At 42.7% G+C, this 72,089-nt stretch overlaps 2 protein-coding genes, 1 long non-coding RNA gene and 1 other non-coding gene across 4 annotated transcripts in view; all 4 read right to left on the bottom strand.

Moving 5' to 3' along the window:
• Positions 1 to 6,636: 6,636 nt before the first annotated feature.
• Positions 6,637 to 13,500, bottom strand: LOC109891190 (uncharacterized). The gene is made up of 3 exons (XR_002255504.2): positions 13,387 to 13,500; positions 10,909 to 11,163; positions 6,637 to 7,024 (listed from the first exon to the last, which is right to left on the bottom strand). It is a non-coding gene; the product is annotated as an uncharacterized LOC109891190 (long non-coding RNA).
• Positions 13,501 to 22,382: 8,882 nt separating this feature from the next.
• Positions 22,383 to 30,416, bottom strand: LOC109891582 (putative fidgetin-like protein 2). Its single transcript, XM_020484121.2, has 2 exons — positions 30,395 to 30,416; positions 22,383 to 27,980 (listed from the first exon to the last, which is right to left on the bottom strand). The coding sequence occupies exons 1-2, from the start codon at positions 30,414 to 30,416 to the stop codon at positions 26,842 to 26,844; spliced, it is 1,161 nt and encodes a 386-aa protein (XP_020339710.1). The 3' UTR covers positions 22,383 to 26,841.
• A 24,821-nt stretch (positions 30,417 to 55,237) lies between these two features.
• Positions 55,238 to 72,089, bottom strand: part of slc4a8 (solute carrier family 4 member 8) — a 60,259-nt gene continuing 43,407 nt past the window's right edge. Inside the window, exons 13-24 of the mRNA XM_020483543.2 lie at positions 69,638 to 69,771; positions 69,286 to 69,531; positions 68,988 to 69,093; positions 66,072 to 66,233; positions 65,750 to 65,863; positions 65,466 to 65,627; positions 64,891 to 65,211; positions 64,602 to 64,775; positions 64,240 to 64,374; positions 62,148 to 62,251; positions 61,064 to 61,169; positions 55,238 to 60,421 (exon numbers count right to left, since the gene is read on the bottom strand). Of these exons, the coding sequence (XP_020339132.2) occupies positions 60,416 to 60,421; positions 61,064 to 61,169; positions 62,148 to 62,251; positions 64,240 to 64,374; positions 64,602 to 64,775; positions 64,891 to 65,211; positions 65,466 to 65,627; positions 65,750 to 65,863; positions 66,072 to 66,233; positions 68,988 to 69,093; positions 69,286 to 69,531; positions 69,638 to 69,771 (1,770 nt within the window). The 3' untranslated portion in view covers positions 55,238 to 60,415. The remainder of the gene's footprint in view (positions 60,422 to 61,063; positions 61,170 to 62,147; positions 62,252 to 64,239; positions 64,375 to 64,601; positions 64,776 to 64,890; positions 65,212 to 65,465; positions 65,628 to 65,749; positions 65,864 to 66,071; positions 66,234 to 68,987; positions 69,094 to 69,285; positions 69,532 to 69,637; positions 69,772 to 72,089) is intronic.
• Positions 66,494 to 66,637, bottom strand: LOC116374255 (U4 spliceosomal RNA). Its single transcript, XR_004210125.1, has one exon. It is a non-coding gene; the product is annotated as a U4 spliceosomal RNA (small nuclear RNA).

Raw genomic sequence — 72,089 nt, forward strand, 5'->3', positions numbered from 1 at the left:
ATGGAATTATAACAGATGTGATTAAATGGAGTCCAAAGATTTGTACTGTATGGTAATTGATTGCATATCAGCATCACTACAGCCTGCGGTGTATTTATTTCATTCTTAACATTTGTGTTGCTTTTGTCAGTAAGCATGTAAAGAACAGAATTGGATTCAATCACGAAGGACAAAAACACTTACTGTACAGAAATGGATTACAATATGCATGTACATCAGTTCACATAAGTTACTGGGTAAACAATATGCATTGCAGTCAAATGTACTTGGCATTTGATAACTGGTGTCTGGGGTACTTGCTTAAGGACCGGTTTCTCAATCACAGACTAAGCCTCTAAAATTGTCAGTGTAGAAATCCCCAACAATAACCCATTTGTAGCCCACAATGTGTATTACATTTTATTCACATTTAGACAATCAACACATTTCATTTGTTTGGTGACAATATAACAGTCAATACAAATTATAGGCTATAACATGGAACACAACATTACAGTAATATCAAGATTTAAAAAATACATTATTTATTTCACCTTTATTTAACCAGGTAGGCTAGTTGAGAACAAGTTTTTCATTTACAACTGCGACCTGGCCAAGATAAAGCAAAGCAGTGCGACACAAACAACAGAGTTAAACATGGCATAAACAAGCGTACAGTCAATAACACAATAGAATAACCATTTTAAAAGTATATATACAGTGTGTGAAAATGGCGTGAGGAGGTAAGGCAATAAATGGGCCATAGTAGCAAAGTAATTACAATGTAGCAAATTAACACTGGGGTGATAGATGTGCAGATAATGATGTGAATGTAGAAATACTGGTGTGCAAAAGAGCAGTAAAGTAAATAAAAACAATATGGGGATGAGGTAGGTAGATTGGTTGGGCTATTTACAGGTGGGCTATGTACAGCTGCAGCAATTGGTTAGCTGCTCAGATAGCAGATGTTTAAAGTTAGTGAGGGAAATATAAGTCTCCAGCTTCAGCAATTTTTGCAATTCGTTCCAGTCACTGGCAGGAGAGAACTGGAAGGAAAGGCAGCCAAAGGAGGTGTTGGCTTTGGGGATGACCAGTGAGATATACCTGCTGGAGCGCGTGCTACGGGTGGGTGTTGTTATCATGACCAGTGAGCTGAGATATGGTGGAGCTTTACCTAGCAAAGACTTATAGATGACCTGGAGCCAGTGGGTCTGGCAACGAATATGTAGCGAGGGCCAGCAGACTAGAGCATACAGGTCGCAGTGGTGGGTGGTATATGGGGCTTTGGTGACAAAACGGATGGCACTGTGATAGACTGCATTCAGTTTGAGTGTTGGAGGCTATTTTGTAAATGACATCGCCGAAGTCGAGGATCGGTAGGATAGTCCGTTTTACTAGGGTATGTTTGGTGGCGTGAGTGAAGGAGGCTTTGTTGAGAAATAGAAAGACGATTCTAGATTTTTTTTTTTTACCAATTTGTCCTCACCAATTTCGTGGTATCCAATTGGTAGTAGTTACAGTCTTGTCTCATCGCTGCAACTCCCGTACGGACTTGGGAGAGGCGAAGGTCAAGAGCCATGAGTCCTCCGAAACACAACCCAACCAAGCCGCACTGCTTCTTGACACAATGCCCATCCAACCCGGAAACCAGCCGCACCAATGTGTCAGAGGAAACACTGTACACCTGGCAACCGTGTCAGCGTGCACTGCGCCCGGCCCGCCACAGGAGTCTCTAGTGCGCGATGAGACAAGGATATCCCTGCCGGCCAAACCCTCCCTAACCCGGACGATGCTGGGCCAATTATGTGCCGCCCCCCGCGGCCGGCTGCGACCGGGAGGCCCATGGGGCGCAGACCCATAGCGGATGCAGGCAATGAGGCAGTGATCGCTGAGTTCCTGATTGAAAACCCAGAATCTCAGAATCTCTAGTGGCACAGCTAGCACTGCGATGCAGTATTTGTAGTTGGTAGGTATTTGTATTGTATAGGTATTTGTAGTTGTCCACATATTCTAAGTCCGAACCGTCCAGAGTACTGATGCTAGTCGGGGTGGCGGGGGCAGCGAGCTGTTGAAAAGCATGCAGTTAGTTTTACTAGCGTTTAAGAGCAGTTGGAGGCCATGGAAGGAGTGTTGTATGGCATTGAAGCTCGTTTGGAGGTTTGTTAATGCAGTGTCCAGAGAAGGGCCAGATGTATACAGAATGGTGTCGTCTGTGTAGAGGTGGATCAGGGAATCACCCGCAGCAAGAGCGACATCATTGACATATACAGAGAAAAGAGTCGGCCCGAGAAGTGAACCCTGTGGTACTCCCATAGAGACTGCCAGAGGTCTGGACAACAGGCCCTCCGAAGTAGTTGGTGAACCAGGCGAGGCAGTCATTTGAGAAACCAAGGCTGTTGAGTCTGCCTATAAGAATACGGTGATTGACAGAGTCGAAAGCCTTGGCCAGGTGGTTGAAGATGGCTGCACAGTACTGTCTTTTATCAATGGCGGTTATGATATTGTTTAGTACCTTGAGCGTGGCTGAGGTGCACCCGTGACCTGCTCGGAAACCAAATTGCACAGCGAAGAAGGTACGGTGGGATTTGAAATGGTCAGTGATCTGTTTATTAACTTGGCTTTTGAAGACTTTAGAAGGGCAGGATGGATAAGGTCTATAACAGTTTGGGTCTAGAGTTTCACCCCCTTTGAAGAGGGGGGTGACCGCGGCAGCTTTCCAATTTTTAGGGATCTCGGACGATACGAAAGAGAGATTGAACAGACTGGTAAAAGGGGTTACAACAATAGCGGCGGATAATTTTGGAAAGAGATGGTCCAGATTGTCTAGCCCAGCTGATTTGTACGAGTCCAGGTTTTGCAGCGCTTTCAGAACATCTGCTATCTGGATTTGGGTGAAGAAGAAGCTGGGGAGGCTTGGACAAGTAGCTGCGAGGGTCGCGGAGCTGTTAACCGGGGTTGGGGTAGCCAGGAGGAAAGCATGGCCAGCCATAGAGAAATGCTTATTGAAATTATCAATTATCGGGAATTTATCGGTGGTGACAGTGTTACCTAGCCTCAGTGCAGTGGGCAGCTGGGAGGAGGTGCTCTTGTTCTCCATGGACTTTACAGTGTCCCAAAACGTTTTGTAGTTAGAGCTACAGGATGCAAATTTCTGTTTGAAAAAGCTAGCCTTTGCTTTCCTGACTGACTGCGTGTATTGGTTTCTGACTTCCCTGAAAAGTTGCATATCGCGAGGACTATTCGATGCTATTGCAGTCCGCCACAGGATGTTTTTGTGCTGGTCAAGGGCAGCCAGGTCTGGAGTGAACCAAGGGCTATATCTGTTCTTAGTTCTACATTTTTTGAAAGGGGCACTCTTATTTAAGATGGTGTGGAAATTACTTTTAACCTCTCTAGGGTAGGGGGCAGCATTCGGAATTTTGGATGAAAAGCATGCCCAAATTAAACGGCCTGCTACTCGGGCCCAGAAGATATGATCTGCATATAACTGGTAGATTTGGATAGAAAACACTCTAAAGTTTCCAAAAACTGTTAAAATAGTGTCTGTGAGTATAACAGAACTGATTTAGCAGGCGAAAACCTGAGAAAAATCCAGTCAGGAAGTCGTTTTTTGTTGGTTTTGTAGTTTTCTATTCAATGCCATTACAGTATCCATTGACATAGGACTCAATTTGCAGTTCTTATGCCTTCCACTATATGTCAACAGTCTTTAGAAATCGTTTCAGGATTGTGTTCTTGTAAATGAGGGAGTAAGACCAGTCTGAACAAGAGGTCCCTAACGTGTCGCAGAGTTTTTTCATGCGCATGTGCTTTTCTTGTTTTATATTGATGACGTTATTGTCCGGTTGAAATATTATATATCATTTAGGCTAAAAAACAACCTGAGGATTGAATATAAACATCGTTTGACATGATTCTATGAACTTTACGGATACAATTTAGATTTTTTTTTGTATGATTGTTTTGACTGCTTTTGAGCATGTGGATTACTGAAGAAAACGTGCTTACAAAACGGAGGTTTTTGGATATAAAGAGACTTCATCGAACAAAAGGAACATTTATTGAGTAAATGAATGTCTTCTGATTGCCACCATATGAAGATCATCAAAGGTAAGAGATTAATTTTCTCTCTATTTCTGAGTTTTGTAACACTTCTGCTTGGCTGGTTACAGTTTGTAATAATAGTCAACTGGGCTATGTTCTGGGCTAGGTATGTTCTGGGCTAGGTATGCTTTCGCCAAAAAGCATTTTATAAATATGACACTGTGGTTGGTTTAACAAGAAGTTCATCTTGTTTTGTTTTCTGAATTTTTATAATGAGCATTTCTGTAATTGAATTTGGCGCTCTGCAATCTCACTGGTTGTTGGCCAGATGGGACGCTAGCGTCCCACGTAACCTAGAGAGGTTAAAGAACGACCAGGCATCCTCGACAGACGGGATGAGGTCAATATCCTTCCAGGATACCCTCGCAAGGTCGATTAGAAAGACCTGCTCGCAGAAGTGTTTTAGGGAGCGTTTGACAGTGATGAGGGGTGGTCGTTTGACCGCAGACCCATAGCGGATGTAGGCAATGAGGCAGTGATCGCTGAGATCCTGATTGAAAACAGCAGAGGTGTATTTGGAAAGCAAGTTGGTGAGGATAATATCTATGAGGGTGCACATATGTTTACGGATTTAGGGTTGTACCTGGTGGGTTCCTTTGAGGGCATCTAGTTTGAGGGCATCTAGCTTAGATTGTAGAACTGCCAGGGTGTTAAGCATATCCCAGTTTAGGTCACCTAACAGAACGAACTCTGAAGATAGATGGGGGGCAATCAATTCACATATGGTGTCCAGGGCACAGCTGGGAGCTGAGGGGGGTCTATAACAGGCGGCAACAGTGAGAGACTTATTTCTGGAGAGATTAATTATAAAAATTAGATGCTCAAACTGTTTGGGCATAGACCAGGAAAGTATGACAGAACTTTGCAAGCCATCTCTGCAGTAGATTGCAACTAATCCACTTTGGCAGTTCTATCTTGACGAAAAATGTTGTAGTTGGGGATGGAAATTTCTGAATTTTTGGTGGCCTTCCTTAGCCAGGATTCAGACACGGCGAGGACATCAGGCATGGCGGAGTGTGCTAAAGCAGTAAGTAAAACAAACTTAGGGAGGAGGCTTCTAATGTTAACATGCACGAAACCAAGGCTTTTTCAGTTACAGAAGTCAACAAATGAGAGTACCTGGGGGGACACGCAGGGCCTGGGTTAACCTCCACATCACCCGAGGAGGAGTAGGATGAGGGTACGGCTAAAGGCTATCAAAACTGGTCGTCTAGTGCGTTGGGGACAGAGAATAAAAGGAGCAGATTTCTGGGCATGGTAGAATAGATTCAGGGCATAATGTACAGACAAGAGTATGGTGGGGTGCGGTTAAAAGGGAGGTAAACCCAGGCATTTTATGACGATAAGAGAGGTTGCATCTCTGGACGCACTAGTTATGCGGGGTGAGGTCACCGCATGTGTGGGAGGTGGGACAAAGGAGGTATCTGAGGCCGAAATGGTGAGTTAACTACACACAGGGCCTGAGTTCGAGACAGATAAACAAAACATAAACTAAATGGAGTACCGTGATTAATGAAAAGTCCAGCAGGCATCAGCCATATGTAGCCAAGTGATCATAGGGTCCAGTGAACAACAATAGATGAAACAGGGAAGCCGCTAGGTAGTTGTTACTACCTAGCAAACGGGAGACACAGTGTTTAAAGTTCGCAGGCCGGGGCTAGTAGAAGCGCCTGCTCCAACGTCCGGCAAAGGCCGGTTGAGGGCACAGCGTATGGAGTTATGTCGGCAGACCAGTCGTGGTAGAATGGCGGGCTCCTTGTCGACAAAGGCTCCAGGCCAGTTGGCGAAAGAGGTATTGTAGTAATTTTGTTTGCCAGCCGGAAGATGCTCCTGGCTCACGGCTAACTGGTGCTAGATTCGGGACAGGGGCGTTAGCCACTATAGCCACTCGGTAGCAGCTAGTTAGCAGCAATGATCCGATGCAAAGCATATATAGCATATTGTCACAAGTAATATATTTCATTTATTTATGTTAGAAATTTGGATTACATGTCATTAGATTGTAAGTATAAATATGTATTTAAGCAGTCCAGTTCAAATTGAATGATGGCAGGCCCTTGTGGCAAATGGCTTGTTTGCATACAGGACTAATGTACCTCTGTTTGGCTATGGCACACCGACCTGCGTAGATTCAGGTCCTGGGCGAGACAGATGTTTTCATTAGGTTTTATTTACTGCAGTGTCTATTAATTGTCCAAAGCATGGCCGCTTTCCAACTCTATATTGCTATAGAATTTTCACAAATGCCTCAGTATATGTAATTCCCAAACACTCGAAGAATTTATGAAATCGTGAAAATGACCATATCTAATATCATATCTAACCAATTGGAAGTAATTTTTTTTTTAATATATATATTAAAAAAGTGTCATTCTTCCTGGGGGTGTATTTGAACAGATTTCAATACCACTTCATGTTGCTAAAAAGGCTGTCAGTTTCACTTTAATGGACACATTTTGGGGATGACCAAATGCAATAGTGTTGTATAAACAACTAATTTTCATGTATTTGTAAGATTACAAAACAAACCTTTTCCATAGCCTGTTTGTCATGTTGGTGTTTACATTTCTACTAACTTCTGTGATAACTTAAAAGTCAAGACAAATACACTTAACTTGTGATTTTTTTTAAAGTTCAAAGTGAATACATGTTTAGTAATATTTCAGGCACATCATACAGGTGTCAACTACAATATATATCCCAGAAATGGTTAAAGAATGGGACAAATGTAATAAGTCAGTGCTTGTGTCCATAGAAGTTTGTATGAATGAGTAGTTACATACAATACATGTTGACAGAATGGCTGCGAGAGACATTGAGATTGTTGCTGTTCTCCCAGGTAACTCCCTTGCTTCTGGAACCACTGAAGGACCGAGTATTGTCAGGAAGCTTGAAGAAGATGTGTGTCACCATCCAGGCCCATGACACAGCATGCAGTGGCCTGATAGGGTCGAGGACAATGCATTATGTACCTTTCATCACACAAGCCATGTTAGCATTTACTACACATGTTGCTGAACAATTGAACCCTTCTTGTTAGTGTCATTAGCTAGGTTTCTATCCAATTTGACAAGATTTTCATGCGAATATTCAAAAAATCTGCATTACAAAACTTGTTTATCAAATTGGCTCGTTGCAGATAAAAGGCTGTAGTAATGTAGAGCACATAAAAATACATTTAGCTTTTAAATTCCCATGAACCGAATAAAAAATACATGGGTTTCCATCGCATTTAACTATACAGATGGTTGCGTAATATAGGGCGTGTGCCCACTGGTATATCTGTGCGCTGTTGGCTAGAGCGCATGTATAGTCTACATGATGAGATTATGGACAAGAGAGCGAGATTTTGCAAATAGCATTGATTATCATGTCACCAGAATAAAACCCTCAATAGTTATTGGAAAGGACCCTCAAATTCATCACCCTGTGAAGTTCATAACTTATTTCATCTGTAACCTAATAAACTGCATGCTCTGCCGGGGAGTCGTAGTGGGAGGACCACACATCGCTTGACTCCAAGTTAACTTTGATATGATGGTTATTATATCAATAGGTTTCCACAAACATTTCTCGCATAATTAATTTTACTGACAAAAAGATCCCACCTTGTCTAGCGTATTTTGTTTTGCCGACATTTGGAAAGTTAACCGAAAAATTCTGTTTCCATCAGGCCAATCATATGATTTTTTTCATCCGACCTGTACTTTACTCACATAGAAAGGTTGGATGGAAACCTGGTTACAGATATACAGTGCCTTTAGAAAGTATTTACACCGCTCGACTCTTCCCATATTTTGTTGTGTTACAGACTGAAATTAAAATAGTTTAAATGTTTTTGTCACTGGCCTACACACAATACCCTATAATGTCAAAGTGGAATTGTTTTTCAAAATGTTTACAAATTCATAAAAATTAAAAAGCTGAAATGTCTTCAGTCAACAAGTATTCAACCCCTTTTATGGTCAGCTAAAATATGTTCAGGAGTAAAAATGTGCTTAACAAGTCACATAAAAGTTTCATAGACTCACTGTTTGAAACAATTGAACATCCATTTGAGCATGGTGAAGTTATTACACATTGGATGGTGTATCAATACACCCAGTCACTAAACATACAGGCGTCCTTCCTAACTCAGTTGCCCGAGAGGAAGGATACCTTTTAGGGATTTAACAGTTACCGAGTTTATTGGCTGTGATAGGAGAAAACTGAGGATATGGATCAACAACATTGTTGTTACTCCACAATACTAACCTAATTGACAAAATGAAAAGCCTGTACAGTCTAAAACATATATTTCAAAACATGCATCCTGTGTGCAACTACGCAGTAAAGTAAAGCCATTCACTTTTTGTCCTGAATACAAAGTGCTACGTTTGGGGCAAATTCAATACATTCGAGTACCACACTCCATATATTCAAGCTAGAGGTCGACCGATTAATCGGAATGGCCGATTAATTAGGGCTGATTTCAAGTTTTCATAACAATCGGAAATCTGTATTTTTGGACACCGATTTTTTTTTTCTATACCTTTATTTAATCTTTATTTAACTAGGCAAGTCAGTTAAGAAGACATTTTTATTTTCAATGACGGCCTAGGAACGGTGGGTTAACTGCCACGTTCAGGGGCAGAACGACAGATTTCTACCTTGTTAGCTCGGGGGATTCAATCTTGCAACCTTACGGTTAACTAGTCCAACGCTCTAACCACCTGATTACATTGCACTCCACGAGGAGACTGCCTGTTACGCAAATGCATTAAGCCATGGTAAGTTGCTAGCTAGCATTAAACTTATCTTATAAAAAAAAATCTATCGTAATCACTAGTTAACTACACATGGTTGATGATATTACTAGTTTATCTAGCGTGTCCTGCGTTGCATATAATCGATGCAGTGCGTATTGTTGCTCCAATGTGTACCTAACCATAAACATTAATGCCTTTCTTAAAATCGATACACAGAAGTATATATTTTTAAACCTGCATATTTAGCTAAAAGAAATCCAGGTTAGCAAGCAATATTAACCAGGTGAAATTGTGTCACTTCTCTTGCATTCACTGCACGCAGAGTCATTGTATATGCAACAGTTTGGGCCACCTAATTTGCCAGAATTGTACGTAATTATGACAAAACATTGAAGGTTGTGCAATGTAGCAGGAATATTTAGACTAATGGATGCCACCCCTTAGATAAAATACGTAACGGTTCCGTATTTCACTGAAAGAATAAACGTTTTGTTTTCGAGATGATAGTTTCCGGATTCGGCCATATTAATGACCTAAGGCTCTTATTTCTGTGTGTTATCATGTTATAACTAAGTCTATGATTTGATAGAGCAGTCTGACTGAGCGATGTTAGGCAGCAGCAGGCTCGTAAGCATTCATTCAAACAGCACTTTCGTGCGTTTGCCAGCAGCTGTTTATGACTTCAAACCTATCAACTCCCCGAGATTAGGCTGGTGTAACCAATGTGAAATGGCTAGCTAGTTAGCAGGGTGTGCGCTAATAGCGTTTCAAACATCACTTGCTCTGAGACTTGGGGTGGTTGTTCCCCTTGCTCTGCAAGGGCCGCGGCTTTTGTGGAGCGATGGGTAACGCTGCTTCGAGGGTGGTCGTTGTGTTCCTGGTTCAATCCCAGGTAGGGGCGAGGAGAGGGACGGAAGCTATACTGTTATACTTGCAATACTAAAGTGCCTATAAGAACATCCAATATTCAAATGTTAATGAAATACAAATGCAATAGAGAGAAATAGTCCTATAATTCCTATAATAACTACAACCTAAAAAGTCTTACCTGGGAATATTGAAGACTCATGTTAAAAAGAACCACCAGCTTTCATATGTTCTCATGTTCTGAGCTAACTTAAACGTTAGCTTTCTTACATGGCACATATTGCACTTTTACTTTCTTCTCCAACACTTTGTTTTTGCATTATTTAAACCAAATTGAACATGTTTCATTATTTATTTGAGGCTAAATTGATTTTATTGATGCATTATATTAAGTTAAAATATGTGTTCATTCAGTGCTGTTGTAATTGTCATTATTACATATAAAAATAAAAATTGGCCGATTAATCGGCATCTGCTTTTTTGGTCCTCCAGTAATCGGTATCAGTGTTGAAAAATCATAATCGGTCGACCTCTAATTCAAGCAAAGTGGTGGCTGCATCATGTTATGGGTATTCTAATCGTTAACGACTGGGAAGTTTTTCCAGGTAAAAAAAAATTAAAGGAATGGAACTAAGCACAGGCAAAATCGTAGAGGAAACCCTGATTCAGTCTGCTTTCCACCAGACACTGGGAGATGAATTCACCTTTCAGCAGGACAATAACCTAAAACAAGGGTAAATCAACACTGGGGTTGCTTACTAAAAAGACACTGAATTTTCCTGTGTGGCCGAGTTTTGATTTAAATCTACTTGGAAATCTATAGAAATCTATAGCAAGACCTGAAAATGGTTGTTTAGCAATGATCAACAACCAATTTGACAGAGCTTGAACAATTTGTATTATAATAAAATGGGCAAATGTTGCACAATCCAGGTGTGGAAAGCTCTTAGACTTACCCAGAAAGACTCAGCTGTAATCGCTGCCAAAGGTACTTCTACAAAGTATTGCCTCAAGGGTAAATGAGACATTTCTGTATTTCATTTTCAATATATTAGCAAGCAATTCTAAAAACATGTTTTCACTTGGTCATTATGGGGTGATGGGTGAAAAAATATATATTTAATCAATTTTGAATTCCGTAACAACAAAATGTGTAATATGTCAAGGGGTATTAATACTTTTTCAAGGCACTGTATGGAAATTCACATACAATATTCAGTTCATAAGCATGTACTCCAGGGTCCTGTGGTGAAAGACTGCTGTGCAAGATATTGGGCAAAAGGTTTCTTCCCAGGCCCTTATTCACAAAGCTTCTTCAGAGTAGGAATTGTGATCTAAGACCAGCACATTCATCGTGAAAGGAAAAAACTGATCCTAAATCAGTACTCCTACTCTGAGATGCTTTGTGAACACCAGCCCCGGTCTGTCTGCATGCTGCGTTCTAGTGGTCTAACTCCGTTTCCATCTGAAATGCAACACCAAAAACATGAATTAGCCTAGTCAGTCAGTAACTTAGCTAACTAATGAAACTAATATAAATATGCAAAAGACTATTCAGCCAAATAATAACAAAACAGCCCTTTTGCAGTGTAATCAAGGGGGGCATTTTTCTTGCTGTCACTAGTGTATCAATAAACAGCACAGGAATTAAGTAGCTTGACAAGAAGTATTCCCAATTGTCATATAGCTAGCAAATGAAGTGTTATTTTCTAGAAATCTACTGTAGCTAGCTACAGTCCACTTTGCTAGCTAATGCGGTGAACTCAAGACTGATGGTGGGAGTTATGTAATATTAGCTAACTTTCCCCCAGCAGTTTCATAAACTTTGGATGGCTTAGCAATTATACAGTGGTGTAAAGTACTTAAGTAAAATTACTTTAAAGTACTACTTAAGTCATTTTGGGGGGGGGGGGGGTCTGTCCTTTACTATTTATATTTTGGACAACATTTACTTCACTACATTCCTAAAGAAAATAATGTGGTTTGTACCCCATACATTTCCTCCTGACAACCAAAAGTACTCACTACATTTTGAATGCTTAGCAGGACAGGAAAATGGTCCAATTCACACACTTATCAAGAGACCATCCCTGGTCTTCTCTACTGCCTCTGGCGGACTCACTAAATTATGTTTGAGTGTTGGAGTGTGTCCCTGGCTATCCGTAAATATATTGTGCCGTCTGGTTTTAATACTTTAAAAAAAATATATATATATATATAATATATATATATATATATTCTCCCCAATTTCGTGGTATCCAATTGTTTAGTAGCTACTATCTTGTCTCATCGCTACAACTCCCGTACGGGCTCGGGAGAGACGAAGGTTGAAAGGCATGCGTCCTCCGATACACAACCCAACCAAGCCGCATTGCTTCTTAACACAGCGCGCATCCAACCCAAAAGCCAGCCGCACCAATGTGTCGGAGGAAACACGTGCACCTGGCAACCTTGGTTAGCGCGCACAGTGCCCGGCCCGCCACAGGAGTCGCTGGTGCGCGATGAGACAAGGATATCCCTACCGGCCAAGCCCTCCCTAACCCGGACGACGCTAGGCCAATTGTGCGTCGCCCCACGGACCCTCCCGGTCACGGCCGTGGTTTTGATACTTAAGTATATTTTAGAAATTATATTAAACTTTTTTTATATACCCCTTTTTCTCCCTAATTTCGTGGAATCCAATTGGTAGTTACAGTCTTGTCCCATCGCTGCAACTCCCGTATGGACTCGGGAAAGGTTAAGGTCGAGAGAAACACGACCCGTCCACAGAAACACGACCCCGCCAAGCCGCACTGCTTCTTTGAAACAAAGCTCGCTTAACCCAGAAGCCAGCAGCACCTATGTGTTGGCGGAAACACCGTACACCTGGTGACCGTGTCAGCGTGCATGTTTTTAGCAGCATTTAACCACATGCAATCTCCTCATTGGTTTTTAGGAGCATATACCCACGTGAGTGATTGAAAGATGAACTGAGGTCTACGCTCCAGTCTGTAGTGGTAATGCACCTTAAGTTGGTTGCCAACCCCCAAATATAAAGTCCAAAGAAGAAGCATGAAGGGGAGATTACTAGAAAACAAACTTTTACCGGTTGATTAATTGTCCGAGTAAAGGACCTTGTGCATTTCAGGTAAAATAACAATCCAATGTTTATATCCCAGGACAAAACTGTTAGCATTAGCTAGCAACAACAAGAGCTATTTAAAATTGCCATAAAAATGTAATGCTTTTTGACCTGTCCCCAAATTAATATAGTCGGTTCAGAGTTTGTTTTGATATTTCAACCTGTGTGTCCTGATCGTCTATGATGTGGGGGGACAAAAATCAACTGCACGCTATGATGTGCGTGCGGTCAGGTAAGCATGTTAGACCGCTTCGCCACTCGGGAGGCCACATTTACTTTTGATACTTAAGTATATTTAAAACCAAAAACGTTAACTCAAGTAGAATTTTACTGGGTGACTTTTACTTGAGTAATTTTCTATTAAGGTACCTTTACTCAAATATGTCAATTGGGTACTTTTTCCACCACTGCAATTATAGCTATTCGTTTTCCCCATGCATCTGCCTGACACAACTTGTCAGTTGTTAGATAGTAAATTAGGATGGATAAATCAGAAGCCAGCTAGCAATGCCAAGTGCATGCCTTTCACCAACAAAAATCATGTATGCATATAAAAGAGACAATTACCTTGAAGCAGATCATTTTTGTTTTATTCCAGTACTTCAGGCCATGGGGTAGTAACTAGCTACTTGTTTGTAGAACCAACGTCTTCACCGAAACGAACTTCACAGGAAAGGTGTAGGTGCTGGCAAAAGCACAGGCTGCGTCATGCACTTGAGGGGGCGTTTACTTACTAGAGCATGTGCTTCACTTTTTTTTAAATCTAGCAGCAATTTGCAAGGGGTGTATATTTTATTTATATTATTGGCTAATTTATTTATTTGAAACATGGCCTTTAAGATGTTCTCACACTAATCAACCGCTAGTAGCTAGATATACCGCGTTTAAACAACGTTTGGCGCAGGAAATAGTTAGCTAACAAGTTAGCCAGCTAACATAGCTAGCTAATATCGTCCCTACACAGAATGGTTACCAGCCGTCATGCGCGCAGGTTGTTCACTTTATGACTAGCCCTAGTTCATCTTATTTAGTTAGCTATGGACTCAATGTCTTTAATACGAGGTGTTTTATTGCGAAATGACGACACGCCTTATCAAAACCTCAACCGAGAATTCGCAACGAGAATTTCTTATCCTAGCCCTGAGTCACCGTCTCCTCAAGTACCCGACATCACAGAGACCAGCGCTGGTCTGGAGTGGTTTGAAATGGGCCTAGCGACCTCATCTGGTAAGTGATGAGATAGCAAGACAGGTTACTGTTGTATGTTCTCCTTGTGAGTAGCTATAGAAAATATGTATTTATATGTGGCTATAGTAAGAAACGTTACATATACACAGTGCTGCCTGCTATGTTTAACTAGTGATAATATTTTAACTATACTGCAGGTCCCGCCAGGAGCACAACAGACCAGGGAGTACCACGGTCTCCTTATGTCACTGGATCAGTCAGCACCCAAAGCTCTCCACTCAGCAGTAAGTGATGTAATTACTGATGCACACTGCACTGTCATCAGCTCAACTGGCCTGCTTTATTTCACATTACAATGTCTAAAGCAGGGGTGTAGCACAGTTTCGCGTGACCCCCACAAGGTTCGAGCAAGGACCTTTTATTTTTTCTTAAATGGGCAGAGAGAAAAATGCGCAGTATTATTGATGGAAAATGTTGCTGTTTTAGAGCTCAGGGATTCTTGAACGATTGGACAATCTCAACTTTTTTCCCACAAATATTTGTCATAATGCCTCCCGGGTGACTGGTGACTCCCGGGTGGCCCGGGTGACTGCATCGCAGCGCTAGCTGTGCCACCAGAGACACCCAGGCTCTGTCGCAGCCGGCCGCGACTGGGAGGTCCAGTTTATGGGGGGCTTGGCAGGTAGGGATATCCTTGTCTCATCGCGCACCAGCGACTCCTGTGGCGGGCCGGGCGCAGTGCGCGCTAACCAAGGTAGCCATGTGCACAGTGTTTCCTCCGACACGTTGGTGAAGCTGGCTTCCGGGTTGGAGAAGCGCTGTGTTAAGAAGTAGTGCGGCTTGGTTGGGCTGTGTTTCGGAGGACGCATGACCTTCGTCTCTCCGGAGCCCGTGCGGGAGTTGTAGTGATGAGACAAGATAGTAATTACTAACAATTGGATACCACGAAAAGGGGGTAAAACAAATATACATTTGTCATAATATTAACAAATAATTGAATATATTTTGATGGACCAAATGGTAAGATATCATATTATGACAAATATTCACACCATGTGAATAGCGCTGCGATCTCCTAATAAAAAGAAATATATATAATCTAACTAGATTTGTCAACTCTGTCAGACACCATAAAACCATTTCATTTCTACAATTATTGTCCAACACGTGTTTAATGGCATTGATAGTTTAATTCTAACATCATATGTAATGCACAACTCCAAACGTCTTTAAAAAAAATTTTATATAGCACTATTAAATGCTCCAGGGCTATTTTTGTTAGCATTTTGACATTCTTTTTCTAGATTTAAATAAATCAAGCAAACATCCCTTAGGTCAAGCACACTAAATAATTTGACTCCATCGGTGACGGAGTTGACATCTGACAACAGATACAAAAAATAAAAGTTAAGTACAAAAAAAAATTAAATATGAAAAATTATTCATTTGAAAATCCCCAATAAAAGAATGGTTGTTATCAGATCTTTCAACACCATGAAGGAGTTGATGTTATACAAAAATCTTAGTTTGTTTTACGGTGTTGACAAATTGCTTTTTGTTCTTCATTCAAGTGGTTTATACAGTAGCAATTTTGTTTTTCAATAGTTGCATATTTGAAAAATAAATAATTATATCTTAAACTATTAGGCTGATGGGTTGACAGTTTATGGTTGTTACCATGAGGATTCCGATATATTGTTTGTTTTAAATCTATCAAAAGTAGAGAACGTTACAGACCATGAGTGGTCTTGTTTCACTACATGTAATGAGGACGTTGGGGTGTTTGTCACGGATCTCCCCCGGTACTGCTGCTCATTCTGTTCACCAGTTCCAGAGGTCTACGTCACCGGCTTTCTAGGCTTCACTGAACGGGATTCATTATCATCAACCCCGGACTGTCTTGTCTGATTACACACACCTGGTTCCCATTTCCCCTGATTAGTATGTTATATGTGCCCTCTGTCTTTGTCGGTTATTGTTCCCATGTCTGTTGGTCGTGTGAGTACCTATGTGGTGGTGGTGCAGCAGATTTATATATTGTGTATTACGGGTTTTGTTTACATGTTTGTTTTGGGTGTATTAAAAAACCCTATTGTGTATTCCTGTGCCTGTCTCCAAATCCTTTATACCAGTGTGACAGTCATTATGGTATAGCTGACCCTGCTCATTCCTGGTTAATTTAGAATTTTAGGCAAATCTGATGGAGTTGACCAAATCTCCAGACACTTCTTTTAGGGATCAGTCTTAAGAAATATTCTTTAAAGTCACAGAGAGCTATTGCAAGAAACTACATAATGTAATTTTTCAGTTAATATCCCCTTATTGGCAGTTTTTATAATTTAAAACACTTTTTTTGGAGAGTATGAAATCTGGATCCTTTGCTCCGGACAAGGGCATTTACAGGCATAGAGCCGACATGAAAATTAATAATATTGAGAATTCCAAAAACAAATATTTTCCCTTATAATATTCCCCTAAATACACTTTTTATATATATCTATATCAAGTTTCCTTGCAGGACAAGGATTGTCCCAACTTTCAAGAATCTCTGAGCTAATTTCCTGCAGTTATGCACATTTTGCCATGAGGCTGAGAGAACATCTAGCAGTTTAAAGCTAATTTCCTGTAATTATAAAATGTTTGTGTTCATCTGCTATCTGGGGGGCCTGACCTTTTTAAGGGTTGGAGGCCTCCAAAGTGCGTGGACCCCCCTGCCTTGTGTGTGCTACACCAGTGGTCCAGAGGGCCACACTTTATATTAGTTTTTATATTTGCGAACTGACTGTCTAGCTTTCATTTCAGTGATTTATTAGCGAGCTAGACAGGAGTCTTTAAATTGTATGAATGTAGGTCCATTACCATTTCTACACAGTTTTGATTTGGTTTTAGTCATTTTAAAGTATATTGAGTTCGACTCCCCTTCGGATTGGACCCTCGCACAAGGTTATTTTGACACCACACTGGTCTAAAGGCTTGCATTTTGAGACTTGTTGCCCACCTCCTAGACATGATTTCAATGAAGCTTCATTAGTATGGTGAAAAACACCCTGAAATAAAGTACACTTCCACTATGAGCCCACATCTTAGTCTATTTAATACTGTGCCAAAGTAGGCCTACACACAGCCCTCTGCCTTATTATAAGCACATAAGCTGTAGGCTACTGAAGTTCCATTTGCTAGGGTAGGCTAAAGGGTGTGGCAACAGTGAGTTGTGAGGTCCTTGGTGACTTTGTGGACACACTTAAAATTACAGACTTTGCAGTTCCATCCACCCCAGTGCAGAGCTGGGGGATCCCCCATAATCTGGAGGAGGATCCATGGACGGCTAGTCCTACACAGCGCAGAACACAACCATCCCCCCTGGGTAACGAACCCTCAGAACCCCTGGGTACCTTCCTCTCGATGAGTAGACACCTCCTAGTGCCCTGTTAGAGAAGTGGCCCCTTTTACAATACACAGAAGTGTGGTTATGTCTATGCATGTTTTTTAAAGTTCTTACTTTATCATCTTGGTCATGTGATCAGCAAGGACAGCTCAATTCACAGAAGCTAATAGTATTTTTCCCTCTGAAACAGCTCAAACTGTCCCTGTTATCAGAAAGAGGAGGGTTTATGCACTAGCCCAGCCAGTGAGAAGTGAATCTGAAGAGGACCTATCTAGTAAAGAAGGGATATCGGAGAGGGGGAGCAGAAAAGGGAAAGACAGCAGACCCATCCTGGGAGATCTGTTTGATTAACACACTGACTGATTTGTAACTGCCGCTGACTTTTTAATGTTTGATTATTTCCAATGTAATGCTGGTGAAGTCATTTACAATTCCTTACAGATTACCTAGTTTGATCCCCTCCTGTTTGTAATCTTTTTCATCAGTTTTGCAATGGGTGGCAGTGTAGCCTAGTGGTTAGAGCATTGGACTAGTAACCGAAAGGTTGCAAGTTCAAATCCCCGAGCTGACAAGGTACAAAATCTGTCGTTCTGCGCCCTTGAACAGGCAGTTAACCCACTGTTCCTAGGCCGTCATTTAAAATAAGAATTTGTTCTTAACTGACTTGCCTAGTAAAATAAAGGTAAAAAAAAAAAAGTGTCATTGTTCTAATAAAATATAATCAAAAAGGTTGAAATAGTAGAACATTTAAAATTCCCAGAGTGAAATAGTAGTATAGTGACAACCACTAAATGTCACTGTTGTGTTATTTCCTGTCTACCACTTTCCTCTCTGATACTGCTGGGTGTTTGAGTGAGAGGTTATCCTGTGATCTTGTACTTCGCTGAGAAAATGAGACATGCACTAGTAGGTCATCTTTAATGGGTGTGATCGTGTCTAAGAGGGCATTGGGTCACCCCCTACTTCTTCTGACCCTTCATCCTTCCATGACATAGAATGATGTGAATAGACAAACACTGAAGTTTTTGTCTGAAGTGGATGTGAATTCAACAGGATTGGGAATGTCTAGGACAGAGAAGGGTAATGACATTGTCAGACTAGCCATCCCCAAATGAGTGGCCAAATGGGGCAATTCATTTTTCCACAGACTGGCAGATGGGCCAGGTACTCTAGGAACTCATGAGTTTGCTAAACAACAGCTTTATGTAGAACTTTGATTTGTATATTCAGTCTGCTTTGAAACATAATGAGTATGTGTCTCTACGTACAGTGGAAAAATACCCGATATATGAACAAATATATATTAAGAAGATGAATTAGGGAACCCTTTCAAGTGTATGCAGGCCTTAAGCCTTTGTGTTGGGAAAGAGAAATTGTTGGATTATTGAATTCAATGAGACTCTTCTACCCTTGAGTGGGTGACCTACTCATCCTCAGGGCCTATGCATGATGGGTCCACTATCCCACACATATGGTGCAGAATTGCCACACTCACCTACAAAATGGATTAGGGAGCATATTAACATCATCTGGAGTCTTATCAGGGGTTAAATTGGGATAGTCTGTCTCTGAATTTTGTTTTTTCTAAAATTGTCACTATATATTCTGTTTTTATATACCCCCCTACCCCACACACACATACTTTAACCTCCCCAGAACCCCCTCTCATCCCCACCACCACACACATTAGCCATGGGATTGATGTTGGAGGGTGGGTCACCTAATCCTTGTTAGGGTGAAGGCACAAAGCGCATGTTGGTGCAGGAGGGGCCAAATGCTTACATCACATCTGTCTCACTCTGACACATTTGATCGTCCTTTATAGATCATCCCTGCCCTTTACTTCTACATGACTTAGCTTGCTGACCGCACATTGTGGTTCACACCAATCAATACCTGAATCGTAAAATCGCAAGAGTGAGGGTGAGAGTGGTTGGGGCTGGGACCAGGGTTAGGGTTAGGGTGAGAGTATGGTTGGTGCTGGGACCAGGGTTAGGGTGATAGGGTGGCTGGGGCTGGAACCGGGGAGGGTGAGAGGATGGTTGGGGGGCTCTGTTGTGGAATGCATGGAGATTGACAGGAGGGACAGCAGAGTTTGATGGAGGGATACAAATAGTTAGAAACGCCGCACACCCCTCAACACAATATAACCGGGGGTGGGGTGTTGTCACTATGACTCCACTTTCTTTCACCTTCAGCTTCCCTCCTCACACCCTCTTGAGCCTTTTGGGGGGGTTCTTGACATGACACGTTTGGCCTTTTGTTTCCCTTGCCAACATTTACCCCTTCACCCCTTTCACTCTGAAAAACATTTCTATCTTCCTTTTTGAGAAATAAAAGTTGTAGATGTACCCTATCCTGTGTGTTCTCTTGTGTGGATGAGCTACATTACTGGTTTAGCTCAATAGGCCTTTCATTGGCCATGGTGAGGTGGATAAATAGGTGACATGGAATTCAGAACATAATGAATGCTTTTTTTCACCTTGATGGAGGTATCACCTAAGGCAGGTGAAGGCAACCCTGATCCTGGAGTGCAGTTGCTTCATGTTTTTGATTGGAAGATCAGGTGTGTTCAATTTAGGCAATGACTGAACTGATCAATTAGCTCAGTTGGTCAGGTGTGGTGCCCAGTTGGAACAAAACCCTGCAATACCTGCAGCACTTCAGGAACAAGGTTGCCTACCCCTGACCTAAGGTGACAAAATCACAGAGCTATAGAGAATGTCACCTCAGAGGTTTGACAAAGACCATGAATGTCTGAGTTGGAATAATAAAACCATAGCAGGCTTTCCCTTGGGCACACAGGAACACCATGTTCTACCAGCCTCCCAATTCAATGCACTACAGTATGTATTTATTAAAATATTAAATGAAATAATTTGACCCAAAAAGGAAGGCAGGGGATATTTGAACAGATGGATTGATAGTGACAGGTGGGATGCTATGGGGGGGGAATGAAAGGGCTAAAGCAATTACCAGCTATCCATTTAAAAAACAACCGCAGTAAGGCATTTTGAGAGACAAATAATGGACACACTATGTGGCCATGCCTCTTTGAGGACCATTGATTGTTTGATGATTGAAAGTGTCCTTTATGGTAAGCCTTCTATTTCAATGTGATATTACAGTTGTGGTTTAATAAAAAAATGTGTTAAATTAGCTTAATAGCTTTACCACCAGCTTGAGAGGCTGTAAATTAGCTCACTTCCATGGTTGTTTGGCATGCCTCTGTACACTGTAGATCTAGGGTTTGGTGCATTTGTGTCACTTCAGGGCCTGACAGAGTACAGCCTATAGAAACAGACAGCACAGAGACAGACCAGTGTGAGGGGGAGGTGGTGCTGTAGATGTCACCTATAGACCAAGCAGGCCACACCCACACGGATAATGCAAAAAACAAAAATGGTTGTTGATATGGTAAAAAAAAAAGTGAGTCAAATGCCCCATTTTTACCGTTATGTTGAAATATATGACACTTTGGACTGTATTGAAATGCAGTAAACATTATACACAAAAAGTGGTAATTTCAAATAACACTTGGAGTGCAGCTTTTTCATATTGATGTTTCAATTTGATGTAATAATGTGCATTAATTGTTGTTAGAGCTATCCAAATTATTATAAAAGCCAGTTGAGATGTGCACCTATGTATTCTTGTCACACCACAAGCATATGTTGAGACTTACCTGCAACGATGTGAAGGACTGAGCTGATTAGACACAAACATCAATATGGTGACTGTCCTCACCTGTCACGCCCTGACCTTAGAGAACCTGTTTATTTCACTATTTGGTTAGGTCAGGGTGTGATTTGGGTGGGCATTCTAGTTTTCTATTTCTTTGTTGGCCGGGTATGGTTCCCAATCAGAGGCAGCTGTCTATGGTTGTCTCTGATTGGGAATCATACTTAGGCAGCCTGTTTTCCACCTGAGTTTGTGGGATCTTCTTTTTGCACAGTGGCTGTATAGCCCTGCAGAACTTTACGTTCGGTTATCTTTTGGTGTTTTTTTGGTGTTCATTTTAAATAAAGAAGATGTACATTTTCCACGCTGCGCTTTGGTCTCATTCCGATCTCCAATCCAAAAAACATACTGTACTTATAGTGCAAAATCTCAATCTATTCCCTACTCTATATTCTAGTACGATACTGTAAGTAGACCTGGCTAAGCAGCCTGTAGCTTTATCATAAGAGGTGAAGAGAAGTGAATTGCTAATTTTAGGAAATGACAAGGGATTAGATGGGTTTAAACCACATTCTTTACTATATACATGACCACTGAATGTTTATCTAGTCTAAAAGTTTATTTTAAATATCTATCATTTGTCTTAATCGGTGCAGTAAAAAATATAAAACAAGGTGGGCAGAGTATCCTGTATTATTTTCTTTAGGTGTAGTGTATATATCACAATTCATATTTATAGTTGGTATGACAGGTGTATGATTATTTTCACAAATATGTTGAATCAGTAGTTCTTTAGTTCAGTTGTATTTGGTTATCTGCCTAGCAACTCATCTGTATTCTGATTAGTCAGATGTTAATTTTTTTGACTTAGAACAGGAACTACTTGAGTTGATGCATGGCTGTAACTGTGTAAATTTCATAATGGGCGCGTTCTTCTACTCAGAAGTTGCTGACACCTGCCAGGTCTTAAAATGCTTGGATAGATATTTTACATATCAGCTAACCACATATGTTAAAACAATCTGTCGGTCGATGACTTGGCCACACAACCATTGGTTTGCATGCAACGTCTGAGCAGGGGAACGCGACCCAAGTAAATCTGCAATAGAGTAATCAGTCTCCGTCCAGTGTTGTCTACATAAAGAGTCATCCATCCACCATCTAAAGAACCCAACGATGATCCAGGTGTTTTCTTCCCATGGACAGGTCAGTAAAACAGCTCTCCAGGTACCCATCATGTTATAGGTACACTCATCATGACCTGCAAATTACAAGTTTTTGGTGATAAGAAAACAAACTGGAGACAGAGTTGGGCATTATCTCTTCATTTCCATTAAACATTTTTATTTTAAAATAGCCTTTTGTGAGGTAGACTAAAACAGTTCAAGAATCATCATTATTCCATAACAGACATGTGAAACAACAGGAAATAAATATTTCCATGACCGTCTTAAAAATGAGGTAGAAATGGCTAGAGAATGTACAAGATACAATAATAATACTACTGTATTAAAAAGATAGTGTTGAAATCCCACTTTTGTTGGACAAACTTATCTCCACGTACACCTTCATATTGATGATGCTGAAGAACATCAACTTGGGACAACAACAAAGAAAGGAGGCCAGGCTAACCTTATTATTAGTAATTGTGACTTAAAGCTTAATGCACATTGCATTATGAGTGTTAATTTACTTGTTGCTAAGCGCTTTTCCAATTCATCAGTTTTCTGGATTGTGAAACTATTTTCTCAGCCCTTCACAGAGTCAGCACTCAGAACTGATACAATTCTATAATGCTAACAAAAAGGTAAATGCTTAATGCTAACAAAAAGTTTATATTAAATTATTATTTGGCACTGATGCAATCCACTGTGTACATATTTTGTTATTGTGAATGTTTTTCTGGTGCAGATGATTCAAGAGCTGCTGAAACAACTGAAATATGTATGAATGTCTGAAACCTAGGACACTTACTAGCACAACCTCTCTGCAAAATACTGTTAATGTTCTTTGGATCTGGAAGGATTTTTAAATTATATTTGAACTGAATGTTAAAGATAGAGATTCTGAGCCCCAACAGTTTGCAAATGTATAAGAGGGATATCATATATGGCACACTTTATACCCAGGATGATGTGGTAGCCTTGGACGTGTACAGTATGTCTGTCTGCTTGGAACAAAGCAGCTACAGTAATAGCCCTTAGCTACAGAATAAACATCTTTTGCAAATAAATTCAAAAATGATGTTGCTTATCCAATGCCCTGGTTAACCTATAGCCATAAAAACAAAATCTATTATGAAAAATGGGCATATTTAGAGTAAAGGGGGTTTAGGAAGTGTTTATTATTTCTTCAGTTGTGATATTTTTGGTGATTCTTGAGGCTCTGATGTTGTTTTCACCACTGTGTCCTGAGGTAATAGATCAGTATTATAATAGGCACAGTGAGGTCTATAGAGGCCCAGCAGCTGTACACGGCTACTATAGAAAACACAAAGTAGAGGGGTCTGGAGAAAGGACCTGTTACTGAGGTGTATAGTCACATAGAGTTAAGACATTTCAGAAACATACCTAATGTCATTTCTAGGTTACGTTGATAGGAAGGTATTTGATGGATGTAGACATTCACTTCTGACGTCAAGCAAAGCTTTCATGTTTGAGCACTACAGGCTGAAAGTTGTCATTTGCATTTTGTCACAGGATGTCAATGTTTGTTCAGAAAAAGTGTTTCTTCCCCTTTGCTAACTACATAACACTTAATGAAGATCATCACTCCACCAAAATCTAGATGGGAAATAAAGCAAATATGTTTTATATATCTAAAACAATTATTGATGTACATTATGGTTTCTATTATCCTTTGAATAAAATATATTGAATTAAATTCTACGTTTCAGGCATTGGTAGGAATCTCAAGTTTCAATTTGCAAGTTAAAAGACTGGCAGTGTTCTGTGGGTATTCAAATATTTGAATCTACGTGGCTGTGCGTGTGTGCATGCTTATGTGTAAGTGTGTGTGGGGACGTGTGAGTGTTTGTGCATGTGTGTGTGTGTGTGCGCGCACACAAACGCTAATATTGGTGGCCCTAAAAGCTCTGTGTTCCCTGAAGTGTACAGTGTCTGTATTACAACAGCCATGACTCTATTATATTCTCCATAAAGCTCCCTACAAACACCAAAGGTAATACATACATACATACATTATTTTACAATACAACAATCTTCCTGAGTATTCAATAACAAGACTACATATATTTCTTTAAAAAGGCAAAAAGAAAAAAGAATGCATACATCAAAAACACAAGCAGACTCCGATTTTAGGATTCTAAGAGTATCTCTATGAAAACGGCACATTTGCATTGGTTTGACAGTGTACTACTCTTTAGTAAACTCAGCAAAAAAAGAAACGCCCCTTTTTCAGGACCCTGTCTTTCAAAGATAATTCATAAAAATTCAAGTAACTTCACAGATCTTCATTGTAAAGGGTTTAAACACTGTTTCCCATGCTTGTTCAATGAACCATAAACAATGAATGAACATGCACCTGTGGAACGGTCGTTAAGACACTAACAGCTTACAGACAGTAGGCAATTAAGGTCACGGTTATCAAAACTTAGGACACTTTAGAGGCCTTTCTACTGACTCTGAAAAACACCAAAATAAATATGCCCAGGGTCCCTACTCATCTGTGTGAATGTGCCTTGGGCATGCTGCAAGGAGGCATGAGGACTGCAGATGTGGCCAGAGCAATAAATTGCAATGTCCGTACTGTGAGAAGCCTAAGACAGCGCTACAGGGAGACAGGAAGGACAGCTGATCGTCCTTGCAGTGGCAGACCGCGTGTAACAACACCTGCATGTGATCGGTACGAACATAACCCCTGCGGGACAGGTACAGGATGGCAAGAACAACTGTCCAAGTTAAACTAGGAATGCACAATCCCTCCATCAGTGCTCAGACTGTCCGCAATAGGCTGAGAGAGGCAGGACTGAGGGCTTGTAGGCCTGTTGTAAGGCAGGTCCTCACCAGACTTCACCGACAACAACGTCGGCTATGGGCACAAACCCACCGTCGCTGGACCAGACATGACTGGCAAAAATTGCTCTTCACTGACGAGTCGCCGTTTTGTCTCACCAGGGGTGATGGTCGGATTCGCGTTTATCGTCAAAGGAATAAGCATTACACCGAGGCCTGTACTCCGGAGCGGGATCGATTTGGAGGTGGAGGGTCCGTCATGGTCTGGGGCGGTGTGTCACAGCATCATCGGACTGAGCTTGTTGTCATTGCAGGCAATCTCAACGCTGTGCGTTACAGGGAAGACATCCTCCTCCCTCGTGGTACCCTTCCTACAGGCTCATCCTAATATGACCCTCCTAACATGACCCCCCCCCTTTGCTCAGGGACACATTATTACATTTCTGTTAGTCACATGTCTGTGGAACTGATTCAGTGTATGTCTCAGTTGTTGGGTCTTATGTTCATATCAATATTTACACAAGTTTGCTGAAAATAAACGCAGTTGACCGTGAGAGGACTTTCTTTTTTTGCTGAGTTTATATGCTGTAGTTAAAATTCTCTCTCTCAAGTATGTTTCTACAAGTATCTCTTTCTGCAGGTTTAAGTATCTCTTTCTGCAGGTTTAAGTATTTCAATGTATTGATAGAGCTGCATGTAACAGTGCATAATGAACAATAGTTCACCTAATTTCAGTTTTTGACAAAATAAGCAATGCATAGTGTAGAGAATCATTGTACCATCTAAACTGCTGTGAAATATATTTTCAATAACCAAAGCTATTGTATTTTCAGCTGTTTAAAGCTGGTGTACAAAACCGAAAGTAAAAGAAGCAAAAACTAAAGACCGGTAAGCATAGAAATAGAGCACATAGAATATATCTAGTGCTTCTTAGGCTTGCTTTCGATGAGAATAACATATCTATAACTCACATTTCTATGTGAATTTGGTCAGGTTGCCCAAAAAGTTACATATTGCAGCTTTAACAGAAAAAGAAAAAGAGTGAGTGAAACAAACTGAGAAAAAGCAGGGAAGGGAAAACATGATGAAAATGTAGTGATGAGAGGTAGAGAAAGGGAGAAATAACATAGAAACACTGTCAAAAGAAAACAGGGAAAAGGGAAGGGGGGAGAGGGGGACATTCGTTTCAAAGCGAGTTGTATAGAGGCACCAAGCCTCAGAAGAGCTGTCATTGTGCTCGTGGTGTCCAAGTTATTAAAGTACATCACATCAATTATGTTCTTCTTCTCTACTTTTTGGTCTGAAAGGTTATGATTCTTATGGTGCTGTAGGAGGTAATAGAGTCAAACGTCCTTTCCATATCAAGTGGCCACTCCAATTAAGAGAGCAACTCTTCAAAACAACAACATTGCAATGTCACTGTCTGCCAAAGTAGCAGATTGGGAAATAAATAGGATCCTGAGAGAAGCAGTCGGTAATCCATTCAGACTGCCTGATTTAGCCCTATCCATCTAGATCCCTCCCTCTGTCCTCACACCACCTCACCACACCCATACAGGACAAAGTGACCCTTGACTCTTTGGAGAAAATTTAAGAATGAAAATGATATAAGATAGGAGGTGGATTCAAGTCATTTGCCATTTTCTCTCCTTCCAGGTTAGATCACATGACCTCTCATTGCAAAATCCAATTATTATTTTCCCCCAGTTTTTGTCAGAGTAAGTACTCTACTTGTTTTTTAAATGCCAATAAAACCAAAGGACCCCCAGAGAGTGTTCCTTTCAAGTGCCTGATCTAGCGTCCTCCAGTTGGGTCCTCAGATCGTGCATGTGACGCAGGCATCTTCATGGCCAGCCTCTGATGGGGAAAGCCATGTTCCCCTCCTCCCCCACTCTCCCCACCTAGGCCTGAGGAGGGGCTGTACTCGCCCTGGCCAACATAAGGAGGCGACACCAGAGGCTTGCCGGGCTTGTAGGCCTGGACTTCTGAGCCCGCTATGTCGTAGTCGTTGCCGTGACCATTTCCGTGGCTCTTGCTGTGTCCGTTGACGAACTTCCTGTACCGCGAGCCATCTCCTTCTCCTCCCTCCTCCCCCTCTTCCGCCATCTCAAAGGCCTTGCGTTTCAGCGGCCCACCTGTCTCAGAGCCGGCCCCTAGGCTGTGACTGGAGTAGCCATAGCTGCCCCCCGCCATGGTGGACCGGGGGGTCAGGGGGGTAGGGGTGCTCAGCCCAGAGGGGAGGTAGGAGGCACTGGGGTGGCTGTGGCTGTAGCTGGCTGCCAGGCTGGTCTGGAGGTGGGGGTAGCAGCCTGGTGGGTAGTTGTATACAGGGTTGGTAGGGTTGTAGCTGGACACCAGGGTGGGGGTGGTTTGCAGAGAGGCTGGGGGAAGTACTGAGCCGGGCTGGAGACAGTATCCTGAGGAGAGGTAGGTGCTGTTGTAGGAGAGGGGGTAGTCCTGAGATGGGGGGCCATTACAGGAACCACCACCACTATACCCAGGGTCAGAGGTCAAGTTACTGTTCACCACCGTCACACTGCCCGTGCCAGGGAGGCCCACTGATGCTGATCCCACTTTGGCCCCTGCTGCCAGGGCCTCCAGCGCAGGGTAACACTCCATACCCTGCCCCAGGGCCCAGGGCTCAGTCTCACTCTTCAGAAAGGCCCCAGGCTCTGAGTAAGCCCCTGGGGCAGGCCTTTCGTAGGGCAGCTCCAGGCCTGAGTACTTTTCAGCATAGCGTTTTAACAAGGAAGAGGCGGTGAGGGCAGAGATGTCATCGCTGGCCCAGGGGTATCCGGCTGCAGTGGTGTAACCACGTGAGTCGTGTTTGTGGGAGGAGGGAGGGGAGGTGGTGGAAGACACATCCAGGTGCTGCTCAGGCCACTGGGACAGAGGGGCCGCGTGCTCCGGAGACCAGTGCATCTTCAACAGACCTACAGAACCACAGAGAGATGACAGGGAAAGCATGGTTATTCACCACGTATTACATTTTGTCAGGTGACACAAAGAGAGACCTCGGAAAATTACAATTGGCTCAGAACAGGGCATCACGGCTGACCCTTAAATGTACATGGAGTTTTAACATTAATAATATGCATGTAAATCTCTCATGGCTCAAAGTGGAGGAGATTGACTTCATCACTACTTGTTTTTGTAAGAAGTGTTTACATGCTGAATGCACCAAGGTGTCTGGTTAAACTACTAGCACATAGCTTGGACACCCATTCATACCCCACAAGACATGCCACCAGAGGTCTCTTCACAATCCCAGAGTCAACAACAGACTATGGGAGGCGCACAGTACTACATAGAGCCATGGTTACATAGAACTCTATTCCACATATTGTAACTGATGCAAGCAGTAAAATCAGATTTTTTAAAAACAGATGAAAATACACCTTATGGAACAGCGGGGACTGTGAAGAGACACACACAGAGGTACAGACACACATACACATGACAAGACACACACTCTACACACGTACACATGGATTTTGTATTGTAGATATGTGGTAGTAGAGTAGTGGCCTGAGGGAACACACTTAATGTGTTGTGAAAGTGTTATGAAATGTAATGTCATATCATTTTAAAAATTGTATATAACTGCCTTGATGTTGCTGGACCCCAGGAAGAGTAGCTGCTGCCTTGGCAGGAAGTCATGGGGATCCATAATAAACCCCAGGAAGAGTAGCTGCTGCCTTGGCAGGAACGAATGGGGATTCATAATAAACCCCGGGAAGAGTAGCTGCTGCCTTGGCAGGAACGAATGGGGATCCATAATAAACCCCAGGAAGAGTAGCTGCTGCCTTGGCAGGAACGAATGGGGATCCATAATAAACCCCAGGAAGAGTAGCTGCTGCCTTGGCAGGAACTAATGGGGATTCATAATAAACCCCAGGAAGAGTAGCTGCTGCCTTGGCAGGAACAAATGGGGATTCATAATAAACCCCAGGAAGAGTAGCTGCTGCCTTGGCAGGAACGAATGGGGATTCATAATAAACCCCAGAAAGAGTAGCTGCTGCCTTGGCAGGAACGAATGGGGATCCATAATAAACCCCAGGAAGAGTAGCTGCTGCCTTGGCAGGAACGAATGGGGATCCATAATAAACCCCAGGAAGAGTAGCTGCTGCCTTGGCAGGAACGAATGGGGATCCATAATAAACCCCAGGAAGAGTAGCTGCTGCCTTGGCAGGAACGAATGGGGATCCATAATAAACCCCAGGAAGAGTAGCTGCTGCCTTGGCAGGAACGAATGGGGATCCATAATAAACCCCAGAAAGAGTAGCTGCTGCCTTGGCAGGAAGTCATGGGGATCCATAATAAACCCCAGGAAGAGTAGCTGCTGCCTTGGCAGGAACGAATGGGGATCCATAATAAACCCCAGGAAGAGTAGCTGCTGCCTTGGCAGGAACGAATGGGGATCCATAATAAACCCCAGGAAGAGTAGCTGCTGCCTTGGCAGGAACGAATGGGGATCCATAATAAACCCCAGGAAGAGTAGCTGCTGCCTTGGCAGGAACGAATGGGGATCCATAATAAACCCCAGGAAGAGTAGCTGCTGCCTTGGCAGGAACGAATGGGGATCCATAATAAACCCCGGGAAGAGTAGCTGCTGCCTTGGCAGGAAGTCATGGGGATCCATAATAAACCCCAGAAAGAGTAGCTGCTGCCTTGGCAGGAAGTCATGGGGATCCATAATAAACCCCAGAAAGAGTAGCTGCTGCCTTGGCAGGAACGAATGGGGATCCATAATAAACCCCAGGAAGAGTAACTGCTGCCTTGGCAGGAACGAATGGGGATCCATAATAAACCCCAGGAAGAGTAGCTGCTGCCTTGGCAGGAACGAATGGGGATCCATAATAAACCCCAGGAAGAGTAGCTGCTGCCTTGGCAGGAACGAATGGGGAGCCATAATAAACCCCAGGAAGAGTAGCTGCTGCCTTGGCAGGAACTAATGGGGATTCATAATAAACCCCAGGAAGAGTAGCTGCTGCCTTGGCAGGAACGAATGGGGATTCATAATAAATACAAACCCATCAGTCCAGTTTTAGAGCAGAGATAACTGCAAATTATTCAGGTTGTTCAGATAACCATACCACACAGATAATACACTAACTAAATGCAAATAGATTGAGTTTATACAAGATAAAATACAACAAAGTTCCACTTTACTCAAGGTTTCATGGAGATTGACTTCTTTCTCACTTGAAAACCCAAGAAAATAAGATTTTATAAAAAACATTACAGTCCCGCTGACAAGCAGAGCCCATTATCATGTTTTTGCTTCGCAATCCCTCTTCTCCCCAGTGCACCACACTGCTCCTACAGTTCTACCCGCGGAGGGTACCTTGTGCTCTGAGCTCCTCCATGCCTAATCGTCATGAACAACACAGCCCCTGGCCTGGTCTCCAGGGCGATAAGCCCCTATCAGCCGCCCGCTCCCCTCTGTCCTGCTCTCTCACTGGGATCATTGTTGTCCCTCTGTACGGTGCTCTGTGTGTGAGACCCCCACTCTACTCAGTCTAACAAGAACACAGACACACACACACATACAAACAACCGCATACACACTCACACGCGCACATTAGTGCAGTGTGTTCCATTGGTGCAGTGATCAACCATTTTGATTGGCTTTGCAGGCTGCGTGTCTTTGAACAGGCATTAGGCTGACATTCCAGGCATTGCAGAGTATTATTAAACTGTCCTGACCCTTTGAGCCTGGGCCAGAGGGACTACAACAGAACTGAGAGGGAGGGGGAGAGAGAGAGAGAAAGGTGGAGACAGAGAGAGAGGGGGAGAGAGGGAGCAAAGAGAAACATATGGTTGTTCACATGCTTTACCAGTCTCCACTATGCTAGTCCGTTGGAGGTGAGCGTTTATGAGCTCAGTGTTGAGTTTGTTTACACTACAACTCTGTAGTGTCTGGTGCCTACATCTGACTGTCTGCTCTCTCCATACACTAGACAGTGTTCTTGTGTGCCCATACATTTGTGGGAGAACAATGTTTGAACACAGCTTTATCGACTGTGCCAGAAGTAGTGTGTTTGTTGTTGAGCTGTGGACAGGGACAGTCCAATGACTGGCTGGAATTACCTGGATTACAGACACATTTACAGGGGGGATTGGGACTTGGCTGGGGAGGGGCTAGATGACTGGGATCTCAGGATTGGATGAATGGAATTATGGGACTGTGATTGTATAATTTAGGGATCAACATGTGGATCGTTTAGCAGCCCTTCTGTTGGTCCTGGTCAATGTGTGACTAAATCCCGCACACACAGGGAGCCAAGTCCCAATCCCCCTTGGAAATGTCTCTGTGCTCCAGGGAATTCCAGACAGTCATGGGACTGTCCCCGTCCCCAGCTCTACAACAAACACACCACTTCTGGTACAGTCGATAAAGCCGCGCTCAAACATTGCACTCCCACAAAAGTATGCGCACACAAATACACACTCTTTAGCGACGGAGCTTTGTCCAGTATTGAAGCTCCCGACCAGCTGACCTGGTTTTGAGAGTCTGTGTTGGATCAGAGTTAAGTCGAGGGAAAGAATAAACACAATCCACACGGACACATCTACAGTATAGTAGGGTGTACATACAAAGGCTTACACAAAGTGACTTCAAGGGAAACACACCTATACACATACACACTCTCCGAGACACAGACTGACCCACACATGCACATACGCTGTGCATGGGGATATACACAAACACACACAGTCTGAGTAATTCTCACTGAGATGGGAGCAATCTCTAATCAAGATGAGACATTTTCTACTGTACCAGGCTTAATCTATGTTCTGTAAACCTAATCTACACTCAAACTGTCTGAAGGCTGAATGAAGTCGGGAATCAGGATCAGACTGGTCCCGACTGGACTGGAGACCAACACAACAACACAATTATAGATTAGGAGATGCAAAGCTAGTGCGTGTGTGTGATATTTTTGTGCATGCATACAATACTTGTGTGTTTGTGTGTATGCACATGTCTATGCTTACAGTAGTTGTGTGTTTTTGTGTATGCACATGTCTATACTTACAGTAGTTGTGTGTTTGTGTGCACACACATGTCTATGCTTACAGTAGTTGTGTGTTTGTGTGCACGCACATGTCTATACTTACAGTAGTTGTGTGTTTGTGTGTATGCACATGTCAATGCTTACAGTAGTTGTGTGTTTGTGTGCACGCACATGTCTATGCTTACAGTAGTTGTGTGTTTGTGTGCACGCACATGTCTATGCTTACAGTAGTTGTGTGTTTGTGTGCACGCACATGTCTATGCTTACAGTAGTTGTGTGTTTGTGTGCACGCACATGTCTATGCTTACAGTAGTTGTGTGTTTGTGTGTATGCACATGTCTATGCTTACAGTAGTTGTGTGTTTGTGTGTATGCACATGTCTATGCTTACAGTAGTTGTGTGTTTGTGTGTATGCACATGTCTATGCTTACAGTAGTTGTGATTCATAAAGGAGGGTGAGGAGATTCCAGGAAGGCTGAGGGAAAACAGTGAGTATATAACACAGCCATGTGTACCAGAGGATGTATGGGGAGTAGGGTATGGAGGAGGGCCCACTTTCTAATGGCTTTTTAATCATTAAGTATGTGTGTTTTTTGTTTCTCATCATCTATTGCTGTCCTGTTGTTGGAAACATATTCTTGTTGTTTGTAATGTTGTAAGTCTTCAAAATGATTTTGAAGGGCGTTGAAACTTCACTCTGGGTGATCATACAAAACATGGCAGAGACAAAATGTGTTCTCAATCATGAGATACTATAGCGCAAATCCTCATTTCAGATATGCGTGCATAATTTCAAACTTTCGAACAAACATCCTATTGATATTTAAATGTGCGTAAATAGGATGCTTTACACATGTTTGAAATATTCAATGGGAGGTTTGTTCGAAAGTTTGAAATGATGTACGCATATCTGAAATGAGGATTTGCGCTATAGTATCTCATGATTGATTGAATGATGTCAGAAGTGTGAAACAGTGACTTATACTGTAGTGCAACATTGTTCCAAGACACTGGTTCCAAATAGTGCTACTTGTGTGCATTGCATGATTCTAACCGTTTACTAAACTCTGGTTCTATAATCAAATCAAACTTTATTTGTCACGTGCCGAATACAACAAGTGTAGACTTTACCGTGCTTACTTGCAAGCCCTTAACCAACAATGCAGTTCCGACGTTTAGACCTAACACAGACCCTAACCCTAACCCTAACCCAGACCCTAACCCAGTCCCTAACCCAGACCCTAACCCAGACCCTAGCCCAGGCCCTAACCCAGACCCTAACCCAGACCCTAACCCCAACCCAGTCCCTAACCCAGACCCTAACCCAGACCCTAACCCAGACTCTATCCCTGACCCTAACCCAGACCCTGACCCTAACCCAGACCCTGACCCTAACCCAGACCCTAACCCAGACCCTGACCCTAACCCAGACCCTAACCCAATGTTTTGAGTGTGTGGATGGATCTAACATGTTGTGCAAATGAGAGTTGACTGAGTGTGTTTGTGTGTATGTATCCGTGTGGCATACGTGCGGACACTGTCGTGGGTTCCCCAAACAGAAACAGCTGTTTTGAGCAGAGGAACCTTCTCTCTCTGTGTCCAGCCTGTCCCTTAGCTCCTATTGTCTCCCCACGTCCCCTAACAAAGCCACGGGGACCCTATTGTCTGACAGTAGATCCTATAAGAACTCAAACATCTCACTAACTCAGACCAGCCCCATATATCCACCAGCAGTACTGACAGTTTACAAGACGTGTGTGTGTGTGTGTGTGTGTGTGTGTGTGTGTGTGTGTGTGTGTGTGTGTGTGTGTGTGTGTGTGTGTGTGTGTGTGTGTGTGTGTGTGTGTGTGTGTGTGTGTGTGTGTGTGTGTGTGTAATGAGTAGTGGCTCCTGAAATCTGAGACCTGGAGGAAGTGAGATAGAGTTACAGCCCCCCTGTTCTTCCACCACACACGCACACACTCCCCCTGTCACTCACACACACACACACACACACACACACACACACACACACACACACACACACACACACACACACACACACACCAGCCTCCTCCTGCTCCCCGGGGGTCAAGGCTAACTCTACACCCTAGGCCCTCACATGGATCCAACACACCTCATGGGACCAGGGGGCCAGTAAAACAGGCATATTGTGCATATGTGTGTGTGCCTGAGCAACAAACAGGGACCAGGGGGCTTGTAAACAAGAGCTTGATCAATCCAATCAGAGGATGGCTAGTATGTGCCTCCCCTCCTAGTCCAGCTTTCAACACCATCCACTCTGTCCGAAGCTCTGACCCCCCCTCCCACCTCCACTCCACTCCACTCCACTGCAGCCAGCCTGTGAGAGAGCAGCTTAGTCTCGCTGGACTGGTCCTAATTACATAGCCGGGTAGAGAGAGGATTTAGCTTCTGCTCTCTCTCTCTGCCTCGCTCACTCTCGGTCTCTCTCTCTCCCTATACCTGCTGTCAATCACCAACGATGACCAGTGTGCAAATTACCATTCCACAGCCAGCAGAGACATATGTGCTGTTCAGGTTTGTGTTCTCTAGAACTCATAACTTCACAAATCACTAAGACTGGAGAGACCAAACCCACTGATGATGTTCCTCATTTTTAGATGTTCAACCTTTTCAACAATCTACACACACTCTTATTCCAAATAAGATAATGGTTCTAATCTAAATGAAAGAATCTGATCATTCAACTTATGGGCCAGAGTTATGTACATGCACATGATCGATATGAGCAGAAGAGCTGCTGGTGTGAATTCTTTCCCCCTCTTGGTAGCGGTCCACTGCAGGGTCAGCATTAGCAATTAAGGGTTAATCAGACGAATAGTGGAGAGAGAAAGGCAGGGAGGCGGGGGGAGGGGCACATGGACATGGGATTTGGGGGGGGGTTGCAAGGCATCAGAGGCATTGGACAGGAGGGGAAAGAAGACTGCCCTTATGGTAGGTAGCCTGATCACTCCAAAATCGCTATTACTCAGTAAATATTAAACAAAGACTTCAACACTTGCTGGACACACACACACACATATGCACGCGTACACACACATACACAGACATGCGAACATACATACAGTACCAGTAAAATGTTTGGACACACCTACTCATTCAAGGGCTTTTCTTTATTTTTTACTATTTTCTACAGTGTAGAATAATAGTGAAGACATCAAAACTATGAAATAACACACATGGAATCATGTAGTAACCAAAAAAGTGTGAAACAAATCAAAATATATTTTATATTTGAGATTCTTCAAAGTAGCCACCCTTTGCCTTGATGACAGCTTTGCACACTCTTGGCATTCTCTCAACCAGCTTCATGAGGTAGTCACCTGGAATGCATTTGCAATTAACAGGTGTGCCTTGTTAAAAGTTCATTTGTGGAATTTATTTCCTTCTTAATGCGTTTGAGCCAATCAGTTGTGTTGTGACAAGGTAGGGGTGGTATACAGAACATAGCCCTATTTGGTAAAAGACCGTCCATATTATGGCAAGAACAGCTCAAATAAGCAAAGAGAAATGACAGTCCATCATTACTTTAAGACATGAAGGTCAGTCAATGTGGAAAATGGCAAGAATGTTCAAGTGTAGTCGCAAAAACCATCAAGCGCTATGATGAAACTGGCTCTCATGAGGACCGCCACAGGAAAGGAAGACCCAGAGTTACCTCTAATGCAGAGGATAAGTTCATTAGCGTTTATCAGCCTCAGAAATTGCAGCCCAAATAAATGCTTCACAGAGTAACAGACACAACTCAACATCAACTGTTCAGAGGAGACTGCGTGAATCAGGACTTTATTATGATTATTTTAACTTTTATTTAACTAGGCAAGTCAGTTAAGAACAAATTCTTATTTACAATGACGGCCTACCCCTGCCAAACCCGGGTGACGCTGGGCCAATTGTGCGCCGCCCTATGGGACTACCAATCGTGGCTGGATGTGATACAGCCTGGATTCCAACCAGAGAATGTAATGACGCCTCTTGCACTGAGATGCAGTGCCTTAGACTGCTGCGCTACTCAGGAGCCCTAGTGGTCAAATTCATGGTGGAATTGCTGCAACGAAACCACTACTAAAGAACACCACCAATAAGAAGAAGAGACTTGCTTGGGCCAAGAAACACGAGCAATGGACATTAGACCAGTAGAAATCTGTCCTTTGGTCTGAGGAGTCCAAATGTGAGATTTTTGGTTCCAACCGCTGTGTCTTTGTGAGATGTAGAGTAGGTGAACGGATGATCTCCGCATGTGTGGTTCCCACCGTGAAACATGGAGGAGGTGTGATGGTGCTTTGCTGGTGACACTGTCTGTGGTTTATTTAGAATTCAAGGCACACTTAACCAGTATGGCTACCACAGCATTCTGCAGCGATACGCCATCCCATCTAGTTTGAGCTTAGTGGGACTATCTATGTGTTTTTCAACAGGACAATGACCCAAAACACACTTCCAGGCTGTGTAAGGGCTATTTGACCAAGAAGGAGAGTAATGGAGTGCTGCATCAGATGACATGGCCTCCACAATCACCCAACCTTAACCCAATTGAGATGGTTGGGATGAGTTGGACCACAGAGTGAAGGAACAGCAGACAACAAGTGCTCAGCATATGTAGGAACTCCTTCAAGACGGTTGGAAAAGCATTCCTCATGAAGCTGGTTGAGAGAATGGCAAGAGTGTGCAAAGATGTCATCAAGGCCAAGGGTGGCTACTTTGAAGAATCTAAAATATAAAATATATTTTGATTTCTTTAACACTTTTTTTTGGTTACTACATGATTCCATAGGTGTTATTTCATTTTGATGTCTTCACTATTATGCTACAATGTAGAAAGATAATTAAAATAAAGAAAAACCCTTGAATGAATAGGTGTGTCCAAACATTTTACTGGTACTGTACACTGTGGCTGAGATAGTTGACCTGTGTTAATGTGTTGTGTTTGACTGAGATACACAGATAGGTCTGTGCCGGTCGTAAAGATCAGGATGTAAAGTTTGAGTGGGACGTGCAGGCCGGCCGAGCGGCCAGAGTGAGAGAGAATCCCAGTCATCCTGCAGATTACTCAGGTTGTTGGAATGTCTGGAATTCAACCTGAGATATATTTACACAGCACATATCCTCACGCAAGAGAGAGACCGAGAGAGATGAGAGGACAGCAAAAAAAATAAAAAATGTTTGTTTAGGGCCCTGATTAATCACGCTCTATCAGCTGGTCACTCATTATTGGGTGATTTGTATTCATCAGTACTAATTCAAGCCATTGGTTGGATCAATACGGAACGCATCAGAGGACCAATGGGACATTAATATACAGGGACGCCCGTGAGGACTCTGTGGACCGCCCACCCTCCAACAACCACTCCCCACTGGGCACAGATATCAATTGATTGTCTATTCCAGATTTCATTGAAATGACGTAGAAACAACGTTGATTCAACCAGTGGACCACTATGGCCACAAAGATCCATACAATACACACAAACTACCTTAGATTCATACTAAAAACCCCACAGACACTGAAACTGTATGTTATGTACTGTATAAGCATTGGATGCATGGCCCACAAGCACTAGATACTTTACAGGCCAATCAAGCCCGTCAGAGAAGAAGCTACTGGTGTGTCACTTCTTTTCTTCCCCTGTCCCCTTACCCCCTCTATCCTGGGTTTTTTAGCAGGGCATGTCTTCCATAGGGCAACAGTGATGTCAATCTACATGCCATAAGGTCCTCTTAAAATAAAACATGCATGCATTTGATAATTTGAAGTTGGCTCGCACAGCTACTGCCTGCAAAGCTCAAAGTCAGCCTGTCATACTGGAGCAGCAAAGTGTGTGAAAGCTGTTTTATTTTGAACATTGGTTTTGGTTAAACAGGGTTCTTGTTCTCTCTTCCATTCTCTCTTTCCCGCTACACCTCTTCTGTGCCCCCCCTCTCCCTCGGTGTGTCCATCCATGCCTGTGTGGTTTAGGCCACCCCTCCCCCACACTCTGTCTCTTTCGGCTCACCCACACATGTGGCTGGAGCTGCCTGGCCTCTCTGCTCATTGTGTCCACTCATATATCAGCCTGCAGCTGACCAGTCCCTCCTCCTGACCATCTGCCCTTTCCCCCCCCCCTCTCTCTCTCTCCCTCTCTCTCTCTCTCTCTCTCTCTCTCTCTGTCTCTCTCTCTCTGTCACTCTCTCCTCTCTCTCTCTCTCTCTCTCTCTCTCTCTCTCTCTCTCTCTCTCTCTCTCTGTCACTCTCTCTCTCTCTCTCTCTCTCTCTGTCTCTCTCTCTCTCTCTCTGTCTCTCTCTCTCTCTCCTGTCACTCTCTCTCTCTCTCTGTCACTCTCTCTCTCTCTCTGTCACTCTCTCTGTCACTCTCTCTCTGTCACTCTCTCTCTGTCACTCTCTCTCTCTCTCTGTCACTCTCTCTCTCTCTCTCTCTCTCTGTCACTCTCTCTCTCTCTCTCTCTCTCTCTCTCTCTCTCTGTCACTCTCTCTCTCTCTCTCTCTCTCTCTCTCTCTGTCTCTCTCTCTCTCTCTCTGTCTCTCTCTCTCTCTCTCTGTCACTCTCTCTCTCTCTCTCTGTCACTCTCTCTCTCTCTCTCTCTGTCACTCTATCTCTCTCTATCTCTCTCTCTCTCTGTCTCACTCTCTCTCTCTCTCTCTCTCTCTCTCTCTCTCCCATATATATATATATATAGTTCTCTTTTTCTGTTTCTTTATTCCTTCCTCCCCTGCCTTTTGCCCTCTGCTGTTTCTCCATGCCTCCTGTGTTGAATGTTTAAATGTCTCTCTGATCTTGCTGTTGGTTACAGACTCCACACCATTGCAGGCCAGGGCAATATAAGCCTTTACCACCTAATGAGGACCTTAAATGAGCTGGACTCAAATTTGCTTAACGAGCTGTCATGAACACTATTGGCCTGATGTGCACCTTTGTGTGTGGGTCTGACAGAGAGAGAGAGAGAGATGCAGAGAGAGTGAGAGAAAGTGTGTGTGCGAGCATGCGTTCCTGTGTGTGTGTGTGTGTGAATCCCTACACACCAGTTTAATTAATGATCATTGACACCCCGTCACTAACGACCTGACTCTCATTCACAGAACCACTTCACCCTGGGCTGTTTACCTACGGGCCACACAAGCTATTCACTACCACGTTTAGATCACACACTCCTAATTATGACAACTGTGTGTGTGTGAGTCTTTAAAAAACAGGAATGTTACAGATGTACGCTAGGCAAACTAATTTCAGACAAGACACAAGTCATGTGTGTTCACACAACTCACTCTTTCTTTTCAAAGAACCAAAAAATACAATTTGAGAAAATAATATCTTTCTCTTGGCTTAGCAGGAGTCCTGCTAGCACACAGAGGTAGGTAAGGTGTGTCCCTAATGCATTATTTCAATCATGTTAGAGTGGTAATCCTGTTAAACCTTCTCCTAATCAATAACCTCAGTCAATACGAGCATATTCATTAGCTTGGCTTAGAGATCCCTCATGCAAAGCACACACGCATATTGAAGCGTAACAATCTACCCAGCTTTCATCAACAATACACACCCATTTATGGGAATGCATCACACACAAAAATACCAGACTTTTTGTGTCCTATTAAGTATGTAAAATGAATAACATCCAAAATAATAATGTCCACAGAGGCAATCCATGAATTGGTATAGTTTTACACCAGGAGATAGGAAAGGGTACGGTGGCAAAGTCCAGGGGGGCAGGGCTAATTTGACCATCTGTGAGTGGACACAGGGCATAAAATACATAATGAGGTGGGACTGCTCACTGTGACATTGTCAGTCCCAGCCTGACTGTACCAGCACACCTCACTCACATGGAGGAGAGAGGATAAATAGGATATTCTCTACCCCAATTCATTGGACAGGAAGATCATTGTTGTTTTAATAGTGGCCTTTCATTGAGAGAAAGAAAGAACAGAGAGAGAAGGAGAGCAACCAAGCTCTTTTTGTAGGGGTTGACAGGACTGAGCATCTTGCAGCCCTGCTCCCTGGTAAAGAGGAGAGTACTGAGTCCACTCAGAGTTGGTGGGAGGGGGGGACACACGTTACACATTCTGCTGCTGGCTGGTCCCGCGCTGCTGCTGGCTCTCTGAGTGGGTCTGTCAGTATTTGTTATCATACACCACTCCATGGCTAGCCTCAGTAACCTCCACTACTCCTACACACTGATGACTGCCAAGGAGAGAGAGCAGGGAGTTAGACAGCGCTGGAGAAATACAACACACACCTATGTATGTAATCACGTCAAAAAGCTGCATTCACTCACTGGTTGTATATTCACATTGAAGTGACCCAAATGCAAACACTTATTCTCATCTTTGAGCACATTAATGCTCCCTCATTCACTAACTCACTAGCTCACTAGCATGTCAAATTACTTTAAAAAACTACTAATGCATAATTACTATGACGGAAAGGATGAATGTAATTGAGAGAAATCTAAAACAAAAACACTGGAAAAACATGAGTATTTTTGTACACATTAGGTATATTATTGGAGCTAACAGGAATGGGCGTACTCTTCATGAAAGGCACGTGCACAATTTAAACCAAACAACATATAGTGCTGTGTGTGTGTGTGTGTGTGTTACCAGATGCTCGGGAAAGGAAGGGAAAAGCTTCTGCCCTCTGATTGCAAAACAGCAACACCACCATCAGAAGAAAAAATACTAAAGACTCTCCAATTCTCTGCACCCACCAACGCCTCCTCACACACAAGCACAGTTACTCCCACGCACCAACAACAGCAATCAGAACTGTGTACTTTGTCAAGTGTTGAAGAATGCAGATGTGTTATTCCCATACAAAGCAAAAATACAGGAAGCAGGATAAAAATATAAAGATAACTGAGGAATTTGGGAGTATATGAGATGATCAACATTTACATAATAGACACATCCCACTGGGCACTGACATCAATTCAACGTTTATTCCATGTTGGTTGGAAACAACGTTGATTCAACCAGTATGTACCCAGTGAGATGGTAGAGAAGAAAAAAAATGTCAATAAAGATTGAGAATCATTTAGAGTATTTGTATGAGAGGAGAAAGCTATCTTAATTCAACAGCAGGTTTAGAGGGGAAGAAATAAAGTGACAACACAAAACCGGTTATGGGAGTGAGAGAAGAGAAAAGCAGAAAAGAGGAGGAATGTGGAGAGCACAGCGTGATAAGACAAACAAGAAGGATAGAGAATCTGTTGGTATGGGAGACAAATAAAGAAGGAAGAAGAAAGAAACAGAAGGAAAGGAGGAAATGCTCTAAAATAAAATCTAGTCCTACCTGCTCATGCTTGTATTTCCTTGATATGATGGGTTCTATCTGGAAGCCAATAGATTGACCCACACAGTAAGGCAGTGTTTTTCCACTTCTGGGACTCTATCCTTCTCTGCTCTCATACTCTACCCCTCCCTCTCGCTCCCCTAGTGACAACAGAGCAGCACATACATCCCCTCCCCCATCCACTCCTCCCCTCCCCCTCTCCATCCCTCTCTTTTGTTAAAAACTATTTAAGCAGGAAGGGAGAGAGGCAAAAAGTGACCAATCATGACGTGTCAGAGAGGAGCCTGTATTCCCCTGCGGATTGTGTGTGTGTGTGTGTGTGTGTGTGTGTGTGTGTGTGTGTGTGTGTGTGTGTGTGAGACCCCAATTAGACCCAACCAAATCATGAGAAAACAAAAATATAATTACTTGACACATTGGAAGTAATTAACAAAAAGGCTATTTGGCCCTAAAAAGAGAGTACACAGTGGCAGAATACCTGACCACTGTGTCCGACCCAAACTTAAGGAAAGCTTAACTATGTACAGACTCAGTGAGCATAGCCTTGCTATTGAGAAAGGCCACTGTAGGCAGACCTGGCTCTCAAGAGAAGACATGTGCACATTGTGCACATTGTGCACAGTGTCCACAAAACGAGGTGGAAACTGAGCTGCACTTCCTAAACTGCTGCCAAATTTATGACCATATTAGAGACAAGTATTTCCCCCAGATTACACAGATCCACAAAGACTTTGAAAACAAACCCAATTTTGATAAACTCATATATCTACTGGGTGAAATACCACAGTGTGCCATCACAGCAGCAATATTTGTGACCTGTTGCCACAAGAAAAGGGCAACCAGTGAAGAACAAACACCATTGTAAATACAACCCATATTTATGTTTATTTATTTTCCCTTTTGTACTTTTAACAATTTGCACATCGTTACAACACGGTATATAGACATAATATTGCATTTGAAATGTCTTTATTCTTTTGGAACTTCTGTGAGAATAATGTTTACTGTAAATTTGTATTGCTTATTTCACTTTTGTTAATTATCTACTTCACTTGCTTTGGCAATGTTAACTTATCTTTCCCATGCCAATAAAGCCCTTGAATTGTAATTGAATTTAATTTAATTGAGAGATAGAGAGAGGATTGGTGTTTTTCTGATTGTGTGACTGGTACACTGAGTATTGAACACACATTCATCATACATACATTCATGCACACCATCACACAGACATCTGAAAGATGCTGAATTCTCTCCTTCCACGCTCATATAGGAAGTTGAGTTATTGTTAATGATTCCCATTGATTAGAACATTGAAATAAGTCACCATGTCAATAATACTTAATACCTGACACCCAGCACATATGCACACACACACGTGCAAGCATGCACACACGCAATAAAACACAGCTGTAGGTCTGTATTTAGAGTTGTGGCGTAGGCCGGACACACTCATGCACTCCTCAAATCAAATCGTATTGTTCACATGTGCTGAATACAACAGGTGTAGAACTTACGGTGAAATGCTTACTTCCCAGCCCTTTCCCAACAATGCAGGGTTAAAAAGTAAGAAAGTTAGCGAACATACATAGAAAATAGTAACAGAATAGGTAACAATAACGTTGCTATATAAGAGGAGTACCAGTACCGCATCAATGTGCAGGGGTACGAGGTATTTGAGGTAATATGTAGGGGTCTGAATACTTTGGAAAGTATTCAGACCCCTTGACTTTTTCTACATTTTGTTACGTTACAGCCTTATTCTAAAATGGATTAAATTGTAAAAATCCTCAGCAATCTACACACAATAACCCATAATGACAAAAAAAATACAAATGTATTAAAAATAATAAACAGAAATACCTTATCTTATCAGTAAGATGGCTTTGACAGATAAGGCAGCTCTGTTTCTAGCTCCTAAGCCACTTTGCAGTATTTTGTTATTTCTTACTGTAGGGACCCGCACAGTGTCAGGTGGTAGGCTATTAGTTGGTTGTGTTGTACTTACCAGTACCCAGTGTTCGCGGGGTCCGACATGCCAATCAACCTGCTATCTGCCAATCACGGGAATGCCTGGAATGTTCTGATGCCGGGCATCCTGGTGGTTGGCGGAGTGGCGTGGAGGGGGGTTGGGCAGGGGGATGGAGCATTGGAAGTTAAGACCAGGTTTAGCCATTGTTCTCTCTCTTACGTCTGGCCTTCACAAGAGAAGGTCACGGTTGTTTTATAGGGGTATCCTTCATTTATTTGGCGTGGGCTACGGCCAAACAGTAGCCTTTGTGAAGTTGGGTTACTAAACCGTGAATTTGTAAACAAAATTTCTGTCTGGACAATTGTTCCTTTATGATCTAGTCAGGTCATTACATTACATTATTAGGCCAGACATTTTTTTGTGTTATTACATACAGCCATAAAATACTTTTGGATATCAGAGTGGCGGTAACTCACCAACATTACGACCAGCAATACGACTTTTCGGAATTGTATACTTTGTTCGTACCTCCCAGGGCAATTGAACTTATTCCAGAGGCTGCTCCAAAACACAGCCGGCGGAGAAGAGGTATTTGGAGTACAGAGACAATGTGAAGTCGCAATTCAACGGCTCAGACACGAGACATATGTGGCAGAGTCTACAGGCAGTCATGGATTACAAAGGGAAAACCAGCCACGTCTCCGTGGCTGACGTGAGCAAGACATTTAAGCGTGTTAACCCTCGCATGGCTGCCAGCCAAGACGGCATCCCTAGTCGCGTCCTCAGAGCATCTGCAGACCAGTTGGCTGGTCTGTTGACCTATTCAATCTATCCCAGTCTGTTATCCCCACATGCTTCAAGATGTCCACCCACTGTTCCTGTACCCAAGAAAGCAAAGGTAACTGAACTAAATGACTCACTTCTGTCATCATGAGTGCTTTGAGAGGCTAGTTAAGAATTATATCACCTCTACCTTACCTTACCTGACACCCTAGACCCACTTCAATTTGCACTGCACACTGCCCTATCCCATCGGGATTAGATACCTATGTAAGAATACTGTTCATTGACTATAGCGCAACCTGCAACACCATAGTACCCTCCAAGCTCATCACTAAGCTTGGGGCCATGGGTCTGAACCTCGCCCTGTGCAACTGGGTTCCTAGACTTCCTAACGGGCCGCCACCAGGTGGTAAAGGTAGGAAACAACACCTCCACTTTGCAAATACTCAACACAGGGGCCCCACAAGGGTTCGTGCTCAGCCCCCTCCTGTACTCCCTGTTCACCCATGACTGAGTGGCCACGCACGCCTCAAACTCAATCATCAAGTTTGCGGACAACACAACAGCAGTAGGCCTGATTACCAACAATGATGAGACAGCCTACATCGAAGAGGTGAAGGCCCTGGGAGAGTGGGGCCAGGAAAATAACCTCTCACTCAACGTCAACAAAACAAAGGAGCTGATTGTGGACTTCAGGAAACAGCAGAGGGACAACGCCCCTATCCACATTGACGGGACTGCAGTGGAGAAGGTAGAAAGCTTCAAGTTCCTCAGCGTACATATCACTGACGATCTGAAATGGTCCACCCACACAGACAGACAGTGTGGTCACAGGAGGCTGAACAAATTTGGCTTGGCCCCTAAAACCCTCACAAACTATAGGTTGCACTGTCAACTGTGGAACCTTATATAGACAGGTGTGTGCCTTTCCAAATCATGTCCAATCAAGTTGTAGAAACATCTCAAGGATGATCAATAGAAACAGAATGCATACATAGCAAAGGGTCTGAATACTTATGTAAATAAGGTAAATCAACTTGATTGGAGTTCACCTGTGGTGAATTCAATTGATTGGACATGATTTGGAAAGGCAAACATCTGTCTATATAAGGTGCCACAGTTGACAGTGCATGTCAGAGAAAAAAAACATGAGGTCGAAGGAATTATCTGTAGAGCTCCGAGACAAGATTTTTATCGAGGCACAGATCTGGTGAAAGGTGCCAAAAAATGTCTGCAGCATTGAAGGTCCCCAAGAACAAAATGGCTTCCATCATTCTTAAATGGAAGAAGTTTGAAACCAAAAAGACTCCCCCTAGAGCTGGCCGGCTCGGCCTAACTGAGCAATCAGGGAGAAGGGCCTTGGTCAGGGAGGTGACCAAGAACCCGATAGTGACTCTGAAAGAGCTCAAGTTCCTCAGAGTTTCTCTGTGGAGATGGGAGAAACTTCCAGAAGGACAACCATCTCTGCAGCACTCCACCAATCAGGCCTTTATGGTAGAGTAGAACATCTCAAGGAAGTTCAATGGAAACAGGATGCACCTGAGCTCAATTTCGAGTCTCATAGCAAAGGGTCTGAATACGTATGTAAATAAGGTATCTCTGTCTTTTAAAACCTGTTTTCCCTTTGTCATTGTAGGGTATTGTGTGTAGATTGATGAGGCAAAAAAAAGATTTAATCAATTTCAGAATAAGGCTGTAACGTAACAAAATGTGGAAAAAGGGAAGGGGACTTAATACTTTCCAAATGCGCTGTAGGTAGGGGTAACACTGACTAGGCAATCAGGATAGATCATAAACAGAGTAGCAGCAGCATATCTGAATTGTATAAAAGTATGTGTGTGTGTGTGTGACGTCAACATGAGTGTGTGTGGGTGTTGGAGAGTCAGTGTAAGTATGTGTGAGTGTGTGGGTAGAGTCCAGTGAGTGTGCATAGAGTCAGTGCAAATAGTCCAGGTAGCCATTTGATTAACTGTTCAGCAGTTGTGGATAGAAGCTTTTCAAGAGCATTTTGGACCCAGACTTGGTGCTCCGGTACCACTTGCCGTGCGGTAGCAGAGTGAACAGTCTGTGGCTGGGGTCTTTGACTATTTTCTGGTCCTTCCTCTGACAACGCCTGATATAGAGTTCCTGGATGGCATTCCACACACACACACACACACACACACACACACACACACACACACACACACACACACACACACACACACACACACACACACACACACACACACACACACACACACACACACACACACAACACACACACACACACACACACACACGCGCGCGCACACACACACACACACGAACACACACACACACACACACAGGTTGACGTTTATTGTCATTAGTCTTGTCCTTTTGTAAGTATTCATGGTCTTAAGGGTTAGCAGTGTGGTTAAGGTTAAGCTTAGGTTTAAAACAGATTTTATTACTTTGTGGCTGTGCTAGTGACCACTGCCTCCAGAACAAGATTAATGACGGAAAATGCTAACCTGCCACACGCACTGTTTGAGGTCAAAATGTGAGTAGTAGTGGTGGTAGTAGTGGTAGTAGTGGTAGTGGTATTGGTAGTAGTGGTAGTAGTAGTGGTAGTGGTGGTATTGGTAGTAGTGGTAGTGGTGGTGGTGGTGGTATTGGTAGTAGTGGTGGTAGTAGTGGTAGTGGTGGGAGTGGTAGTAGAGGTATTGGTAGTGTGGTAGTAGTGTTAGTGGTATTAGTAGTAGTGGTAGTGATGGTAGTGGTAGTAGTGGTAGTAGGAGTAGTAGTGGTAGTAATGGCAGTAGTAGTAGTGGTACTAGTAGTAGTAGTGGTAGTAGTAGTAGTAGTAGGGGTGGTAGTAGTGGTAGTAGTGGTAGTAGTAATGCTAGTAGTGGTAGTGTTAGTAGTAGTAGGGGTAGTAATAGCAGTAGTAGAGGTAGTAGTAGTAGTAGTAGTGGTGGTAGGAGTGGTAGTAGTAGTGGTAGTAGTGGTTGTAGTAGTGGTAGAAGTAGTGGTAGTAGTTGTTGTAGTAGTAGTAGTAGTAGTAGTGGTAGTAGTTGTTGTAGTAGTAGTTGTAGTGGTAGTATTGGTAGTAGTAGTGGTAGTAGTAGTAGTAGTAGTTGTGGTAGTAGCAGTAGTAATGGTGGTGGTAGTAGTAGTAGTAGTGGTAGTAGTAGTAGTAGTGGTAGTAGTAGTAGTGGTAGTAGTGGTAGTAGTAGTAGTGGTAGTAGTAGTAGTAGTGGTTGTAGCAGTAGTAATGGTGGTAGTACTGGTAGTAGTAGTAGTAGTAGTGGTGGTAGTGGTAGTGGTAGTAGTAGTAATAATGGTGGTGGTGGTGATAGAAGTGGTGGTCATGGTAGTAGTTGTTGTAGTAGTAGTAGTAATGCTGGTAGTGGTAATGGTAGTAGTAGTAGTGGTAGTAGCCGTAGTAATGGTGGTGGTGGTAGTAGTGGTAGTAGTAGTAGTGCTAGTAATGGTAGTAGTAGTGGTGGTAGTAGTAGTGGTGGTAATAGTGGTAATGGTAGTCAGTCATAGTAGTTGTAGTAGTAGTAGTGGTAGTAGTAATGCTAGTAGTGGTAGTGTTAGTAGTAGTCGTTGGTAGTGGTACTGGTAGTAATAGTAGTAGTGGTAGTAGTAGTAGTGGTAGTAGTAGTAGTGGTAGTAGTAGTAGTGGTAGTAGTAATGGTGGTGATAGTAGTAATGGTGGTGGTGGTAGTTGTGGTAGCAGTAGTAGTAGTAGTAGTAGTAGTGGTAGTAGTAGTGGTAGTAGTCGTGGTAGTAGTAGTGGTAGTAGTCGTGGTAGTAGTCGTAGTAGTAGTAGTGGTAGTAGTAGTTGTAGTGGTGGTAGTAGTAGTAGTAGTACTGGTGGTAGTAGTAGTACTGGTGGTAGTAGTAGTAGTAGTAGTAGTAGTAGTAGTGGTAGTAGTCGTGGTAGTAGTAGTGGTAGTAGTCGTGGTAGTAGTAGTAGTAGTGGTAGTAGTAGTGGTAGTAGTCGTGGTAGTAGTAGTAGTGGTAGTAGTAGTAGTGGTAGTAGTAGTGGTGGTAGTAGTCGTAGTGGTAGTAGTAGTTGTAGTGGTGGTAGTGGTAGTAGTAGTACTGGTAGTAGTAGTAGTAGTGGTAATATTAGTGGTAGTGGTAGTAGTAGTAGTAATGGTGGTGGTGACGACCCAGAGGAGTAATGGCTACTGGTCAGCTCTTTCTTCTTTACTTGCTCTGCTGACTGACACTGAAAAACAGACTCACTGTTGTTGTTCTGCAGACCAGGAACAATGACTTGAAACAATCACAAATGTGTTGGGGAAGCTGTTTTTCCTTTCAGCAAGGGACAAATACGTAACAGACACGTTTTGCTAATAAGATACAATGTAAACTCCTCACCAATAATGCTTTTCATAACATAAAAGCCCTCCAGATAGTGTCTTTCATGTCATGCCATTCAGCGAGATATCCCCACACAACTGTGTGTATCATAAACCAGGTCAGTGGGACAAAGGCCACTACGAGGTACTGGCAGATGAAGAATAGACTTCCGTCAGCAGGTTTTCAAACCTGGTCCACGAGATAGAGAACATTCTCCTTACACCTCAATATGGTGCCTGTGGCTGTCTCTCATGCTCACAAACACACTCAAATAGCACATAAGGACACAAACACACATGACATGGACACACGTGTGCTGCTTGTAATTCAGGGCAGTAACCCCATCCTGGTTTCTGTCACCGTGTGGGTGGGATATGTCACATTACCATACCTCCGAGAGGCTCAGCTGTTTGTCACTCTAATTCTGGCCGTGGCAGCTGAGCACTGGCTGGGAGGCTATCCCAGTCCCAATAAACTCAGCCCCCATTACGGAGAGGGGGGTATTTGTGGTAATCTGAAGCAGTGAGTCAAGGATATGTCCCACTATGGCTTGAGCCACAGGCTCTCTACACGAGGTGATTGGAGTCAGCAAGATTTTGTGCACACACATACACAAACACACTTGTGTCCTTTCTCTCCTCAACTACAGATAATCAATTATCTGGCCATAGTGTATGGTGGTAATCCAAGGTTAAATGGCAGAGCTGTCTGGATGATTGTCAATAACACAACCCTCCAGCAGAGAACATGACAGTCCAGCAGCCTGCCTCCCAACTTGGAACACCATGTCATTTAAAGGTGGTAATCTGGGTAATATTTGGTTGAAACGTTGATAAATGATATTTCAAACTTTATTCACCCGCTCAAAAAGACAGATAGAATTTTGTTGCATTTCCATTGTGTTAAAATTTTGCTATCAACCTTGATAAGCACAACCAAATTCCAGTGGAAAAATAATGTCAGATTTTTTATTTAGTTGTCATCTAAATGTGTACATGTATGCATTTGTGTGTCAAAATGAGGGAAAGAAATATAAAGAGGCAGAGTGAAGTGTGTTTGTGTGCTAACCACATGAAAAGTCGTCAATCCTTTCCACTAAATTGGATGCTGAATTTCACTGACAGAGAAAGAGAGTAACCAAAACAGAGACAGGAAAGCTTTGGACACAGAACAGGAAAAGTGTTTGCTGAGCTGGGCATTGTCTCTCAGAAACGCTGTCAGCGCTCTTATACTTTCTGTCAAACATAGACACACACTCACTAAGGCACATGAGCACACACGCACGCATGCACACGCACGCACACACACGCACGCACACGCACACCACACACAAACACACGTACACATACACACATATACACACTTGTGTCCTTCTCTCCTCAACCACAGATCATCAATTAGCTGGCCATAGTGTATGGTGGTAATCCAAGGTTAAACGGCAGAGCTGTCTGGGTGATTGTCACATTACGCAACCCTCCAGTAGAGAACATGACAGTCCATCAGCCTGCCTCTCCACTGCTAATACAGTATATTCATGGATCAATACAGAATAGTCACGGCTCCATTCACCTCCCTGTTTGTTGTGCTAAATTCCATTTCAATTCACATTCCAATGCAATTTTGATTAATGCCATCTATTAGCATTAAGGGATTTAGGAATTGGCTGAATCAAAATGGAACTGAGACAAATCCTGCTTCCTCTTCCTGTTGATCCTTTGAGGTTCTAAGAGAAAGACCAGTGTTGATGGGGTTTCCTGAGAGAGCCAGATATATGACAGACCAGATCATAAAAACAAGGTTTGGAGAATGAACAAGAGAAGAATGGAGGTATGTGTTAGATCAGGATAGGATGTTGTTTCCAAATGTTTTTTTCACACGCACACACAAACACCCTGGGGCTGGGTGTTTGAGTGGCTCGTTGTTCCCTGGTTAGGTGAACACAATATTCAGAGCCTGGTAATGGAGGTTAGATTAATTGCTGACAAAGCTGTATTCAGCAGTTTCCTATCTGCCTCTGATGGATTTATGACAGAGATTGATGGAGGGGAGGGCCTGAGAGCTGCCTCTGTTAGAGTGAAGCCGGGTGGGGTGGGGGGATAGATAATTTGTTTTGGTTTTGCCTTTGCAACAATGGTGACAATTTCCGAAGGAAAATGAAGAGAATAGTCCGAGGGGTATCCTACAAAGCAGGTTTGAGAAGATAGCGAGGTAACTCTAAGTTCAACTCGGGATAACCGGGTCATACGAAAGTGCCTCACCTTTTTCCCAGGTAAATGTCTATGGCAACAAATTATTCAGAACTAACTGGCTCCAGAGCAGGCTAACTCACAGCTAACTCCACTAATGTAAACTCACCCTATTCCGTACAAATGTGCTCAACCGCAACATTCAAACGAGGCTATAAAGAAAACTAATGGGACTGTAGCGACTGTGTTGACTTCAAAATCGGGGGTGTGAATTAGGTTTCTATTCAAGCGTTGATCGACATGGTAATGGCTCTATAGTATTGGAGAAAAGTAGAAAAAACGGACCCTCCGTTACATCTTGACGTGTCATGTCATAACGTACAGCACGCATAAAGCTACTATTTCTGTCTTACAATCTCTCTCCACCAGGTGTAGCACTTCTATCATCCTTTAAAAACAAGAAATGGACAGTGACGGGGGTAAAGGGGGGATACCTAGTCATTTTTTTTGTCATCATTGCATGCGATCATCATTCTCCAAGCCGCTGTTTACTTCTAAGATCACTTTAGCACCTCCCTAAAAACCCGATTCAAATTCGACACAAACCTTCAAATAGGTATATAATGACACATTATATAAACTCTTTATAGTGTTTTATTTACATTTTAGAGGCGATAAGGTGATAAGTTGGACAAATCAAGTGAAGAAAAGCTATTTTCCCACACAACATCTCTCCTTCTCACTATCACGCATTAGTTTCGCTTCCCCACCCGCCATTTTTAAAAAGACCCGACGGGGCTCATTGCCTGCTTAAATTATGCAGAAACGGGCAGGTCATGTAATTGATTATGTTGGAAAGGGGAGAAATTGTGCTTTACAATGGCATTGACATTACAGTTAATCTGGAAGTATTACGTTTTTGGGGAGCAAAAATAAGGGCAACTGCACAGACCAAGGCGATGTATGAGTTTACGTGAATTTACGTTAACCCTGAATGAAATGACTGAACAGCGAGATGAAGACCAGTGAAATCAGATTCCCTCCCTCTTGCAAAGATTGTCATCATCCCCTTCATTTTGACTGATTACATTTTTTTTACTTACCCCACGATGAAATCGGTGATGGCACTGTCGATCTGTCTCCGTATGTGAGTCACGTGCGATATCTCAGACAGCACTGGCTACATTTTTACAAAATTTGGGTGAATTATGCGTCTTGCCATAGAGATCTGGCATTTACAAAATTACACTGATTGGCTCAAGGCAGGAGATTGGGCATTGATAAGCACACCAAAACACACCGAAGAAGGCATTAACTATAAGTAATACAATAAAGACCACACTTCTAAAAGCCTATTTCACACCATAGCCTGCTGAATTTGAAATAACTTTTATTTCATTTTGATTTCAGGCACAAATTAAAATGTGGTACTGACTCGCCCATGGATTGATGTTTCAACATTGTCTCAATGAAGAGTTCGGTGTTTGGATAGCCATGTGCGCAGTCACCCAGTAAAATACTACTTGAGTAAAAGTCTGAAAGTATTTGGTTTTAAATATACTTAAGTATTAAAGGTAAAGGTAATTGTTCAAATATACTTAAGTATAAAAAGTCAAAGTATGTATAATCTCAAATTCCTTATAGTAGGCAAACCAGATGGCACGATTTTCTCATTTTTTTAAATGGAAGGTCAGGGGCACTCCAACATAATTTACAAATTAAATATTTGTATTTAATGAGCCCACCAGATCAGAGATGCAGTAGGGTTGACCAGGGATCTTCTCTTGATAAGTATGTGAATTGGACCATTTTCCTGTCCCGCTAAGCATTCAAAATGTAACGAGTACTTTTGGGTGTTAGGGAAAATGTAAGGAGTAAAAAGTACATTATTTTCTTTAGGAATGTAGTGAAGTAATATTTTTTATATCAAAATATAAATAGTAAAGTACAGATACCCCAAAAAATAACTTATGTAAAACTTTAAAGTGTTTTTACTTAAGTACTTTAGACCACTGCATGTGCGATATGCACACGTAGTTAAGCCTGCTAGAGTAGGCGTATGAGCAATATCCACAGTCAAAGTACGGATGAAGCCTGAGCTGGAATGTGAAGCTAACTGAAGCTGGTTAGTTTTAGAAAATCCTAAATAGATCTAGCTTGCTTCGTAGGATACCCCTCTGGTCACTTCATGGTGTTTCCCCCCTAACAAACCTTGTACTGTAGAGTTCAATCTTGCCACATTGACACAGAAAATGTATGGTGCCTTTATTAATAAAGTTAAACAACACAAATAAGACCAAGAGACAAGGCCATATCATACACAATATAACATAATATTATTAATATTACACTTTCTATGTAATAATCAGTGTGCTCCACTAGTACGATTCTTGGCATTCTCATTTTGACCCTCTCATCGACGAGTTTACCTACTGCCACGGTAAACCCTAGACACTGTTGAACTGGCCCGAGCACAGACAATCATACCACGCTTGGTAAACCCTAGACACTGTTGAACTGGCCCGAGCACAGACAATCACACCACGCTTGGTAAACCCTGGACATTGTTGAACTGGCCCGAGCACAGACAATCACACCACGCTTGGTAAACCCTGGACACTGTTGAACTGGCCCGAGCACAGACAATCACACCACGCTTGGTAAACCCTAGACACTGTTGAACTGGCCCGAGCACAGACAATCACACCACGCTTGGTAAACCCTGGACACTGTTGAACTGGCCCGAGCACAGACAATCACACCACGCTTGGTAAACCCTAGACACTGTTGAACTGGCCCGAGCACAGACAATCATACCATGCTTGGTAAACCCTGGACACTGTTGAACTGGCCCGAGCACAGACAATCATACCACGCTTGGTAAACCCTAGACACTGTTGAACTGGCCCGAGCACAGACAATCATACCACGCTTGGTAAACCCTAGACACTGTTGAACTGGCCCGAGCACAGACAATCACACCACTCTTGGTAAACCCTAGACACTGTTGAACTGGCCCGAGCACAGACAATCATACCACGCTTGGTAAACCCTAGACACTGTTGAACTGGCCCTGAGCACAGACAATCATACCACGCTTGGTAAACCCTGGACACTGTTGAACTGGCCCGAGCACAGACAATCACACCACGCTTGGTAAACCCTGGACACTGTTGAACTGGCCCGAGCACAGACAATCATACCACGCTTGGTAAACCCTGGACATTGTTGAACTGGCCCGAGCACAGACAATCACACCACGCTTGGTAAACCTTGGACACTGTTGAACTGGCCCGAGCACAGACAATCATACCACGCTTGTTAAACCCTAGACACTGTTGAACTGGCCCGAGCACAGACAATCACACCACGCTTGGTAAACCCTGGACACTGTTGAACTGGCCCGAGCACAGACAATCACACCACGCTTGGTAAACCTTGGACACTGTTGAACTGGCCCGAGCACAGACAATCATACCACGCTTGGTAAACCCTGGACACTGTTGAACTGGCCCGAGCACAGACAATCATACCACGCTTGGTAAACCCTAGACACTGTTGAACTGGCCCGAGCACAGACAATCATACCACGCTTGGTAAACCCTGGACACTGTTGAACTGGCCCGAGCACAGACAATCACACCACGCTTGGTAAACCTTGGACACTGTTGAACTGGCCCGAGCACAGACAATCATACCACGCTTGGTAAACCCTGGACACTGTTGAACTGGCCCGAGCACAGACAATCATACCACGCTTGGTAAACCCTAGACACTGTTGAACTGGCCCGAGCACAGACAATCATACCACGCTTGGTAAACCCTGGACACTGTTGAACTGGCCCGAGCACAGACAATCACACCACGCTCAAGTCCCTTAGGTCACTCGTTTTGCCCATTCTAACGTTCAATCCAACAGTAACTGGATGCTTCGGTGCCAGTCTGCCGTGGCCATGTGACTCACTGTCTGTAAGGGGGGTAACCATTTTTGTGAACTAGCCGCTGAGTATTCGTACGGCTTCATCATTGATCCCCTCCTCTCTGTTCTAGTGTCCATAGCCACACCCTGCCCTGATGCTGACGTCACAGGAGAGGGGCTTTGTGATTGGATAGGACTTAGCACTACCAGCTGTTTGTAATCAGGACCTACTCCACTTCTCTGACAGATGGATTACCTCCAGATGTCTAAACTCCACACTCAGGGACCTCACTTCAGGAGAGCGAGAGATAGATTCCCTTAGTCAATGCAGGACTTATGTCAGGCCTCCTAAACATATTTGGCCCAGTTAAATACTTATAAAAATGCACCCTTCCTGCTTACCAAACTCACTGATCATGTATTGTATTTGATTGGGTAGAAAATCCATCTTTTGTCAAAAAGTATTCATAAAAAAAAGTAATTTAATGACAGCGCCTTTGACTTTCTATGAGGCATCGCCATCTAGTGGCATAATAAGACTGCCTCTTGAGGTTGGGATTATTACTTTAGAGACAGTATTGAATTACACATTTCATAAAAAAACACTTCAAACCTTACCCTCCTAAAATACCATTTAAATGCAATGACACAAACAACAAGTATACTTTTAAAGATGTATGGTTTATTTCCCATGTTTCCATAATCAAAAATGACATTACACATATAAAACATTTATAATAATTTTGCTATGGACTAAGCATTCAATATTTTTCAGACAAGGCATCTTTCTCCCTGAAAATCTCTCTCTCTAAGTCCTCTGTATCTCTCACCCTCCCTTTAATTTCTCTCTCACCCCGCCCCCTCCTCTCATCCCTCTCTTTCTCTTTGACATTGTCTGTTAAATTAATTGTGGACACAATTAAGGCCAATCTTGTATTCATCAGAAAAGCACTGTCTGACACTGTACACTATGACTCATCTACTCACTACATGGAGGGAAGGAGAAGAGGAGGGGAAGAGGAGAGTAGGAAAGGATGGGAGGAAGAGAGGAGCGGACACACTCAATCACATTGGGTAAACACAGCTAATACCAGAAGTGTGATCTCAGAGAAAAAGTCTGAGACTGGGGGTGAGGGTGAGGACACAGTGACACTGACTGCACTGCACTGGACAACGTTAAAGTCTCAACACACACACACACACACACACTCGACAGAACAGCCGGGGCAGCACATACTGACATACAGTACCTTCAGAAAGTATTCACACAGCCTGAATTTAACATGTATTACATTGAGATGTTGTGTAACTGGCCTACACACAGTAACCCTTAATATCAAACTGTAATTACATTTTTACAAAATTGTACAAATTAATGGAAAATGAAAAGCTGAAATGCCTTGAGTCATTAAGTAGTCAACACCTTTGTTATGGCAAGCCTAAATAAGTTCAAAATAAGTTGCAAAGAAGGGCAACTATTGGTAGATGTTTTTTTATATTTTTTAAAGCAGACATTGAATATCCCTTTGAGCAAGGTGAAGTTATTAATTACACTTTGGATGGTGTATCAATACACGCAGTCACTACAAAGATACAACACATCACTGAGTACCACTCTTCATATTTTCAAGCATGGTGGTGGTGGCATCACGTTATGGGCATAGTTGTCTTCGACAAGGACTAGGGAGTTTTTTAGGATAAAAATAAATGGAATAGAACTAAGCACAGACAAAATCCTAGAGGGTCAGTCTGCTTTCCAAGACACTGGGAGACTAAATCACCTTTCAGCAGGACAATAACCGAAAACACAAGGCCAAATCTACAATGGAGTTGCTTACCAAGATGACATTGAATGTTCCTGAGTGGCCTAGTTACAGTTTTGACTTAAATTGGCTTAAAAATCTATGGCAAGATTTGAAAATGGCTGTCTAGCAATGATCAACAACCAACTTGACAGAGCTTACATAAATCCAAAAATAATAATGTGCAAATATTGTACAATGCAGGTGCGCAAAGCTGAGACTAATGCAAAAAGACTTAAAGCTGTAATCACTGCCAAAGTTGATTCTAACATGTATTGACTCAGGGTTGTGAATACTTACGTAAATTAGATAGTTCTGTACTTTATTTTCAATACATTTGCTAAATTTCTAAAAAATATGGCTTCACTTTGTCATTATGGGGTATTGTGTGTAGATAAAAAAAAATATATATATTTAATCAATTTTGAACTCAGGCTGTAACACAGCAAAATGTAGAATAAGTCAAGGTGTATGAATACTTTCTGAAGGCACTGTATACATAGAAGAACACATTGTTTGAATCAATTTTTTTATTTCTCAATCACATAAAACGAATCATGTCATTTTTAAGATTGCTTTGCTGAATTATTCAAGTCTTTTCTGAGATCACATCCACTAACAGTGTGTGAATGTACAGTAACTCTGCTTGCTTACAGGTCCAATGCAGCCATTTGTATCTCAATATCAAATCATTTCTAGGTAACAATTGACCCTTTGCTAAGCCCGGACCCCCTTGGTTACTGTTGCAACCTATGACAACATTTTCCCAGGAAGCTCCATTGCCCAGTCAAACTACTGGAGAAACCACTCACAACAATCTTAAACTGTGTTTTTGATACACAATAAATTATTGCGGTGGACTGTCATTACAATTGCTTCACGGGAATCTGGTACAATTAAGTTTGTGGAAGATTGGATGGCTCTGAATGCACTGTCATGCAGTCAAAGCTACTACTATAACTACTTTTGGAGCTAACTAGTTATCTCAAGTCGAATCCTGATGTCAACAGCAGATTATAGTTGTATTCATAATATAGATAACTTAGCTAGCTAACATACATTATAATAAGTGGCTAGCTAGTGTTAGCAATGTTTGGTGGTCAATGAGACTGAGAGCTAGCTAACCAGCTGAGCTAGCAAACAATGTAACAAAAGTATAATTAGGATTTATACTGGCTCTGCATTGCAGGAATCACAGTAGCAAGTAACCCTGGTGCATTGTTATTTAGCCATTGAAACAATTTAGTTACATTTTGATGAAACTCTCAGTTTTGCCATAGCTCTCATTGGCTTTCATGTTTGAAACGTGAGCAACTACAGTTGCTATCCATTGGAGCACTGTGATTGATTTCCCAACATTCTGGGGTGGGGCTTAGTTAAGGGTCAATTAAGGAACTTGCTGTGATTGTTTTCAATTAAAATTGTGAAAATAGCAAAAAGCAATTTCTCAAGCAAGAATTTTGCTTGGACTGTCTGGGAGTGGTGTGGGTGGGGAAGGGAAAACTGAAAACTAGCTGTTATTGTCAGAGGTTTAAAACTATCTTTCTTATTGGTCTATTAGGCAGGCTAAAACTCTGTCCAATCAAAACAGGCTGGAATTTCTGGCGGTCTTTTCAAACAGTTCATACACTAAAAGGTTTATTTTCACAATTTCATAATATTATTCAGACCTAGTAATGTGGAAATATATATAAACACAGGAAAATCTATGTTTTAACTGCCCCGGGCCTTTTAAATCACATTTAGAGTTTCGTTTCTTTCTCTAAATGTATGTTCTGCTTTCACTGTATGTTTTGTGGTTTGTGTATTTCAACTTTGGCTTTTTTAAGTGTTTGACTGTTGCTGTTTTATATTGTTTGAATTCTCATATTTTGTTGTGTTTGTGTCACACTGTACTTTTACTTATTCTCAAAGCCATTTCATACTGTTGTCTGGGACAAAGAAACAAAATGATTGGATGATTTAAATGGAAGTTGAGAGGTATAACACAGAGGCAAAACATCACCACATTGTATCAAAAACAATACAATATTTTCTAGTTACTCCTCAGTACAATGTTTCTTACATTCCATCCATTAGTATTTCCATCAGGTTTGGAAAAAAGAGGAATGTAATCTATTGAACCCATTGGGTGATCCATGTCAAGATGACTATTGACAAACAATCATGGCTTTATCTGAAGCAAGATGCTGTATCTCTCATGATCTTTGTACGGGTATTATTACTGCATGTAGACTGTACTTAAAGCCACTTTGGCACTAGCCATGGGGATGTATAAAAATTATAACGATCATGACAATCATCATCAAAATTACAATTATCATCATTTTGGACACATTTCTGAAGTTTCTCAGTGGTAGGCAGTTAGATTTAGTGGTGGGAGACATCTTGTAAACATGGGAGGATATATTCTCGTGGAGTCATTCCTATTACGTTAGTATTTAGATGCTTTCTGTGCTGCATTCCTTAGGCTTCCTGTTAGCACATTGTCCCATTTATTACACTATATACAGAAAGTGGCCGTTTTAACATTCATATTCTAAAATAAATTACTGTCATACATAATCTCTTACTCAGTTTGTAGAAAATAAAACATATATTATATATACTATATCTATACAATGTGCAACTACAAATTCATTGTATGTTATTGAGGAATACTGTGCCAGTATGTTTTCTCGCCTCCCAACTGGCACTAGTCTAGGAGCAAAGAGCACACATCACAGTAAGGGATGTGGTCCCAATTTACTGGATTAGGGTGCTGTTCAAATACATCCTTCCTTCATTCCTTAATAAAATAACAGATCTGAGATCAGTAATCAACAGAAGAGAGTAGAGTAGGAGGAATGATGCACCTTTGAGAAGAAATGGACAGGTTTATCAATGAAATTAAATGTCCTCAAAACATGGAGGTCATTGAAACATCTACAATCAGGTCCAGTAAGTGTGTTTAGTGTAGGTAGATTCAGTGGTAGGTAGATCTTCTGCACAGGGCCATTCATTTGGGCTAATTTATTGCTCATATTGGTTTTGCCGATGAATTATGGATGCCCATATATTAAACTCTCTCAGAAATGCACACACGCAGTCAAAAGGTGTGTATTCTGGCTATTTCGGTGAGTCATTTCTAGGTGTGGTTCTGTACTACTCTAGGCTCCACTGCTACTCCCCTCTGGCTTCTAACATTTTACAGTGTTACCCATACTTAGGCGCTGTGTGTTGTTCCTGACCATGTGACCTGATCAGGAACAACCCAGATTACATGATCTGGAAGAACTTAAGGTCCTACCCATACTGCCTGACAAGAGTTCCCAATTCCAAAGAGATCGACTGAGGTAAAACACATGGACAGAAACAGAAGATCACATACATTCTGTACAGGAGCTTCCAATCTGAACAGTTATATTTAACACAGATATATCCACAAAGGTAACAGATTATTATAGCGCCTAATCAAATTATTGATTTCACTGGTTGAACTGAAGTACGGTCTCTTCTAGCAATATTATCATATCGTACGTTGCACAAAAACAGACACCGATTTTATGTCCAAAGTTAAATATCTCTACATTATTGATCCAATAATATACTTTAGAATTAAAAAATAATTTTGACAAGAACACCACGTTATAGAAAACACACTTATGGTACAGTAAAGAAAAAGACCAACTCTTTAAAGTAAAGATAATATACTAGTAGAGTCACTGTGATTTAAAAAATAACCTGGTTTGGGTTTGAAGGAGCATTCTCATAGACACAGCAAGGCTGTTCTGAAGGTTTGTTGTTGTTGTTACTGTTGTTGTGGTTGTTTGAGGGAATGTGTGTGTGTTGGGGGTGTATGAGAGCAGCCGTTAGGAATCTTGGGGTCCCGGTATTGTAGAGGAGGTGTTTGGGTTAAAGATGTGTGTGAGCCAAAACACAATGGGGGCATTAGAAATGCTCTATGACCTATGGGTCTGGCTTATTGAAGTGTAGCTCACAGCCTCTGTAGTCATCTGGTTCCACTCTCACTGATCTATAAATTCCAGACCTTCAATTTCAATCCTTTAGAGAGATGTACACACTCACTCACACACACACACACACACACACACACACACACACACACACACACACACACACACACACACACACACACACACACACACACACACACACACACACACACACACACACACACACACACACACACACACACACACACACAGAGGGAAGTAAGGAATGAGAAAGATAGAGAGCAGAGAGACATGGTTAATAATATACCATGGCAAATCCAGTTTGAGGGAGATCCAATTTCCCACTTCTATCATAATATTAAAAACTCAAACAACTGATTCTATAAAATGCAAGTAGGAGAGGAGAGATTTGAGAAAACAGAGAGACAGTAACCTCAGTGGGCAAAATGGAGACATGCAATGCACCAGACAGGGGCGGCAGGTAGCCTAACGGTTAGAGCGTTGGGCCAGTAACTGAAAGGTTGCTGGATTGAATCCCAGAGCTGACAAGGCAAAAAATCTGTCATTCTGCACCTGAACAAGGCAGTTAACCCACTGTTTCCCAGTAGGCTGTCATTGTAAATAAAATACAATTCTTAACTGACTTGCCTAGTTAAATAAAGGTTTAAAAAAACTGTGACTGTGAGAGAAAGGTAGAAAAATAAAGAGGCAGAGAGGGATAGGGCCTTGCCTTCTTAGCAGCCCCCATGCGACTGTCCTTTTGGTTGGCGTTGAGGGATTTCCATACGGTGGTTTTAGACATCTCATCAGATATGTTAATATCAGAAGGGTCACACCTGGGGAGGAAGGGGTTAAAGCAACGGGTCAGAGGTCAGAGGGGGTGGGAAGAAGGGGAGGGTGGAGTCTGAGGGGGTTAGTACTCAACAAGCGGTGCAATGAAGAGACCTCTACTGTACCATCAAAAGACACTACATACAGACAGTGAGCAAAGACATGAACCAAGACTTACCTGTCCACTAGATGTCATAGCCTAGGCAGCCAATAGTGGGTGTTAGATCTACACTATCAACTAGGATTGATGTGCATTCCCGGTAATACACTCCCCTGTGCACTGGCTAGTACATAAAGCATCTTCCATCCAGGATGCAAAGGCATAATTTCCCTCCTTAACAACCACGTTTAGCCAAGGGTGTGCAACATCTGAAATTACTAAAATGTTGACGGGACAGTTAAAGATAGTTAAGGAGGGAAATTATGCTTTTGCACACACACAAGTGTATTCCCTTTTCACCCACGACTACGTGGCTGTGCAGGCTTCCAACACCATCATTAAGTTTGCAGACGACACGACGGTGGTAAACCAGATCACCTGCAACAATGAGACATTGACTGTTCTCTCTGCTACCGCACGGCAAAGGTCTGGCACCAACAGGACCCTGAACGGCTTCTACCCCAAAGCCATAAGACTGCTAAATAACCAAATACACTACTATTTCTCTTTTTTTCTCTCAGCATTGTTGGGAAGTAAGCATTTCACTGTTAGTCTGCACCTGTTGTTTACGAAGCATGTGACAAATAAAATGACATTTGATTTATTACCGGGAATGCACATCAATCCTAGACGATAGTGCAGATCTAGCGCCCAGTAGCGACTGCCTAAACTATCTCGACCATCACGTATGTGTGTTCGTAGGTAAGTGTGTGTGTCTTCATAAGGGTGTACGTGTTCATATGCAAGTGTGTGTGTGTGTGTGTGTGTGCGTGCGTAGGTAAGTGTGTGTATGTGTCTCTTCAGAAGTGTGTGTCTGTGTTACCTGGGGTCGTGTGTTTTGGGGAACTGCAGGAGCTTGCTGCTCTCCATGGGGATATGGACTGAGGTCTTATCCTCTACTGCTGTACCCAGAATCTCCTCATCCTGCTGCACACACACACATACACACACACATGCACACACACACATGCGCACACACACAAGCGCACACACACACACACACACACACACACACACACACACACACACACACACACACACACACACACACACACACACACACACACACACACACACAGAAGAATATAGTGATGATATGTGCATGTCAGGTACAGATGTAAGATCTTAATTAGAGACAGTTTGCTACAGCAGGAAATTGATCCTGCAGCAACAGGAAATGTGAATTATCATTTATGAACATTAATTAGAGGTTGATACATTTTTCGTAAGGGAACATTTTCTAAGTGGAAATACATACGTCAGAAGCCATTTTAAACAGTAAATACACTACAAGTAAAACATTTTCATTGCAGGAAAGTTTACCTGTAACAGGGTGATCAAATTAAGATACTACATCTGTAGCAGAACGAGTGTTAGGGTTGGCGGACACTACATGTTTTTAACCCGATCTACGGACTGCCGAGAAACCAGAGCAAACCTGGAGTAAAACGTACCGCCACAGCCTGTAAAGTGTAAACACATACCTGATTTGTGGTTGATGGCTGTCACAGACAGGCTCCTGTGCGCTTGGCATCTTGATAATTTCAAATGTTGAATATATTCAGCCTCAAATCGGCCAAGTGTGAACAATGCTCAGAGCAGATGCAAGGCATGTCCCACTGTTAGCCAATCAGCTACTCACAAGTTCATCACACACACAAAAACATACACACACACACAAGCTAGCTGGTCTGCTGGGATATGTTACAAGTCACATTTAAATGTGTTCTTACCCCAAGCTCTTTCTGCAAAATCAACACTCCATATTGTCCTCTTTTCCGTAACCAGTTGCATGCCAAAATTTGCTTCATTCTTGCTTTTGTCTTAGCTTTTTTGGCACGTAACAATCAGGGATGTAGTGCTATTTTTATTTATTTATTACGTCATCATTTCTCAATGAAATTTGGTTCCGAAATGTAGCCTGTTGTAGAATATCATTTTTGAATATACATAGCCTACAATGCATCATCCAAAATGTAACAATTAACTTGCCTACACAGTGTCTCAAAGAAATGTTTCTAGTTTTAAAATCCTAAAACACCTCAGTAAGCCTACCTTATTATACATTTTAGGCCATCATCACTGTCAATCGTGAATGATAATTCTTCACCTTTTACGGGTGAAATGTCCATGCTGCATGCCAACCATTTGATCCCAATCAGTTTCAGGGGAATATGTGTTTCGATCTTCTTCTTGAATGATGTAGGCTTAGCAACCTAACTACTGTTTAATCACATTTTAGAGCAGAGGGTGTTTAAGAAGCTATACTTCCACTTGGATTTTGTTTCAATCAGAGCATATTAAGCCTAGTGGTGTGCATTGTTGAGTTCTGGCCGCATGAGAAAATAAATGCGACTATTCAGCACAATCATAATAAGATGTCACAAGTAGCCTAATTACTTGGCAGTAGAGCGTAACGTTTTACTATGGTTTGTTATGTAAAATACTAATGAATCATTAAGAGATCTTGTGAGATTCAACTTTAGTCTAAACTTTATTAAACAAGCACCATTCTGAGAAGTGGAGGAGCATCGTTCCACTGCATACCGGCTGCACTACACCCCTGACAGCAATCCAGATAAAAGCACACAGCATCTTCCTCCATGCCATGCAAATATATGCAAATTCTGGCCCGATTGTCTAATCGGAGGTTCCGTGAGGTGTATGTACTATTTCACAATAATTTAGCTTGACTAAATCGTTAAATGGGAGAGGTTCTCCGATGGATAGAGCCCGTACACCCAACAAAAATTGTGTTGTGTATTTCAGCCTTTAGTCAAATAATACACCATACCCCATACAACACTGCCTCTAGTGGTGACAAAGCATAGTTGACCTCCATGTTCCAAAAGCAGTTGTGTTGAATGCTATAGGATCAAAGCATACTGTAATCATACTGTAAATAGATGGAGTACCTCAATGTCAACATTCTTGGAGGCGTCATGCAGTTGTTTCTTCTTGCTCTCAGGCATTATGTCATCCAGGTAACTCAGCTCCCTCTTAGTGAAGCAAAGGTCCAACAACTTACGGATGAACACTAGAGCCAGAACCTACACAACACACACACGCACACACATACATACACATATATTGCCAGATATGATATTTCACATGTATGACATTCAATACAATGATACGACAAAATACTTTCAGCCATTTACACAGAGATTCCCAAAGCGAATACCATTCTTGTTCAATGGGACCAACTGGGATAAATAGGTTTAGAAGAAGCAATACCACAGTACTGCTATGCTCTGTGCCATAGTGTAATTGTTACCATCATGGGGAAGACAATGGCAGCCTTGGAGGTTTTAATGATCCAGAGCAGGGCCAGGCAGGTGAGCTGGGTGATGGTGAACAGGTGCACCTTCCTCAGGGGAACGTGTCTCAGGTAGATGAAGTCTGGCTGGTGCTTGGCTGGCATACCAAATAACTTTAGACGGTCAAAAAACTGAGAGAGGAAAGAAGATAACATTGGAATTGTATGACAGTGACTTATAATGGCAACAAATGTGTGTGTGTGTATGTGTTGCTGCTGTAGAAGTGCATGCTTTGTAAGATATTACCTGTATCCCCCTCAAAGATGAGGCTCCCATGTAGAGAAATACTCCATACAGGACAGGCATGGGAATGAACTGCAGAGCCCCAGTCATGAAGACAGAGAGGCCCATCAGTAGGAAGATGACCAGGCCTGTGAGCCTCTGCTCTCTGATGCCCAGGAAGCGGGGCTGTTCCCCGGGGGCTGAGCTCTCTGACTCCAGTTTCAGGCTGTTGACGTGTGAGATGGAGAGCACGGTGGCTGCCACGAACCAGGGCAGGCCCATAATGGAGCACACAGCCAGCATCACCCCCACCATCAGCAGGTCCAGGTGATAGCCACAGCCCTTCTGTAAGGGGAAGGGGAAATACATGGAGGGAGAATAACACATGAAAAATCATACAGATCGACCAACAAAACCAAAACTCAAATTCTGACTTGTGCCCTCAGAACAAAGCTGCATTAAGAACATGTTCCTTCTGACTATTGGGCAATGGCCACAGTGTAGTCTTGCATTGCCATACCTCCAACAGTGTGACGGCATCCCAGTCCTTAGTAAAATAATATCTGGGACCAATAAATACAGACTTGTCTTCCTCTCACCAGTAGTTTATGCTCCTTGCGGTTGATGATGACAGCGGTGATCTGTTGGTCCATGAAGATGAGGATGGTGCAGAGCAGAGCAGGGATGGAGGCAGCCAGGACTGTCCACCACGGGTTTCGACCTATCGGGTTGATCAACCAACCACGGTCATCTCGGGTGGGCTAGTTAGTAGAACAGACAGAGACAAAAAATAAAATATCTGAGATAGCAGGGTACGGAATGGATCGTCTCGATAGTTTATAAACCACCTATCACATATAAAACAGTGATCTTTTCATCCTACCTTAAAGTTGCTGGGCACCTGCAGCTTCTGCGAGGGGATTCCAATCAGGAAGTCAAGCATGACCATAAATACAATGGTGATAAAGACCGCAAAGTCACTGATCATGGACCGCACCTGAACAAAGCAGGAAGGGATCTTCGATGATGCAACAACACAAAATTGTCTACTAAAACTCAGGCAGAAAAACATAGGTCTAGACGAACCAGCATATAGAACAATTAACCCTGTAGCCTCTTCCCTTCCAAACACAAATGCCACAACCATTGCATTGGAATCTATTTCAGATTGAGCTTCATACATTTACAGTTTTGTAATGTCTTACCCTGGTGGGGAAATATCGGCTGGTCTTACACTCTTTGAGGAACGCTGACATGAAGACAGTGGCAAAGAAGAGGATGGCCGACCAGAAGAGTACGTCAGGGGTGTAGGGGCCATGGTGTCCACAAGCTGTACCCACAAAATGGCCTTGCAGATCTATGCACTCCTGAAGATCAACAAACACACAAAACAACATAGAAGAATAGCTCAGACAGCACTGCAACTGTTTGGGGTTCACGTCCCAGACCCACCATTGCTGATTCTAGTCTCCCCTGGACAACATCTGACATAGCTTACACTACTGACACTTTTTCTCTGATTCTACTGAATCTAAATATGATCTGCACCTGGTGGCTGAAACATCAGAATAGCTAAACAGCAACATGAGTGGGATATAGCCGCGATTTGACCTGGCACTATCTTCTTTGACATGTATAGTAGTCTCTTACTAAACCCAGGGCTGACTCTATTTTAAGTCATCCCGGCGGGGTATTGGGTTAAGTTTTCAACCAGCAATCATCACACCTCGGATGGACCTCATAGGCTACGATATTTCCTCTGCGAAAGGATACCAAAAGACAGCCGCTCAAAATGTGTGCAGTATCTCATATAGCATCTCCCCCAAACGGTATTTGTTGTTTGTTGCATTGGTATGTCTAGCAGACAGCCCCCTACCTAACACTTTGGTGTATGCTTGTTTACAAGTATTTCCTCGTAAGGTGGGGTAGTGATACAATGATCAAATAGAGGGCCTCCCGAGTGGCGCAGCGGTCTAAGGCATGAACAAATCATTGGCTTTGTAGGCATTTTTTGCTTCCAAACTGTGCGTTTTTCCCGTGATTGTATTTTGAAATCTGCAAAAGGCAAACTGAGAGCTGCAACCAACCATTCAAGTCAGGACTGGCATCCATTGCTAGTATACCCATGAGTTTAACAGTCAAATTGCCAGGTTAAGAGGTTACAAAATCTATGGATTATAGGTCTGTGGCATCAACGCAACAAGCCGTAGCCTATATTTGTCAGGCATGCTGCCCAAACTACGGCCTTCCCGACTGTAGGCACACCGGTAACTTCCCGACTGTAGGCACACCGGTAACTTCCCGACTGTAGGCACACCGGTAACTTCCCGACTGTAGGCACACCGGTAACTTCCCGACTGTAGGCACACCGGTAACTTCCCGACTGTAGGCACACCGGTAACTTCCCGACTGTAGGCACACCGGTAACTTCCCGACTGTAGGCACACCGGTAACTTCCCGACTGTAGGCACACCGGTAACTTCCCGTAACTTCCCGACTGTAGGCACACCGGTAACTTCCCGACTGTAGGCACACCGGTAACTTCCCGACTGTAGGCACACCGGTAACTTCCCGACTGTAGGCACACCGGTAACTTCCCGACTGTAGGCACACCGGTAACTTCCCGACTGTAGGCACACCGGTAACTTCCCGACTGTAGGCACACCGGTAACTTCCCGACTGTAGGCACACCGGTAACTTCCCGACTGTAGGCACACCGGTAACTTCCCGACTGTAGGCACACCGGTAACTTCCCGACTGTAGGCACACCGGTAACTTCCCGACTGTAGGCACACCGGTAACTTCCCGACTGTAGGCACACCGGTAACTTCCCGACTGTAGGCACACCGGTAACTTCCCGACTGTAGGCACACCGGTAACTTCCCGACTGTAGGCACACCGGTAACTTCCCGACTGTAGGCACACCGGTAACTTCCCGACTGTAGGCACACCGGTAACTTCCCGACTGTAGGCACACCGGTAACTTCCCGACTGTAGGCACACCGGTAACTTCCCGACTGTAGGCACACCGGTAACTTCCCGACTGTAGGCACACCGGTAACTTCCCGACTGTAGGCACACCGGTAACTTCCCGACTGTAGGCACACCGGTAACTCCCCGACTGTAGGCACACCGGTAACTTCCCGACTGTAGGCACACCGGTAACTTCCGGACTGTAGGCACACCGGTAACTTCCCGACTGTAGGCACACCGGTAACTTCCCGACTGAAGGCACACCGGTAACTTCCCGACTGTAGGCACACCGGTAACTTCCCGACTGTAGGCACACCGGTAACTTCCCGACTGTAGGCACACCGGTAACTTCCCGACTGAAGGCACACCGGTAACTTCCCGACTGTAGGCACACCGGTAACTTCCCGACTGTAGGCACACCGGTAACTGACAAAATAAAGGAAATACTTGAGTAAACAAAGGATACAAAGTATATGTTACGTGTGCAGTGCATTTTCCTGGCATGTTTTAGGGCCACTTGTAGAATCTATGTCAAGGAGCATTGTAGCTGTTCTGGCAGATCATGGTGCCCAACACCCTTTGAAGACCTTTATGTTGGGGTTTCCTTCATTTTGGCAGAGACCTGTATTTGTGTGATAAAACTTAATCCACAGTTATTTTTTCATTAACTGTTAATCCTTTGTGGCTAAATTATGCTGTCTGGTCTATTTTGAACATTGAACACGGGCTCCTCTGGTTGGATAAAAATGATAAGAATATATATTTTTTATATATACATTTTGTTTTGCCTCTAGTGCCCCCTACAGGCTTGGGCCCAGCCCCTGAATCATACAATTGACCAGTCACATGTATTTATTATGTAGTTAATTTGAATTGTATTAATCAGTTACCCAATCAACCCCCAGTTACCCACGTGGGCCCCCTACCTCCTCTCCTCCCCCCATCTGATGATTAGTGGAGAGGCAGCAGGCAGCAGCTGGCTGACTACAGTCATTGAGTCTTCCTGTGGTCGCAGTGAAAAATTATAAAATATGTACTACATATATAATATATACATTATATATTTCCTTAATTATTTTAATCATACTTTTATTTATTTATTTTTGCTGCCTTTTGGGCCCCACATGAGCCTGTGTCGGCTGAGTTACCTTGACAGTAAGGTTGGCCCAAGGCACAGCAGAAGCAGTGATGTTTTTCTGACTCCATAGCTCCAGGGTTGTATTACTGGGGTTATCAGGCTCTGCACACCGACAGCTACAGAGAGAGATATACTCAATTGAATTCACTTAAGCCACAGAAAACATACTCTTAAGTATACTCTCACACACATAGTAGAAATAATTCAAAGGGACTAAATTACACAAAATGAGAAAATGGAAATAAAGTAACAAACAGATAAAGACAGAAACAGAAAAAGGTAGAAACAGGAAGGTGTATGGTCCTCACTATGCCAGTGTGAGCTTGTCCAGGTCGCTGTGGGTGTTGATGGGGTAGTGTTCCCCCAGGTGGATGAGCTTCTCCAGAGCCTCGTAAATGAAGATGATGCAGATAAGGGAAGCAAAGGCTTCTTCTGTGAAGCGGGTGATGTAGCAGACCAGGGAGCTGGCATCTGTGGCCACCAGGACGAGACACAGGAAGGCCGTCCACAGGCCGATACAGGTCCTCAGAGACAGGTAGGACAGGTCATAGTCCCTGAGAGAGGGAGGGGGGTTGGGAGACAGTCAGAGGAAATATTAACAGTCAGGCCCTAATTATAATACATTATAATACATTAATATAATGAAGAGAATGTACTGACTTGCAGAACTTGAAGAGGATCTTCTCAAAGACGAGGACAGGGCCTGTGCTACCCAGGATGGTGAGAGGCTGACCAGCAAACAGAGAGTAGGCCACTCCTGTCATGGATGCTCCCAGCAGAGACTCAATGGCACTCTGAGATACACACACACACACACACACACACACACACACACACACACACACACACACACACACACACACACACACACACACACACACACACACACACACACACACACACACACACACACACACACACACACACACACACACACACACACACACACACACACACACACACACACACACACACACACACACACAAGCAAGACAAAAGGGTGTGAGTGAGAGTGTTGGTGTGTGAGAGTGTATGTGTGTGCGTGCATGCATATGTATTTGATTTGATCTGACTGTACATGAGTGTGTGTGTGATAGTGATGCACGGGTTTAGAGTCATTCAATATTGTGTGGTTGGAGGGAAGCTGAGTGAATATATATCCTTCTTGTACAATTTATATAGGAAACATTGAGGTTTTTCTTTCATTATTTTAGACTATCTGGTACTTGTGCATAAGCCTAAGCTTTCGGTCCTAACTGTACGATAGTCAAATAGCCTACATGCCAATCGCCAAATGCTTTTGGTAACAGGTAGAAAAAGTTCATGTCGATCCACAGAGGCAAAACGGACAATGTCAGAGTTTAATTCAATAAGAGAAAAGCTGCGAAATAGAGAGTTGAAAATAAAGAGAAGGGAGGGCCATAAAATAAATGTTTAGAAATGATTTGGTGAAGTGGTAAAAGAGGATGATAGCAGTGCTGACTGGTTATGTTATGTTTGATGATTGTGAGGCGCTATACAAATTCCACAGTCACAAGACTTGAAATAAGCCTATGACACGTCAAGGGAACTGTAGTCTACTGTTTAGATGGGTTAAATGGAAACAAAAATCTGGACTGTAGGTCTATAACCTCTCACATATCCTAATAATAACTCCTGCAGAATTAAGCATTTCTTGCAGTGAAATTATACAACAAATGTAGGCCATATTTTGAATCTGGGAACAGGAGTGGAGAAATTGTATTTCTTTCTTTCAGCATCTTGAGAGAATATGAATGCGCAGTCAGATACCATCTGTAGAGGTGCTATCTTTATCAGCATCATAAAAGCTGATAGTATTTCAACCACATAAAATATGCATCCAAGCCGAACTGAAATCTTATCAGAAGAAACATGTTGGGTCGTTTTCACAGCTTTCAATTTTTGCACAGAAAATCTTTCCCGTTTTTTGTTGTTGTTGAGTTATTGTATTTTCTCCCTGGTCCCTGAACATCTTTGCTCTGCGAAAGAAACAGAGATGACAGAGAAAACTTTCATTCTTTCCATTTATGACATTATTCTGGTGAGCAAGGGTTTATTTAGTCTTCTAGGGAAACATCTAATGACAGAAGAGAAGCTGCATATATTTCATTATAGACAAGTTGACTAACAAATAGCCTACCATAATGTCCGAAATTATAAACAGAAACATGCAGTGCCTTCAGGAAGTATTCATACCGCTGGACTTATTCCACATTTTGTTCTTACAGTTTGAAATCAAACTGTAATACTTTTTTTCTCTTTTTGTTCTTCACAAATCTACACACAACACCCCATAATGACCTTTTTTTTATGGAAATGTTTGCAAGTGTATTGAAAATGAAATATCTAATTTATATAAGTATTCACATCCCTGAGTCAATAGAATCAGCATTGACATTGATTATAGCTGTGAGTCTTTCTGGGTAAGTCTCTAAGAGCTTTGCACACCTGGATTGTACAATATTCGCACATAATTATTTTAAAAACTCAACCTCTGTCAACCTCTGTCTAGTTGGCTGTTGATCATTGCTAGACAGCCACTTTCAAGTCTTGCCATAGATTTTCAAGGCAATTTATGTCAAAGCTGTAACTAGGCCACTCAGGAACATTCAATGGCGTCTTGGTAAGCAACTACAGTATAATGTATATTTGGCCTTGTGTTTTAGGTTATTGTCCTGCTGAAAGGTGTATTTGTCTCCCAGTGTCTGTTGGAAAGCAGACAGAACCAGGTTTTCCTCTATGATTTTGCCTGTGCTTAGCTCTATTCCGTTTCTTTTTATCCAAAATAAAACTCTCTAGTCCTTGCTGATGACAAGCATTCTCATAACATGATGAAGCCACCACCATGATTGAAAATATGAACAGTGGTACTCAGTGATGTGTTGTGTTGAAACATAACACTTTGTATTCAGGACATAAAGTTAATTTCTTTGGTACATGTTGGGACTGGGAGACTAGTAAGCATTGAGGGAAAGATGAATGGAGCAAAGGACAGAGAGATCCTTAATGAAAACCTGCTCTAGAGTGCCCAGGACCTCAGACTGGGGTGAAGGCAACGACCCTAAACACACAGCCAAGACAACGCAGGAGT

The sequence above is a fragment of the Oncorhynchus kisutch genome, linkage group LG5 (assembly GCF_002021735.2).
Source record: "Oncorhynchus kisutch isolate 150728-3 linkage group LG5, Okis_V2, whole genome shotgun sequence".
NCBI classification, from domain to species: Eukaryota; Metazoa; Chordata; class Actinopteri; order Salmoniformes; family Salmonidae; genus Oncorhynchus; species Oncorhynchus kisutch.

What these genes read in the sequence shown, in the direction of transcription:
- LOC109891582 (XM_020484121.2), bottom strand. Translation starts at nt 30,416, where the DNA reads ATGGAGGAGCTCAGAGCACAAG. An exon ending in GGAGGAGCTCAGAGCACAAG is followed by an intron (nt 27,981 to 30,394) that starts GTACCCTCCGCG and finishes GTGGTTCTGTAG; the next exon opens with GTCTGTTGAAGATGCACTGG.